Source organism: Cannabis sativa, chromosome 5, assembly GCF_029168945.1.
Source record: "Cannabis sativa cultivar Pink pepper isolate KNU-18-1 chromosome 5, ASM2916894v1, whole genome shotgun sequence".
NCBI lineage: Eukaryota > Viridiplantae > Streptophyta > Magnoliopsida > Rosales > Cannabaceae > Cannabis > Cannabis sativa.
The window spans coordinates 39,848,447-39,920,535 of record NC_083605.1 but is presented as its reverse complement, the minus strand read 5'-3'; the positions used below and the strand labels follow the sequence as shown (position 1 = coordinate 39,920,535).

The window sequence follows — 72,089 nt, the reverse complement described above, 5'->3', positions numbered from 1 at the left end:
GAGTCCTAAACGTTCATAAGACGGTACTATTGACAAGTAACAGCCTATACTCGATACACTAGTCATACTCCAGCTGCTAGTCATACTCTAGCCTGTACCGATGTGTTACAGTATCAGCCTATACTCAGTACACTGGTCATACTCCAGCTGCTAGTCATACTCTAGCCTGTACTGATGTGATACGTCAAATAGTACAGAACCACCAACCCGAGTATCAGCCTATACTCGGCACACTGGTCATACTCCAGCTGCTAGTCATACTCTAGCCTGTGCCGATGTGATACAGTCTCAGCCTATACTCGGTACACTGGTCATACTCCAGTTGCTAGTCATACTCTAGCCCGTACCGATGTGACACAGTCGGATGGTTCGAAGCCAACATACATATCTAATGTAATCTAACAAGCTTCCTACATGCACGCTAAACATGTAATATATATATATATGCATACTGTTATACTAATCTTACCTCAATTCCGAATTCAGGTGTCCCGGTCAACCTGACTGGAACGAACTACGCGGTGGTTTACAGGCTCCTAAACCATAACAATCACAACACTATAAGTGATACGCTTAATCACTTCCCGGGGACTTAAACTAGGAACTAAAAGTTTCCCTATCGATAAAAAGCATGGAAATACCCCAAATAATATAAAACGAGGAAATCTAGGGTTTTTGAAAATTGCCCAACCGGCAGACCGGTTGTCCAACCGGAATTCCGGTTCTGGAAATTTTCAAAACCCCATCCGGAATTCCGGATGCACAATCGGAATTCCGGTTCCTCGCAGACTAAAATCAAAAATTCATAACTCATTCAATTCAAACCCAATTTAACCCAAACCTTCCAGACCTGTTCTAAACATCCCATAGAACATTTCTAAAGCAACAAAACCGAGCTTCAACCACAAAAACTCATTTCACCATTGGAGGTTCAAGATTGAGTTCTAAACTCAAAACTTGACTAATCCCTCCAAACAGCAACTAAATCATGCATATCTCAACCTATTTCAACATAATAAAACTCCAGAACATACATCTAAACCGCAGCAACAATTACAGCAACAAACTTCATCATCTTTCTTTAAAAACTCTAGCTTTGAACTAAAAACTACCAACTTGAATCAAAGCAAACAACATGCATCAAACTAGCTCTAAACCACTCAAAATAACAAGATTAATCCTCTGTAAACAACAACAAAATCACAGCAGCAAGCATCACAACAAATCAACATGCAACAATCATTTTTTTAAACATTTTCAATAAATTACAAAAGGGAAAGGTATAGAAACCTTACCAACACTTGAAGAACACTTAGATTGGATGAATTTAACTAGAATCACTAAGAAGAAGCCACAAATCCTTGCTGCACAAGGAGGTCGAAAGAGAGAGAGAGAGAGAGAGAGAGAGAGAGAGAGAGAGAGAGAGAGAGAGAGAGAGAGAGAGAGAGAGAGAGAGAGAGAGAGAGAGAGAGAGAGAGAGAGAGAGAGAAAAGCAATTTTTTCTAATTTTTCTAATTTCTTCCTTTGAAACCAAATGAGGGTAAAAGCAAAATAAATCTTTTATTTCAGCCCACATAATAATCAAATAACATTCTATTCCACTTACTAAGTCCACTAAAGGACAAACTAACAATGGGGAAAAATGACCATTTTGCCCCTTCACACTAAAATAACATAAAGAGCACTAAAGGGGGTATTTTGGGAAATTCTAAATTCCCGGCCAACCCCGACATTCCCAATGTCTAAATAAACTGCCCCGCTAAACTAACATACTAATTTGTGATTCTACTGAGCCATACACCGCATTCCATGTTACTGGGCACCGAAAATGTAAAATTATGAAATTTCACTAAATGACATAAAATGCATTCAGAATTCAAATATAACAGTATAAATAATTATTTAAATAGCTATAAATAATTTTTCCATAATTAAACATGATTAACTGCTAATTTCCAAATTAAACTAAGCGGTATTTACAACTATTCCCCCTTAAAAGGATTTCGTCCCCGAAATCTAACCTGAATAACTCTGGAAATTGAGCTCTCATATCTGACTCTAGCTCCCAGATGGCTTCCTCCACCTTGCTGTTTCTCCAGAGTACTTTGACCAATGCTATGGTCTTATTCCGAAGGACTTTATCCTTTCTATCCAGGATCTACATTGGCTATTCTTCGTAAGACATATCTGGCTGCAGTTCAAGGCTCTCATAACTGAGTATATGAGAGGGGTCTGAAACGTATTTTCTCAACATAGAGACATGGAATACGTTGTGAACTGCAGATAAAGCTGGAGGCAATGCTAACCGGTATGCCACTTGACCTATCTTCTTGAGAATCTCGAAAGGTCCTGTAAATCTAGGGCATAACTTGCCTCTTTTCCCGAAACGTTTGATCCCCTTCATTGGAGACACTCGTAAAAACACATGGTCCCCTACTTGGAACTCAACATTTCTGCGTTTCGGATCTGCGTAACTTTTCTGTCTACTCTGCGAGGCAAGCATTCTAGCTTTTATTTTCTCTATTACCTCATTGGTCCGCTGCACTGACTCCGGACCTAAGTACTTCCTCTCCCCTGTCTCATCCCAGTGGATGAGAGATCTACACTTCCTATCGTATAACAGTTCATAGGGAGCCATCCCTATCGTACTCTGATAACTGTTGTTGTAAGAAAATTCTATCAACGGTAGATATTTATTCCAAGAGCCTTCGAAATCCATAACACAGGCTTGTAACATGTCCTCCAATATCTGAATTATCCTTTCGGACTGACCATCTGTCTGAGGATGGAATGTTGTACTGAATTTCAGTTTTGTACCCATTGCTCGTTGCAAACTCTGCCAAAACTTGGAGGTGAACTTCGGATCTCTATCCACCCAAATTTCTGGATCCAGGTTCATAAAACATTATGAAACATCCTTAACTATATGCTTTACTCACCAAGGGATACTGAAATCCTTACTGTCCATTAAGTACATCTGAACAAACAGAAGACATATCTCTCAAATTTTAAAATTTAGAATTGAGATAATGCAGTGTAGAATTTTCTTCAGTAAAATAACTTTCTGGTAATTTCGAATTTACAAAGTTATGTATATCTTCTCTAATGGAGCTTGAATTATTATAGATGGGTTTTTACACTCTTCTACAATAATTCCTCCACCCCCAGAGTAACCACCATCTCAAATTCTTAATGAGTTGGTGTGGATGTTAGGATTACTATAGGTCACTTTCATAAATCTTTCTTGAAGGTCCCCTAATGTTTCTCATTTGATTACATCTCAGATGGCTCCCACTCAATATCAGATTTCTGGTTAAAATAAAACTTTTAACCTTTTATTATTGTTTTGAGGGATATCTCGTTGTAACTTATTGTCTTAGTCTGAAATCGTAAGTTTCTTTAAGACTAGGTCATCAACATAGCAGTCTAGTATTTGAAGTGTAAAATACTTGCTAGAGATTAGGCAATCAAATTAAGATACCATAAAATTGTTATGAGGATTAGAAATCTTGACTCAAGTCATTCGAATAGACTATGCAAGAATTTTTCTATCTTACTCTCATAATTCTGATAAGTTATTTCTATCCATGTGAATGGTTATATTTATTTTATCAGTGGTGTTCTTAAGTTCCTATCATAAGTGTCAACCAAATGAAGATGGGTAAAGAATTTTAATATTCTCCCACTCAATTAAGGTAATGTGATACATTATCAAAGAACTTTATTGGTATCATTATTTATTACAACAGTAAATCTAAACTGGAACATATAATCAAGATCAAGGATTTATTCTGATAATAGCTAATTTATTATATTACTTCCATGTTTAAAATTATGTGTCACAAAGAGTACTGTGGAATAAAGTCCACCCCTAAGTATATAGAGATTATGATCCACCCCTAAAGGTTGTAAAGATCATGATTCTCTAAGTGTAATAGAGATTATGTGGAGTTGAATATAATCGAGAGTTCATTAGATATAAAAGATCGTTGAACTGCATATAATTCTTAACTTTTTCTCCACCCCTATCAGATCATAAGATCTTTTTATTAAACAAATTCTTAATAATTGTTGTAGAATTAACAATTATTCATAAACATAGAAATAATTTCTAGTGTTTATGTAGTAATAACTCTGTAAGGAGTTTAAATAACTATAGAATTTGTATCAATTATAAAAAAACATACACATACAAATATAATATAATAATAATTGGTAATTGATTTATAAGATAAAGTAATGAAGCTCAACTCATAGATTGCAATTTATTTGTAAAAAAAAAACTTTATTATAAATTAAAAAAAAATTGGTTGCAATATTATGAGAGCAGGGAATAAAATCCCAAACTTGAAATCCAAATTGTTTTAAAAATTAAACAATTAATTCAAAAAATAAATGAGCTTCTTCTTTATCATTGACGACCTCCATTCATAATCCAGCTTTCAGATCCCACTCACTAAGACAGCATCCGAGTTTAAGAAGCTTGAGCTATAAGAAGAAAAATAAACAAGGTTAGTAGTCCAGAATTAATAATCCAAATGGATAATAATTCACTAAAACACATCAGTTTATAAAGAAATACCTTGTTTCTTTGCGAGAAGCTTAGGACATTGGGGTTTCCAATGCCCTTTCTCATTGCAGTAGAAACATTTTCCTTTTGGTGTATCACTAGAAGCTGCAGCCTTTGTTCTTAGCTGCTTTCGCAGCTTGAGCTCGCTTCTTGGCATTTTTCCACTTCTTCTTATTATTGGATTTGGAAGTAGAAGCAACGTGTGCCTCAGGATTATTCGTCCTATTACCATTTCCAGAATTCTGAGGTTTACTCCCTCTTTTCTTGGGACCTCCTATCAAATTTTCATATGTTTGAAGGTCATTGACTAACGTATGAAAGTCTTGTTCCTTCTTGTTCATGACATAATTTGATGTATAGGGCAGAATATCTGGAGTCAGACTATTCAAGATGAGACTCACTTGAGTAGTCTTATCCATTTCAACACCATGATTCTGGGCTTCCTGGAAATAACCTACCATTTGGATAAGGTGATCACGCACGTTCTGATGGGGTTCAATCCGTGCATTGATGAATTTCTTAGTCGCGTCAAAGCGAGACTGGATAGATGCCATACCGAATAGCTCAGTTAACTGCGTCATGATTTCTGCAGCCGTGACAGCGTTTGCAAACCTTGTTTTCAAGGTGTCAACCATGCTGGAAAGCATGAAGTATCGAGCTTTGTTGTTAGCATTCTGCCAACGCTCGAACTTCTCTTTAACAGCTTTAGTTGCATTATCACCTGGCTGTTCAGGAGACGGCTCAGTCAACACAAACAGGGCAATTTCACCTATGAGAGCAATATTAATGTTCTCTCTCCATTTTGGGAAGTTAGATCCATTTAGCTTATTTTTAGTTAATAGTGACAACATGGGATTCGACATGGCAATTCAGGATACTACGAAATAATTAATAGAAATCAATTATGGTTTAACACAAAATCTTATTCAGAAATTATTAGCACATAGCAAGTAGGAATTACTAGAGAAAATACTAAAAAAATACAATCCTAAATAATTTATAAGGTTTTCAACAAACTGATATCAGTGTCCCGTTTAGGCGAGAGTCGAAGCTATCATCCATTGAATAGAGTTGTCAACTCATCTAAAATGACAAACATTCTAGCAACCTTTTATTCGATCGAAAAGAGAATCTGACATTGTCCCGTTTAGGCGAGAGTCAAGGTCATTCCTATTTCATGAGCTTCCACCATTGTTTCATACGTTTGTAAGTCTTATACAGTCGCCACCATTAGGGTGATCAATACTAATATAAAAAAGACTTACAAATATACTTATCTTTCGAGATTAAACGATGCTAACTTGCTAATGAACGTTCCTCCATTAGGGAGGATTACTCACTAAAACAATAGCTATGTAAAACCAACAATGGAGATCGAATATCTTAATAATAATAAAGCTCATTATTTAAAAAAAAAAATGTATTTTCTTCTATTATCTATTTATTTTAAATATATATTTCTTAAATTTTAAATTTAGAATAAAACTCTAAATAAAATTTAATTTAATATTTATAAAATTAAACTTAGATGGTTAAGAAAATAAAATGAATTATTTCCATCTTAGTATTAATTTTCCAATAAATATTAAGAAAATTACTTAATTTAAGTTGTATTAATTTAAATTAATTTGCAACTCAATTAAAATTTTCTATAAATATATACATTGTATTTCCAAAAATTAAAGTATAAAAATATACAATTTTCGAAATACATTAAAATAAATTAATCTTTACTAGAAAAAATACTTCAAGCAAGAATCCTATCTATCTAGATTTTCTTTAACTAATTAATTCAATTTCTAATAATAATATATTTTAGTTCCTTTAAATTAATCATTAAATGAAAAAATCATTGATTTAAGTTGATTCAAAATTAATTAAAATAATTAATTTACAACTTTAATCTATTTTTCAAGATAAATACAAAATCATCTTGCATAATCAAATGCAATTTTGAAAAATGATTAATAAAATAAATAAAATATATTTTGAAAATTATTCAAATTTAAGTTGTTATAAAATTACCCAACTTAAAATAATTTTCTATTTAATTAAATGTCATGAAAATTAAAATATTTAAGTATCATGATGAAAATCAATTTAGATATTTAATTTTCAATTTAATTAAATGTATTAAATTCAAGAAATAAATAATTAAGTATAGAGAAGACTTAATTATTAATTTCCAGTTTAATACTAGGAAAAATATCATTTACTTGAATTGTACCAAAATTAATTATTAAACAATTAATTTCACAATCAATGATATTTTCCTATTTTAAAATTAGAAACAATAATTAGTATATAAATAACTATCTAGAAAATATTTTAATTTAACTAAGTATCTTTTCAAGATTTGGTAAATATCTGATTTAAGTTGTTATAGAAAGAATCTAAAATGAGCAACTTAAAATTTACCAAATAAAATTTAATTAAATATCAAAATTAGGTGGTAACTACCTAATTTAAGGATATTCCATTTTAAGTTTAAAATCAACTTAAAAAAATATCTTTTAAGAATCTTCAATAAGTAATCCCTAGAATTCCTCAACTTAATATTAAATTGAAAAGATATTCAAATTTAAGTTAATAAGGAAAATTAGTAATAACTTATTTATAACTTAAATAGGAATATTTAATGAAATAATAAAAGTAAGTTTCAAAAAGAATCTAGTTAGTTAAAATTCTTTATTTAATTAAGTATAAGAAAAATACAAATAGTTTATCTAGAAATAATATTCATCAAACTATGTTTTTCTTAAATTAATTTCAAGGAAGAATGAAATTAATTATGTTGCTAATCAATTTTATTAGGTCAAACTAATTTAATTAACCTAGCACAGTTATCCAAATCAGGTAAATGGGCCTTCACAATTGGGATTGTTCATGTGAGGGGGGGCTGGGTTCAGTATGTTTCATTAACATCCTAATATGAATTTCTAAAACAATGAAATAAACACATAAGGGTTTAAGAAAACTTTACATTGGGTGCAGCGGAATATAATGACTCCTTCCATTCAGATCTCTAGCCCTTGATTCTTTTCTGTAGCAGAGCATTATCAAGATCTGAACCTAGATCTCTTTCTCTCCTTCTTGAGCCCAATTCTCCTTCTTATTGATTGGATTCTTCACAGTCTTACACACTATGATTTAGATACCACTTGATGTGTGTGGGCACTCGCTCTATCACTCAAGGTATGAAAATTTGAAGAAGAAAAGAGAGGGAGAAGGTGGCGGCTAGGGTATAGGAAGAAGGCTTAGAATTTTTCTGAAGGAATGAGATGCATCATCAATCTTTTTCCTAAAGCCATCACTACCTATTTATAGGTAACCACCTAGGTTTAGGTTAGATTTATTTGGCTTTAAAATAATAAAAAAAATAAATGGTAAATTGCATTAGTGTGGCCGGCCCTAGGATTGGATAATGGGCCCACTTTGCAATTTTACCATTTTATCATTTTTCCATCCCATTTTCTCAAAAACGCCAATTTTCTAATTTAATCATTTAAATCCCAATTCTAATTATTTAATAACTAAAAAATAATTATTAAATAATATTGTCATATAAAGTCTCTTAATTAATAAATAAAACCTAGAATCTCTTTTCTTCACAATTTTGCCATTACTTAGTGAAAATTCATAAACTAGACACAGTCTAATTTTAGAATTATAATTGATTATTTAAAATTAATTAACTGAGTCTTACAAGCACTATGGTCTCAACTAGTATGGGGACCATGGGCCTATATAACCGAGCTTCCAATAAGCAGATCAAGAATTTACCAAGTAAATTCACTGACTTATTAATTCCTTGTTTCATCCACGCATAAAACTTGGAATTGCACTCTCACTCATATAGAACGCTCTATATGTTCCACGATATAGATACGCTATAAATTATCCATTGTTATAATCCCAATAATCAATGATCTTCTATAGATGATCTACATTGCATAGGGACAAAATTACCGTTACACCCTTTCAATGTATTTTCTCCTTAAAACACTTGGCACCGATAAATAATATTTTAGGAAAATAATATAATCACTAAAATGAACGTTCTATCATTTATCTCTATTTAGCAAGCTCGAAGGAAATCATCGTTTTACTTCTAAATACCTATAGAAGCTATAGATTTCATATCTATGTTTAGCGTTTCCACTCAATTGCATTATCATGTTCCCAAAAAGTACGCATTACCCTGACCCAAAAGTAGGCTTAACTAACAAATCAAAGAAGATGTATAATACTCTTGAGATCGAACGTAACCATATTAGGATTAAGATCATTTGATCTAGGATCAACTAGGTGATATTGAATTGAATAGATAATACGGTAAATTTAACATATCGAATCAAAGTTCAATATCAGTCCCTTCCAATGTATACTCCATACATCCGATAATGGTAAACTTTGCCAATGCCCTGGAAATGACATAACACTTATCCAAGGTGTAAGCATACATATCGCTGACTATCATGCAAGTCTAAATCCAATGAACTGACAAATCAGGGAATGAAACTTTCGAACATATAAACATGATTATATTCCACTGTGCTGACAACACTATAATCATAAACAAATACATATGTTCTGGACTTAATAAAATTTATACATTAAATATAATCATGAAATAAATCATGTGAACTAGGCAACATAAAATGTTATTTCTAATCTTTATTAATTAGTAAATCTGATTATATTGAAATGGGTTTTATTTAGGGCACAAAACCCAACAAACTCCCACTTGCACTAATATAAAACAAAAAGTGCATTTCAAATAATCTCAACACCTTGATATACAAATCAAGTGTAGTATGTAGTGTACTCTCCGTAATAGGATCTGACAAGTTACAGCCTTTCCTCCACCATTACTTTTCCTTAATCACAAAAATTCTTGATATTGTGAAATTCCTCTCTATATGTCTACTCTCTTGGGATACTGGATTCTATACTTTTTGGCAACTACTTTTGTTTTAGTCAGGAAGTAACACTAGTAGTTAATAAATGTTGGAACAATGCCAAAAATGTATAGAACTTTCCTTAGACTGAATAAGTATCTTTCCTGCAACTTTAACATTCAGTCTCTCTCTGGTATACTTAGAGACTTCAGATAGGTTTTTACACTTCTCCAAAATCACTAGTCCACCCCCAGAGTAATCAGCATCTCATTAGCAGACTTTCTAGCACTAAGTCAAGTCTAGAAATCTGATTTGGTGTAGTCTAAGGGTATTAAATACACCATCATCGACTAACATATAGTTCCTCTTCTTGATCTTAAGATTAACTTGATTGTCTTCCAATGTTCCTTTCCTGGATTAATCTGATACCTACTCATTACTCCCACTCAACAGCCGGTGTTCGGTCTAAGGCATACTAAAGCATATCTGAGACCTCTCACTGTTGATTCAAGGAATTCTTTCATGGCTTTATCTTTTCTGGAATAGTTGAGACTTTTCCTTAGATAAATAAAATCTATGTCTAGAAGTCGAGAAGCTTCTATAGATTGCCATAAGAAAAATGCTCCAGCATCTTACTAAAGTAAGTTGCTTGCATTGGAGTAAGTAATTTACCAGGTATACCACAAGCCATAGGTTTAGATAAACTCAAACCTATAATACCAGGAACAGGAAGTTTTGTTAAGTCCATTGAATAGACTTATTAACGAAATTTCCTTTCATGTCCTTGTAATAGAAAACTTTTGGTTGTTCCATATGAATGGTTTTAACCATAGTTCTCTTGGCTTTTCTTCTTAGTTTCTTATTCTGACAATCCATTACTTGTTTAAACTCACAATGGATTTTTATCACTGGTGTCTTCCAAGTCATAACAGAGTGAGTTCCTTGAAACCCTCCCACTACGACAAAGTACCGTGAATTTTGTCTAAGAACACTAAATGGTATTGTCCTCTTCGGTTGTGTTAAAACAACAGAGGCAGTGGGATCATCTTATTTCGAATAAGATGATTAAACACTTTTGGAATCAAGAAAAAATCTCTTTTATTTGCTACTTTGTTTTCAGACTTAGTCATTTTCTTAGAAAAGTAGTATTTGTTAAACAAACACTTTCTTATCTAATGACCATGGAATGGTCCACCCCTAATCACTTAGAATAGCTAACAAACATGCAAACCTTGGTTAACAGTTCTATCTTTTCTTAAGATTTCGATTAGGTCATCCATGAATCTAGTATTGGTTTACACTAAGTGCACAACCATTCCATCATTCTGAAATTTTCATTTCACTAGGATATTTCCTTAGAAGGACTTAAGCAACGATTAGTAACTAATCATCATTATGCAAATCGAATTTCTGGGGTGGTAAGTTTGGATATAATTCAAAAAATCAACTTAATGATCTTTGAACTGTATATGTACCAAATATTTCTCCACCCCTATCAGTTCGCAGGATCTTTAACCATTTACCTTAATGGTTTTTCACCATTGCTAGAAATTCATGAAATTTATCAAACATTTCAAATTTCTTGTGCATAAGGTAAAATCTAGAGTGGTCGTCTTAAGAATATAACAAAAACTCATATCCACCCCTGAATGTACATCCATCTGCGAATGAGATGATTATACTTTCAGTGGATATAGGCAATTAACTCTTTGCAGAGAATGATCTTGTCAAAACTACTATGAACAAGATACAAATGCCATAGATTTATAAAATATGGTTGTGGTCTTTTGATGATTTAGGTTTAGTTACAATAAAGAGTTCTTAGAATAGTGCAAGTGGATCCTGGTCACAGAATACTAAACTCATATTCCATACTTTAATATAAAGTGTGAACCATTGATAGAAAATGGTTATTAAACACTTGTGAAAGTGTAGTTATATTGTATTCTGGAAATAGAAATAAAAATTTCTGTTTGGAATCTAAAATTTAAAGTCAAAAACTCAAATTTATACCGAATATACATGAGTAATTCTTCTTTCTTAGACAACCACTGCTAATCTAACTCTAAGTCTGATTTGCTAAAAGTAAGCATATATAATTAGGAGATTTTAAGATTGAGGATTTATATTATTTCGGGATAGAATGTCGGGAATATAATCATGTGCGCCATTCAATTTCTTAAGAGAAAATAGAATGACATTATATGATTTATAAACCATTCATCCAATGATATATTATTTAAGCTAATTTGAAATGAATAAGCTAAGAGGAATAAAGGATAATTTCGAATTTAAAATAAGAATCCAACGATGCTCCGATTAGCGAGAGTCAAAGTAATCTTATTTATACCATTTTCTTGTTTCATATTGTAAATACTAGTCTAAGGTGTCATCAATTGATGAACAGCTATATGTTGCATTTACAATATTTATCATTCGAGATCTAACACTATTATGTTTGTCTAATGGATGACAATCCATTAGGGATTTGTCCCATTAAAACAACAAGCCAAGTTAGACCAACAATGAAGATTCGAAATTTAAACTACATTAATAACAGAAAATAACATGGTTCAATATAAATTCACACACAATTTAGAAACTATTAAACATATAGCAAGTAGGAATGACAAGCGAAAATACTAAAACATACAATCCTAAATAATTTCCAAGGTCTTCAACAAACTGATATGAGTTTCCCGTTTAGGCGAGAGTCAAAGATACCATCCATTGAATAGAGTTGTCAGCTCATCTAAAATGATATACATTCTAGCAACCTTTTATTCGATCAAGATCAGAGTATAGCGTTGTCCCGTTTAGGCTAGAGTCAAGGAGATTCTATCTTATGAGCTTCCACCATTGTTTCATACTTTTGTAAGCCCTATTAAAGTCGCCAACATTAGTGTGATCCATACTAAAATAAACACTTACAAATAGTACTTATCTTTTGAGATTCTACGGCGTTAAATTGCTAATGAACGTTCCTCCATTAGGGAGGATTACTCCCTAAAACAATAACTATGTAGAACCAACAATGGAGATCGAATGTCCTAATGATAATAAAGCTCATTATTTAAAATGGATTTTCTTCTAATATTTATTTTAATCAATTTATTTTATATATATTTATTTAATGAAAATTTCCAATTTAGAATAAAATTCTAAATGTGAATTTTAATTTAATATTTACAAAATTATACTTAGATGGATATGAAAAATAAAATGAATTATATTCCATCTTAGTAATAATTTCTAATAAATATTTAAAAAATTATTCAATTTAAGTTGTATCAAAATTAATTTAAATTAATTTACAACTGAAATTTAATTTTCTATAAATATATATTGCATTTCGAAAAATTAAAGTATATAAGAATACAATTTTCAAAATTGCTCTTAAAATGAAATAAAAATAAATCCTCAAAAATTATTCTAATTTTATGTTGGTCCAAAATTAATTAATAAAATTAATTTTCAACAAGAAAATATAATTTTTCTATTTAATTAAATATTAAGAAAATTTCAAATATTTAAGTATCATGATGAAAATCAACTTAAATATTAATTTTCTATTTAATTAAATACACTAGAACAATACTTCAAGAAAAATAGATAATATCTTCTAGACTTTCATTGACTAATTAATTCATTTTCTAATAATATATTTTAATTAATCATTAAATGAAAAGATCATTGATTTAAGTTGGTCCAAAATTAAAATAAATAATTTTCAACTTTAATCTATTTTTCAAAAATTCAAAATTTCTGCATTTAAATAAAAAATGCAATTTTGAATTTTTATATAAAAAAAATGATTAATAAAATAAAATATATATTTTGAAAATTATTCAAATTTAAGCTGCTTGAAATTAAAATTTCCAACTTAAAATAATTTTCTATTTAATTAAATATCATGAAAATAATTATATTTAAGTATCAAGAATGAAATCAACTTAAATATTTAATTTTCAATTTAATTAAATGTATTAAATATAAGAATTAAATAATCAAGTATAAAAGAAACTTAATTATTAATTCTAATTTAATACTAGGAAAAATATTTTATAATTTAAGTTGGTCCAAAATTAATTAAAATAAATAATTAATTTACAACTTAAAATATTTTTCTCATTAAATATTAGAAAATATAACTAGTACTAAAGATTACTATCTAGAATATATATCAATTAACTAAGTGTTTTTCTAAAATTAACTTTAAAATATTAAATGAAAAATAAATTCATATATTTTAAAGCTAATTATGTTGCTAATTCAATTTTAATTAGGTTAGACTAATATAATTAACCTAATACAATTATTTAAATAAGGCAAATGGGCCTTCACAATTGGGGTAGTTCATATGAGGGAGGGTTGGATTCAGTATGTTGTACTCATTGCTATTGGCAACTCTCACACAAGGCCCAAAGGAGAGGAATTTAACCTTTAAATAAACAATTGTTATTCATTGAATAAGCCCAATTCTAATTAGGCCTGAATAAATTTACTTATGTCAAAATTTATTTTAGCAACCTAGTCCATTTACTTAGTAAAACTTAAATGGGCTTCCTATATGCATCTAAGCCCAATAGCAAACATATAGGCTCACACAGGTCAAATGATTTGGATCGGCCCTATCATGTTACTAGGTTTACACAGATGAAAGAAGTACAAAATTTACCTGTTACAAATTATGTATAGGATCTATTGACAATTGGACTATGATTAAAATCAGATCATTGGATCTGTCAACAAGTTAATCATAGCAATTTAGATCAAATAAATAATAGATTTGTTAAAAAAAAAAAATTGAATAAACAATATAAATAAACAAACAATGTCTATGTAACAGATGTGAAATAAGATATTAATATAATTAAATTATTATTTTAAACTAACCAACTAAATTTTGAAAATTTAGGGTTCTTAAAAACAACCTTAAAAATATTTAGCATTTAAAATTCAAAAATGAAAACTAATTTAAAATATCTAGGTTTATTTGAATTATTTTTATCAATTTAAATTAAATATCAAATAAGATAAATGATTTGAAAAATATCTTTAATATCATCTTCTAATCTTATAATTTAATAAAATTAAAATAATAAAATAAAACAATTTTAAAATAGATGTGGTTGCATAATTATTATTTTAAGAATAAAATAATAAATAAATAATAATTATCCTAATTATATGTCAAAATATCTTAAATTAAGCATTTGATTAAAGACTCTGAAGTTCTTTATTGTGAGTATTAAAGTCAAAATTTCATTAAAGTTTATCAATATTATTAGTTGAAAACGTTTATCTAAATCGTTAACGAGTTCAGACCATTATCAAGAGTATATTAAATTTTATATTTATTTTTTCTAAATTTTTAAAACTTTAATAAATATATAAATACTCTTATTATTTTTGTTTAAAAAAAATAGTATTATTGTTTTCTTTCATTCAAACTAGGAAACAACCCGCGCTTCGCGTGCAGTTATATTTTATTTATTGATATTTAAGATATAAAAATATATCAAATATTTTAAAAATTTAAAATTTCTGATATAATATTTTTAATAATATGAGTAATTATTTTACTAAACTTTTTATAGAAGAAAAAAAATTCAAGCATTTTTTGAATGAAAATCTTGTGACTTTGTTTTTTTTTTTTTTTTTTTTTTTTTGAAATGACATATTAAATTTATAATCGCTCTTCTTTTAAAAAAATATAATCGCACTATTTATATTTAAAATCATGTATCGAAAGTATCACGTAACTTCATTTTTTTAAGCAAAAAAAGAACTTCATTTTTTTTAAAATGAGATATATTTTAAATAAATTTATACTAATATTTTATTTATTGATAATTAAGTTATAAAATATACAAAATTTAAAATAGTTGAGGATCCAACTAGTTTTGGAATAAGGATCCAACTGGTTTTTGTTGGAAAATTTTTACCAGGATCTAGATTTACTAACAAGTATGTTTCATTAACATCCTAATATGAATTTCTAAAACAATGAAATAAACACATAAGGGTTTAAGAAAACCTTACATTGGGTGCAGCGGAATCTAATGACTCCTTCCGTTCAGATCTCTAGCCCTTGATTCCTTTTTGTAGCAGAGCATTATCAAGATCTGAACCTGGATCTCTTTCTCTCCTTCTTGAGCCCGATTCTCCTTCTTGTTGATTGGATTCTTCACAGTCTTACACACTATGATTGAGATACCACTTGATGTGTGTGGGCAGTCGCTCTATCACTCAAGGTATGAAAATTTGAAGAAGAAAAGAGAGGGAGAAGGTGGCGGCTAGGGTATAGGAAGAAGGCTTAGAATTTTTCTGAAGGAATGAGATGCACCATCAATCTTTTTCCTCAAGCCATCACTACCTATTTATAGGTAACCACCTAGGTTTAGGTTAGATTTATTTGGCTTTAAAATAATAAAAAAAAATGGTAAATTGCATTAGTGTGGCCGGCCCTAGGATTGGATAATGGGCCCACTTTGTAATTTTGCCATTTTGTCATTTTTCTATCCCATTTTCTCAAAAACGCCAATTTTCTAATTTAACCATTTGAATGCCAATTCTAATTATTTAATAAGTAAAAAATAATAATTAAATAATATTGTCATATAAAGTCTCTTAATTAATAAATAAAACCTAGAATCTCTTTTCTTCACAATTTTGCCCTTGCTTAGTGAAAATTCATAAACTAGACATAGTCTAATTTTAGAATTATAATTGATTAATTAAAATTAATTAACTGAGTCTTACAAGCAGTATGGTCTCAACTAGTATGGGGACCATGGGCCTATATAACCGAGCTTCCAATAAGCAGATCAAGAATTTACCAAGTAAATTCACTAACTTATTAATTCCTTGTTGCATCCACGCATAGAACTTGGAATTGCACTCTCAAACATATAGAACGCTCTATATGTTCCACGATATAGATACGCTATAATTTATCCATTGTTATAATCCCAATAATCAATGATCCTCTATTGATGATCTACATTGCATAGGGACAAAATTACCGTTACACCCTTTCAATGTATTTTATCCTTAAAACACTTGCCACCTATAAATGATATTTTAGTGAAATAATATAATCACTAAAATGAACGTTCTATCATTTATCTCTATTTAGCAAGCTCGAAGGAAATCATCGTTTTACTTCTAAATACCTATAGAAGCTATAGATTCCATATCTATGTTTAGCGCTCCCACTCAATTGCATTATCATGTTCCCAAAATGTACGTATTACCCTGACCCAAAAGTAGGCTTAACTAACAAATCAAAGAACATGTATAATACTCTTGAGATCGAACCTAACCATATCAGGATTAAGATCATTTGATCTAGGATCAACTAGGTGATATTGAATTGAATAGATAATACGGTAAATTTAACATATCTAATCAAAGTTCAATATCGGTCCCTTACAATGTATACTCCATACATCCGATACTGGTAAACTTTGCCAATGCCCTGGAAAGGACATAACACTTATCCAAGGTGTAAGCATACCTATCGCTGACTATCATGCAAGTCTAAATCCAATGAACTGACAAATCAGGGAATGAAACTTTCGAACATATAAACATGATTATATTCCACTGTGCTGACAACACTATAATCATAAACAAATACATATGTTCTGGACTTAATAAAATTTATACATTAAATATAATCATGAAATAAATCATGTGAACCACGCAACATAAAATGTTATTTCTAATCTTTATTAATTAGTAAATCTGATTATATTGAAATGGGTTTTATTTAGGGCACAAAACCCAACAGATTTTTCACTGTCAAAAGTTCCTATAATCACTTACAGTCGGTCAATGGTTGTTGGAACTCCTCCATGGAGGATGATGTTTGGAAGATGTTGTGGAAGATTAAAGCCCCTCCTAAGGTTTTACATTTTGCTTGGAAAGCCCTTTCAGGTTGTTCGTCTACACGTACTCTGTAACACCCTAACTAGCCTAGGCGTGTTACTTGATTTTTAAACGTACTGTGCAGCTCGTTGCTAATCAACGAGGTTTATGGAAAATCGTGATTAATTAAAAAATTTCATTTTAATTAAAACTTATATAATATATACAAAATATTCGGGATCCCGATTACAAAATACTTTACAAAAGTTTACTAATTCTTTACAAAATATTTGTCGTCCAGCGACTAATTACAAGAGTGCTGTTGTCCCGAGGATCGTACGCTCCAGGCCTAATCGCCTCAACATGTACAATCTTCATCGGCTCGTCCTCACGGTTCCTCAGCTTTGGCCTTGCCCTTACCTACACATAAACATAGCACTGTGAGTCGACAGACTTAGTAAGAAAAGCATAATTCATAAAACATACATAATGTTGGAAATTATTTTACAAGGATCTTAGATCTACTCACAAGTATGTTGATTAACACCCAAAATATGAACTTTCTAAAACAATGAAATAAACACATATAAAGTTTAAGAAACCTTACATTGGGTGCAGCGGAATTAAATGACTCCTTCCGTTCAGATATCTAGCCCTTGATTCCTTTCTGTAGCAGAGCATTATCAATATCTGAACCTGGATCTCTTTCTCTGATTCTTTAGTGCTGAAACTCCTTCTTGCTGAAAGTCTTTCTTCACGATCTTCCTCACTATGATTGAGGTATCACTTGCTGTGTGTGGGCACTCACTCATTCACTCAAGGAATTCGAAATATTGAAGAAGAAAAGAAGAGGGAAGTGGCGGCTAAAGATAGGGAGAGAGAGAGGCTCAATTTTTTCTGAATCAGAAGTGTAATTTTCCTGAAGCCTTCACTATCTATTTATAGCATTCCACTAGGGTTAGGTTTGAATTATTTGGCATTAAAATAATGAAAATATCAGTTTAAATTCCCTACAAAAGTGGCCGGCCATACAAAGTTGATTTGGGCCTCACTTTTTGCAATTTTGCAGTTTTATCTTTTCTGCATTTGATTTTCTCAAAAACGTCAATTTTCTAATTCAACCATTTAAATGCCAATTCTAACTATTTAATAACTATAAATAATATTATCATTTATCATATTTATTAATTGAACCATACAAAGTATCATAATTAACAAATATGCCCCTAAAACTCTTTCTTTACAATTTCGCCCTTACTTAGTGAAAAATTCACAAATAGACATAGTCTAATTTGAGAATTATAATTGATTAATCAAAACCAATTATATGAATCTTACAAGCAATATTATCTCAACTAGTGCGGGGACCATGGGTCTATATAACCGAGCTTCCAATAAGTAGATCAAGAATTTATTAACCTAAATTCACTGACTTATTAATTCTTCGTTGAATCCACGCATAGAACTTAGAATTGCACTCTCAGTATATAGAATGCTCTATATGTTCCACCATATAGACACATCATTAGTTATCCATTGTTATAATCCTAATTTGATCAATGATCCTCTATATGAATGATCTACAGTGTAAACGGATTAGATTACCGTTACACCCTACAATGTATTTAATCCTTAAAACACTTAACCCCGTATAAATGATATTTCAGCTTATGTGAAATGAGATCTCCGCCATTTATTTTCGTTTGGTCAAGCTCGAAGGAGATCATCCTGTACTTACTATTCGCCAGATAGAAGCTATAGATTCCATGTTTATGTTAGCGCTCCCACTCAATTGCACTACCGTGTTCCCAAAATGTACGTATCACCCTGACCTAAAAGTAGGCTTAACTAACAAATCAAAGAACACAAATAGCCTCTTGAGATTGAACCTAATCATAACAGGATTAAGATCATTTGATCTAGGATCAACTAGGCGATATTGACTTGAATAGATATTACGGTAAGTTTAATATATCTAAGTCAAAGTTCAATATCGGTCCCTTCCGATGCATACTCCATGCATCCAACCTGAGCTTTACTTTAACCAATGCTCTGGAAAGAACATAGCATTTCTCCAAATGCAAGTAAACTCTGTTGTAGATTATCATATCAGTAAAACCCTATGTCTGATAAATCTAGGAAACTTTATTCACATAGTCATGTTTACTTTCCAATGTGTTGATAAAAAGACAATAAACAGGATCAAGTATGTGAAAATGGTTTCAGATGAATTCATACATTATGTACATATAATCATGAAATAAATCATGTGAACCATGCAACATTAAATGTTATTTCTGATCTATATTAATAAGTAAATCTGATTATATTGAAATGAGTTTTATTTAGGGCATAAAACCCAACACATAAATCTCGGGTTATGATCAGACGCCCATACCCCTGACCATTCTAGCAACCTTTTATTCGATCAAAATAAGAATCCAACGTTGTCCCGGTAGGCGAGAGTCAAAGTTATTCTTATTTTATGAGCTTCCACCATTGTTTCATGTTTCATAAGTTTATCTCTAAGTAGTCACCGTAGGGGAGAGTCTAATAGAGACGAAAACTTACAAAACACTTATCAAATGAGATCTTACGGTGTTAAATGCGTTCAACGAATAACCATCCATAGGGGGACGAAGTCTAGCGTCTTGAGGTTATTTCGAAAACATTTAACTATTGTAAAACCAACAATGGAGATCGAATATCCTAATAATAATAAAGCTCATTATTTAAAGGGTGTTGTATTTTCTTTGATTCTCTTTATTTAATCTTTTATTTTAAATATATATTTATTTAATTAAAATTTTCAATTTAGAATGAAAAATTCTAAATATAAATTTTAATTTAATATTTATAAATTTTACTTAGATGGATATGAGAATAACATGAATTATTTCCATCTTAGTAATAATTTCCAATAAATATTTAGAAAAATATTCAATTTAAGTTGTTACAAAATTAATTTAAATTAATTTACAACTCAAATTTAATTTTTTATAAATATATATTGCATTTCGAAAAATTAAAGTATTTAAGGATACAATTTTTGAAAATGCATGTTAAAATAAAAAATAAATCCTGGAAAAATTATTCTAATTTAATGTTGGCCCAAAATTAATTAATAAAATTAATTTACAACAAAAAATATAATTTTCCTATTTAATTAAATATATAAGAAAAATTAAATATTTAAGTATGATGATGAAAATCAACTTAAATATTAATTTTCTATTTAATTAAATACACTAGAAAAATACTTCAAGCAAAAATATCACATATCTAGATTTTCCTTTGACTAATTAATTTAATTTCTAATAATATACTTTAATTCATTTATTTTAATTTAATAAATAAATGAAAAAATCATTGATTTAAGTTGGTCAAAAATTAAAATAAATAATTTACAACTTTAATCTATTTTTCAAATAAAATTCGAAATTCCAGCATTCAAGAAATGCGATTTCGAAATTTGATTAATAAAATAAAGAAAAAATATATTTTGAAAATTATTTAAATTTAGTTGAAAAATTAAATTTCAACTAAAAATAATTTTCTATTTAATTAAGTGTCATGAAAAAGAAATATTTAAGTATCATGATGAAAATCAACTTAGATATTTAATTTTCAAATTAATTAAATGTATTAAATTCAAGAAATAAATAATTAAGTGTAGAGAAGGCTTAATTATTAATCTCTAGTTTAATACTAGGAAAAATATACTTAAAATAAATTGTACCAAAATTAATTATTTAAATAATTAATTTCACAATGTATAATATTTTCCTATTTAATATTAGAAATAATAAGTAGTCTAGAAATAACTATCTAGAAAATATCTTATTTGACTAAGTATCTTTTCCACAAAATTTGAAAAAATATCTAATTTAGGTTGTATTAGAAAAAATCTAGAACCTAAATATTTTTCAAATTTAAATTTAATTAAATATCAAAAATTAAGTTGTAACCACTTAATTTGAAAATATTCCATTTTAAGTTAATATTCGAAAATATATTAACTTTAAAAATATCTAAAATATTCCATTTTAAGTTAATATTCGAAAAGATATTAACTTAAAAAATATCTAAAGAATCTTAATAACCAATGCCTAAAATTCCTCAACTTAATTTTGAAATTTTAAATCCAAAAGATATTCAGATTTAAGTTGGTTAGTTGTAGATAACTAAATGTCAACTTAAATAGTAATATTTAATGAAAAAATTTAAATTAAGCTTCAGAAAGAATCTAGATGGTTATAATTCTATATTTAATTAAATACAAGAAAATACATATAGTTTAGCTTAGAATAAAAAATTCTTTAAACTATAATTTTCTTAAATTAATTTCAAAATAAATGAAATTAATTATGTTGCTAATCAATTTTATTAGGTTAAACTAGTTTAATTAACCTAGTACAGTTATTCAAATCAGGCAAATGGGCCTTCACAATTGGGGTGGTTCATGTGAGGGGGTGTTGGGTTCAGTATGTCGTACCCACTACTATGGCTCCCAACTCTCACACAAGGCCCAAAAGAGAGGAATTTAACCTTACAATGAACAACTGTTATTAATTGAATAGGCCCAAAAATTAAATGGGCCTAAATAAAATCTATCAAGAAGAACTATGATATTTTATTTAGCAACAACAACCTATATGCATCTATAATGAAATTAAACACATAGGCTCACACATGCACACTTTGGATGGGTCCTATCATGTTGCTAGGTCATACACAGATGAAAGAAGATTGTAAATATACCTGTTACAAATTATTGACTTGACCAAGGCAGCCATTAGATCGTTAGATCTGGCAAAAAGTTAGCTGGATAGTTGGATGTAGGATTTATTTAATTTTAAATAAATAATTTCAAATAAAAATAATTAATTAAATAAAAAAAATTATTTTCGAAAATTTTAAAAAAAAGTTTCGAAATTTGAAAATAAATATTTAAAATTAAACCTACAATTTTGAAAAATTATGTTTCAACCAACCTAAATATCATTTCAAAATTTGCTAACTACTTTTTAAAAAATTTAATGTTATTTTATAAATAAAAAATTAAAAAATATCTTACATCTATTTAAAATTACATGATTATAGTTATCTTATTTTAAATTTAAATAAAGTCAAATTATTAAAAAAAAAAAGATTTAATTTAAAAAATTTAAAATCTGACCTTAAATTTAAAAATAAGATAAGATATAATCAAATTTAAAAATGGGATAGATAATTAAGCAAAAAGATAAATATTTACTATTTTTCAAATTCAAATTACACTAATATTATGAATTAAATTTAAAAAATATTAATTAATTTAATTATGATAATTAGAATTGAATTAGGAATAGTAAATGTATAAATACAGAACTACACAAAAAATCGGAAGTTAAATCCATGAAAAAGCATGAAAAATCGAAGAAAAACGATAAAAATGAGAGTTGTACGGACGGTATGCTGTGCATACTCGTCCGCGCGCGTGCATGAGGTGTTTGGGCGTGAAATCTTGGCGCAGGGGGAAATCGCATGATTTCCACGCGCGGAATTCGTTGCTCAATCCCGAAATTTTTCGAAAACTTCAAAAAATCATAACTAATTCAAATTAAATCGAAATTGAGTTCTGTAAAAAAGTAACTTGCTTAATTTTTTCCATACTATCCAATAAAAATAATTCCAGAAACAGATATTCAATTATTATTCACAAAAATTCACAAACATCAATCAATCATCAAATAACACTCAATACAACATGATACTATCCAAAACATCAAACAATCGTTTTAAAGTGCAAATTTCTTGCAAGCAAATCAATTACCATGGCTCTAAGGCCAGTTTTTGGAAATTATTTTACCAAGATCTTAGATCTACTCACAAGTATGTTGATTAACACCCTAAATATGAACTTTCTAAAACGATGAAATAAACACATATAAAGTTTAGGAAACCTTACATTGGGTGCAGCAAAATTAAATGACTCCTTACGTTCAGATATCTAGCCCTTGATTCCTTTCTGTAGCAGAGCATTATCAATATCTGAACCTGGATCTCTTTCTCATATTCTTTAATGCTGAAACTCCTTCTTGCTGAAAGTCTTTCTTCACGATCTTCCTCACTATGATTGAGGTATCACTTGCTATGAGTGGGCACTCACTCATTCACTCAAGGAATTCGAAATATTGAAGAAGAAAAGAAAAGGGAAGTGGCGGCTAAAGATAGGGAGAGAGAGAGGCTCAGTTTTTTCTGAATCAGAAGTGTAATTTTCCTGAAGCCTTTACTATCTATTTATAGCATTCCACTAGGGTTAGGTTTGAATTATTTGGCATTAAAATAATGAAAATATCAGTTTAAATTCCCTACAAAAGTGGCCGGCCATACAAAGTTGATTTGGGCCTCACTTTTTGCAATTTTGCAGTTTTATCTTTTCTACATCTGATTTTCTCAAAAACGCCAATTTTCTAATTCAACCATTTAAATGCCAATTCTAACTATTTAATAACTATAAATAATTATTAAATAATATTGTCATTTATCATATTTATTAATTGAACCATACAAAGTATCATAATTAACAAATATGCCCCTAAAACTCTTTCTTTACAATTTCGCCCTTACTTAGTGAAAAATTCACAAATAGACATAGTTTAATTTGAGAATTATAATTGATTAATCAAAACCAATTATATGAGTCTTACAAGCAATATTATCTCAACTAGTGCAGGGACCATGAGTCTATATAACCGAGCTTCCAATAAGTAAATCAAGAATTTATTAACCTAAATTCACTGACTTATTAATTCTTCGTTGAATCCACGCATAGAACTTAGAATTGCACTCTCAGTATATAGAATGCTCTATATGTTCCACCATATAGACACATCATTAGTTATCCATTGTTATAATCCTAATTTGATCAATGATCCTCTATATGAATGATCTACACTGTAAAGGGATTAGATTACCGTTACACCCTACAATGTATTTAATCCTTAAAACACTTAACCCCGTATAAATGATATTTCAGCTTATGTGAAATGAGATCTCCACCATTTATTTTCGTTTGGTCAAGCTCGAAGGAGATCATCCTTTACTTACTATTCGCCAGATAGAAGCTATAGATTCCATGTTTATGTTAGCGCTCCCACTCAATTGCACTACCGTGTTCCCAAATGTACGTATCACCCTGACCTAAAAGTAGGCTTAACTAACAAATCAAAGAACACGAATAGCCTCTTGAGATTGAACCTAATCATAACAGGATTAAGATCATTTGATCTAGGATCAACTAGGCGATATTGACTTGAATAGATATTACGGTAAGTTTAATATATCTAAGTCAAAGTTCAATATCGGTCCCTTCCGATGCATACTCCATGCATCCAACCTGAGCTTTACTTTAACCAATGCTCTGGAAAGAACATAGCATTTCTCCAAATGCAAGTAAACTCTGTTGTAGATTATCATATCAGTAAAACCCTATGTCTGATAAATCTAGGAAACTTTATTCACATAGTCATGTTTACTTTCCAATGTGTTGATAAAGACAATAAACAGGATCAAGTATGTGAAAAGGGTTTCAGATGAATTCATACATTATGTACATATAATCATGAAATAAATCATGTGAACCATGCAATATTAAATGTTATTTCTGATCTATATTAATAAGTAAATCTGATTATATTGAAATGAGTTTTATTTAGGGCATAAAACCCAACACATAAATCCCGGGTTATGATCAGACACCCATACCCTTGACCACAACCCTAATTCCCGTGTCCCACATGGTACTGAGTCTCGAACGTTCGTATGACGGTACTTTTGACAGAGTAACAGCCTATACTTGATACACTGGTCATCCTCCAGCTGCTAGTCATACTCTAGCTTTACCGATGTGATACAGCCAAACAGTACAGTACCATCGACTATAATATCAACCTATACTCGGTACACTGGTCATACTCCAGCTGCTAGTCATACTCTAGCCGTACCGATGTGATACTGTCGGATGGTACGAAGCCAACATACATATCTAATGTAGTCTAACAGGCTTCCTATTATGCACACTAAACATGTAAATACATATGCATACTGTTATACTAATCTTACCTCAATTCCGAATTTAGGTGTGTCGGTCAACCTGAGTGGAACAAACTGCTCGGCTATTTACAGGCTCTTAAACCATAATAATCACAACACTTGATAAGTGACACGCTAAATCACTTCCCGGGGACTTAAACTAGAAACTAAAAGTTTCCCTATCGATAAAAAGCATGGCAACACCCTAAACAACACAAAAATGGGAAGAACTAGGGTTCCCAAAATTGTCCCAACCGGTCGACCGGTTGCTAATGGCTTCCCTGAACCGGAATTCCGGTCTAGTGTAGGAATTTTCAAAAATTCATATTTCATTCAATTCAAACCCAAACTCTTTCAAACCTTCCAGACCTGTTCTAAATACCCCAAAGAACAATTCCAAAGCATTAAAATAAAGCTTCATGCACTAAAACAAAAACCACCATGTGAGCTCCAAGCTTTGAGTTCAAAACTCAAGCTTGGTTAAATCTAATAAACATGCATCACAACCTGCTCAAATCTTCTTAAATATGCATAACTAAGCTTCTGCAAACAACAGAAAACAACCACAATAAACACAACAACAAAATTCCTCCTTTTACCATAAAAACCATAGTTTTTGAGTCAAAACTCCAAACTTGAACAAAAGCAACTAATCATGCCTCAAAACCTATTCTATTTCACTCAATCAAACATGTTTAAACTTCTGAAAACAACACATAATTACAGCAGCAACAAGAACCAAAAACTAAGCATGCAAACTATCATTTTTGTCTTAAAACTCGAGAAAACATCAAGAACAAGCTACCAAAAATCTTACCAAGGATTTGAGCTTACTAAACCTTGAGAATCAGCTTGAAACACAAAGAAAAATCCTCAATTCCTTGTTGCTCAAGGAGGGCCGAAAGAGGGAGAGAAAGAGAGAGCTTTGAGTGGAAATGGGATTTTTGATTTTCTTTGATTTTTCAATATAATGAAAACTAACATATTACACCTTTATTTCAGCCAAGACAATATTACATAAATCATATAATCACCAATTAATAAGCTCACTAAAGGACAAAACATAATTGGGGAAAAATGACCATTTTGTCCCTCTACACTAAAATAGCACAAAAGGGGGTACTAAGGGTATTTTGAGAAATTCTAAATTCCCAACCAATCTCGACATTCCCAATGTCTAAATAAACTGCCCCGCTAAACTAACATACTAATTTGTGATTCTACTGAGCCATACACCGCATTCCATGTTACTGGGCACCGAAAATGTAAAATTATGAAATTTCACTAAATGACATAAAATGCATTCAGAATTCAAATATAACAACATAAATAATTATTTAAATATCTATAAATAATTTTCATAATTAAATCTTAATTAACTGCTAATTTCCAAATTAAACTAAGCGGTCTTTACAACTATTCCCTCCTTAAAAGAATTTCGTCCCCAAAATCTAACCTGAACAACTCTAGATACTGAGCTCTCATGTCTGACTCTAGCTCCCAGGTGGCTTCCTCCACCTTGCTATTTCTCCAGAGTACCTTGACCAATGTTATGGTCTTATTCCGAAGGACTTTATCCTTTTTATCCAGGATCTGCACTGGCTGTTCTTTATATGTCATGTCTGGCTGCAGCTCAAGACTCTCATAACTAAGTATATGAGTAGGATCTGAAACGTATTTTCTCAACATAGAGACATGAAATACGTTGTGAACAGCTGAAAGAGCTAGAGGCAACGCTAACCGATATGCCACTTGACCAACCTTCTTGAGAATCTCGAAAGGTCCTGTAAACCTAGGGCATAACTTGCCTCTTTTCCCGAAACGTTTGATCCCCTTCATTGAAGACACCCGTAAAAACACATGGTCCCCTACCTGGAACTCAACATCTCTGCGTTTCGGATCTGCATAACTTTTCTGTCTACTCTGAGAGGCAAGCATTCTAGCTTTAATTTTCTCAATTGCCTCATTGGTCTGCTGCACTGACTCTGGACCTAGGTATTTTCTCTCCCCTGTCTCATCCCAGTGGATGGGAGATCTACACTTTCTACCATATAACAGTTCATAGGGAGCCATCCCTATCGTACTCTGATAACTGTTGTTGTATGAAAATTCTATCAACGGTAGATATTTACTCCAAGAGCCTTCAAAGTCCATAACATAGGCTCGTAACATATCCTCCAATATCTGAATCGTCCTTTCGGACTGCCCATCTGTCTGAGGATGGAATGCTGTACTGAATTTTAGTTTTGTACCCATTGCCCGTTGCAAACTCTGCCAAAACTTGGAGGTGAACTTCGGATCTCTATCCAAAACTATAGACTTCGGTACCCCGTGAAGCCTTATTATATCTTTAACATACAATTCTGCCAATTGGTCCACTGAGTAGGTTGTTCTAACGGGCAGGAAATGAGCAGACTTCGTGAATCGATCCACCACAACCCAAATGGAGTCGAATAAACCCGTAGTTCTAGGTAATCCAACCACGAAGTCCATCGTGATATCCTCCCACTTCCATTCAGGTAGGGTTAAAGGTTGTAATAACCCTGCTGGTCTCTGATGTTCAGCCTTAATCTGCTGATAGGTTAGGCATCTCGATATGAATTCTACCAAATTCTTCTTCATACCGCTCCACCAGAAGTAGGGTTTAAGATCCTGATACATCTTGGTGGTGCCGGGATGCAAGGAATATGGGGTAGAATGAGCCTCTTCGAAGATTTCATTCCTGAGTTCCACACTATCTGGAACACAAACCCTAGCTTTATACAATAGTATCCCGTTGTCTGACATTGAAAAATCCCTGGCTTGACCAGCTGAAACCTCTTCTTTGATTTTCATTAACTCTGGATCAGTCATCTAAGCGACTTTAATTCTTTCTAACAAATCAGATTGCAGCGTCAAGTTGTGAAGCTTGCCTACCACAAACTCAATGCTAGATCTGACCATGTCCTCTGCTAACTGAGGTGAGATCTGAATCATGCTAGCTACCTGCCCGGGACCTTTCCTGCTCAAGGCATCGGCCACTACATTGGCCTTTCCGGGGTGATAAAGAATCTCACAATCGTAATCCTTCACTAACTCCAACCAACGTCTCTGTCTCATATTCAAATCTTTTTGAATAAAGAAGTATTTGAGACTTTTGTGGTCGGTATAAATTTCACACCTTTCTCCATAGAGGTAATGTCGCCAGATCTTCAACGCAAAAACTACTGCTGCCAATTCTAGGTCATGAGTCGGGTATCGCTTTTCATAATCCTTTAACTAACAGAAAGCATAAGCGATAACCCTGTCGGCTTGCATCAATACACACCCCAGACCCTATCTGGATGCATCGCAATAAACCACGAACTTTTCTTTGTCAGAAGGCAAAGCTAACACTAGAGCTGTAATCAATCTTTGTTTCAGCTCCTAAAAACTAGCTTCGCATTTATCTGACCATACAAACCGCAGATTCTTCTTCGTAAGTTCGGTTAAGGGTGTTGAGATCTTAGAAAACCCTTCCACAAACCGACGATAATAACTGGCTAAACCGAAGAAGCTTCTAATTTCTGTCACTATCTTCGGTCTTGGCCAATCCCTGACAGATTCTATTTTCCCTGGATCCACCTTGATCCCATCTTTGCTAACAATTTGCCCTAAGAAAGACACCTGAGATAGCCAAAATTTACATTTCTTGAATTTGGCGTAAAGCTTGTGTTCCCGAAGCCGTTGCACAACCATCTGAAGTTGTAACTCGTGCTCCTCTTCTGAATGAGAGTACACAAGGATGTCGTCGATAAACACAATCACACAGATATCGAGGAAATCCTTGAATACTCTATTTATCAAATCCATAAATGTTGTAGGAGCATTGTTTAGTCCCGAGGATCGTACGCTTCAAGCCTAACTGCCTTGACATGTACAATCTTCATCGGCTCGTCCTCACGGTTCCTTAGTTTTGGCCTTGCCCTTACCTACACATAAACATAGCACTGTGAGTCGACAGACTCAGTAAGAAAAGCATAATTCATAAAACATACATAAATCGCGGGTTATGATCAGACGCCCATACCCTTGACCACAACCCTAATCCCCGTGTCCCACACGGTACTGAGTCTCGAACGTTCGTACGACAGTACTTTTGACAGAGTAACAGCCTATACTCGGTACACTGGTCATGCTCCAGCTGCTAGTCATACTCTAGCCTTACCGATGTGATACAGTATCAGCCTATACTCGGTACACTGGTCATACTCCAGCTGCTAGTCATACTCCAGCTGCTAGTCATACTCTAGCCTTACCGATGTTATACAGCCAAACAGTACAGTACCATCGACCATAATATCAACCTATACTCGGTACACTGGTCATACTCCAGCTGCTAGTCATACTCTAGCCGTACCGATGTGATACTGTCGGATGGTACGAAGCCAACATACATATCTAATGTAATCTAACAGGCTTCCTAACATGCACGCTAAATATGTAAATACATATGCGTACTTTTATACTAATCTTACCTCAATTCTGAATTCAGGTGTGCCACTCAACCTGAGTGGAACGAACTGCTCGGCGATTTACAGGCTCCTAAACCATAATAATCACAACACTTGATAAGTGACACGCTAAATCACTTCCCGGGGACTTAAACTAGAAACTAAAAGTTTCCCTATCGATAAAAAGCATGGCAATACCCTAAACAACACAAAAATGGGAAGAACTAGGGTTCCCAAAATTGTCCCAACCGGTAGACTGGTTCTACAACCGGAATTCCAGTTCTGGAAAGTTCTTGGAAGCCCCATCGGTCGACCAGTTGCTAATGGCTTCCCTGAACCGGAATTCCGGTTCAGTGCAGGAATTTTCAAAAATTCATATTTCATTCAATTCAAACCCAAACTCTTTCAAACCTTCCAGACCTGTTCTAAATACCCCAAATAACAATTCCAAAGCTCAAGCTTGGTCAAATCTTATAAACATGCATCACAACCTGCTCAAATCTACTTAAATATGCATAACTAAGCTTCTGCAAACAACAGAAAACAACCACAACAAACACAGCAACAAAATTCCTCCTTTTACCATAAAAACCATAGTTTTTGAGTCAAAACTCCAAACTTGAACAAAAGAAACTAATCATGCCTCAAAACCTATTCTATTTCACTCAATCAAACATGTTTAAACTTCTGAAAACAACACATAATTACAGCAGCAACAAGAACCAAAAACTAAGCATGCAAACTATCATTTTTGTCTTAAAACTCAATGAAACATCAAGAACAAGCTACCAAAAATCTTACCAAGGATTTGAGCTTACTAAACCTTGAGAATCAGCTTGAAACACAAAGAAAAATCCCCAATTCCTTGCTGCTCAAGGAGGGCCGAAAGGGGGAGAGAGAGAGAGAGCTTTGAGAGGAAATGGGATTTTTGATTTTCTTTGATTTTTCAATATAATGAAAAATAACATATTACACCTTTATTTCAGCCAAGACAATATTACATAAATCATATAATCACCAATTAATAAGCTCACTAAAGGACAAAACATAATTGGGGAAAAATAACCATTTTGCCCCTCCACACTAAAATAGCACAAAAGGGGGTACTAATGGTATTTTGGGAAATTCTAAATTCCCGACCAATCCCGACATTCCCAATGTCTAAATAAACTGCCCCTCTAAACTAACATACTAATTTGTGATTCTACTGAGCCATACACCGCGTTCCATGTTACCGGGCACCGAAAATGTAAAATTATGAAATTTCACTAAATGACATAAAATGCATTCAGAATTCAAATATAACAACATAAATAATTATTTAAATATCTATAAACAATTTTCGTAATTAAATCTTAATTAACTACTAATTTCCAAATTAAACTAAGCGGTCTTTACATACTCAACTTCATAGTAATCATGTTCATGTGGATTTACATTGTTTGTTGTGCAACTGTGGGGAAGAGTCAATATTCCATGTTTTGGTTCAATGCTCCTTTGCTCATTCGTGTTGGCTCAGATCTGCGTTAGGTGTTGGTCATTCTGCAACAACCAATTTTTTTTGATTGGTTTATGGAAGTATTGGTTGTAGGCAATATGGGGTTGGTTGAAGAAGCTGTCATGGTTGGTTGGGCAATTTGGAAGGCTCGGAATGATATGCTTTGGAATGGTAAAAGTTGTAGTGCTGCTGAGGTTGTTTGGCTGGCTCGAACCACTCTTCGACAATGGAAGTGTGCTCAGTCTAAGCGGCTGGACTCGGTCTCCCTGGCTTCCAATCGCGCTGACACAAGAGACCACTGGTCCAAACCGGCTGCTGGACAGTTAAAAATTAATGTGGATGGGGCGGTTTTTGAAGACAAAAATGTGATTGGTACTGGATTTGTAGCACACGACTGTGATGGTCAAATAGTTGAGGCGTTTTTAACTATTTCTTCTGTCAGTTGCCGACCCGAGATTGTAAAAATTCTAAGTGTCAAAGAGGCACTTAGTTGGATAAAGAGGAATAACAAGTCAAATGTTATTTTAGAGACGGACTGCATTTTAGTTGTTCAAGCTATTCTTAGTTCGGTATCGATGTCTTCTATATTTGGTCTATTTGTTCAAGATTGTCAATCTATTTTATCTTCTTTAAGTAGTGTTTCTATTGGTCATGTTAAACGGTCTGCTAACAAAGGCGCACACTGTATGGCACTCGGTGCTTGTTATTGGTCAAGTCGTCGTTTTACTGAGAGCGATGTTCCCCTTGCTCTTCAGTCCATTGTTTTAGCGGATATTTCTGTCTAATAAAATTTATTTTCATTCAAAAAAATAAATAAATTATTTTATTATTAAAATAAAATACCAAATTATAATAAATATATCTAATTATTGGAATCGAATTTTAAGAAGAAAAAAAATCAAGTATTTTTTGAAATGAAAATCATGTAACTTTGTTTTGTTTTGTTTTTTTTTTATATTTTTTTTAAATGAGATATTAAATTTATATTATTATTAATAAATTTAGCTTTATATAAACTATATCATTTTTTGATTTTTTTTTTTTTGTGAAATTTTTTAAAAAATAGATAAATAATTTTGAGAGATTTTAAATTACCCATATCATCGTTATATATATTTGTGGAGGGATTTTTTTTGTGAAAATATTTTAAAAAAAATGAGAATATAAATAAATAAGTTTGGAGAGACTTTATTAATATCATTATAAAATAATTAGTAAGAAATTTAAAAAGTAACTAATAAAATTTAATATTTTATTAGCATTTAAAGATTATATTTTTTATTTAGAGAAGACTGAAAAATCCACAAAAATAATTAACTAACATACAAAAGTATTAAAATATTAAAATTTATTTAAATAAATATTTTAAATAAAAAGGTATAGAGTTGGTAATGATAACTAATTAAAAATAAAACCATATATACCAATTAATAATCGTTCTAAAAAGAATTAATTTTAGACTCATGTTTAACTTTTATACTCTTCATTTTTTTAATATACTATTAAAAGTCTATTTTAGTATATATAAAATGAATAAAGAATAATATAATAATTGGCCAATGATATAATTTCACAAATAAAGATAAAAAAGGATAAAAAAAAAATAGACAAATCTATAATCAAACGATATAGAGTAATAAAAGACTAAATTAAAACTAAAATAGAGATAAAAAAGATTAAAAATTTAAAAATTCTAACCGAAAATAGAGATCTCGAAACAAAAATTGACAAATTCTTTTAAAAAAACTTATCATTTAATTTGTGAAAGAGATGGAAGAGATATTGTCAAACAGTATATAATGATAAAATATTAAACCATAATAAAGATTTATGAACATAATTGATAAAGATGAATAAAACTAATCACAATTTAAATATAAACTGAAAAATAAATTAATTGATAAAAAAATTTATAAAAGACTACATATACATATAGATATTTTCTTAATTATTTTAATATAAATAAAAAACTTTTACCTTCTCATAATATAAAAAATTAGAAGAACCTTCTCTCTTCAATACATTAAAGGTGTAACAGTAATTTAGTTCCTATTCAATGTAGATCATCTATTAGAGGGTCATTGATCAAATTAGGATTATAACAATGGATAATTAATATCGTATCTATATCGTGGAACATATACAGCGTTCTATATAACTGAGAGTGCAATTCCAAGTTCTAAGTGTGGATTCAATAAGGAATTAATAAGTTAGGAAATTTACTTGGTAAATTCGGTTCGACTTATTGGAAGCTCGGTTATATAGGCCCATGGTCCCCATACTAGTTGAGACCATACTACTTGTAAGACTCAGTTAATTGATTTTGATTAATCAATTATAATTCTAAAGTTAGACTATGTCTAGTTTATGAATTTTCACTATGTTATAGCTTGATTGTGAAGAAATAGTGTTTTCGGGTTTATTTATTAATTAAGAGACTTTATGGAGTCTAATTAATAAATATTATAAATGACAATTTTATTTGATAGTTATTTTAATTATTAAATAAATAGTTTGGCATTTATAAGGTTGAATTGGAAAATATGGTATTATTGAAAAGAAGAATAAGTGGTTGAAATAAAGTGGCAAAATTGTAACTAGAGATTGGCTCACTTAAGTGTACGGCCAAGTGTGATTTATTGCCCAATATTTTATTCTTTTTTAATCCATTTAATTCAACCCTAACCCTATTGAAGAATAGTATAAAAGGAAGGTTATGGTCTCATTATCCAACTAATGCCTCCTAAGCTAAAAACCTAGATGAGACCTCTTCCTTCTTCTTTCTTCTTCAATTCGAAACACTAAGCCTTTCTTCACACTAAATAATTTTAGCCATTAGTGATAGAATGAGTGCCCACACACATCAAGTTGTATCTCAATCATAGTGTGGAAGATTGTGAAGAATCCAATCAACAAGAAGGAGAATCAGCATCAAGGAAGGAGAGAAAGAGATCCAGGTTCAGATCTTGATTATGTTCTGCTACAGAAAGGAATCAAGGGCTAGAGATCTGAATGGAAGGAGTCATTATATTTTGCTGCACCCAATGTAAGGTTTCCTAAACTTTATATGTGTTTATTTCATTGTTTTAGAATTCATATTAGGATGTTAATGAAACATACATGGTAGTAAATCTAGATCCTGGTAAAATATTTCCAACAGTATTTCCCATTGATGTAAAAGCAAATTTATTGTTGTAAGTTCGAATGTATGTTCGAAAATGTGTAGATTCTTCGCTACTGGAAGTAAACAATTCATAAAGTTCATTCGGCGCATCGTTTGTTGCGAGATAAATTTTTCCATCGGCACAACAAAAGCCTGTTGTTTCATAAATGAAACGCTTTGCTTTGCAATGTTTGCATCGAGGGACGGATGGTAGAGAAAATGCTTCAGATGGCACCTCTTTTAACAATTGACGAAATCGAGTTGAGGAATGAAGATGGAGACCTTTTTTATTGTAAAAAAATAATTAGGTATCAAATTCCAACTCACATAACATATTGATTTTAATTATAAATTGAAAGTGTCCCTTACCCCTACGAGGTCTTGTTATTCTTTTATTGTAGGTTGGTCCCTCAGCAAATTCATTTGGGTTCTGATTATATATATTAATATTAATCAAAAATAACATCCAAAATAATCATATGGAGTTTCATTGCGTGAAGGAAGTAGCAGAGTTTTGAAAAAAAAATATGGGTCAAATGCAAACCTGATTGAAATTGACATTGCCCGAAGATGATGAATTTACAAATGAATTAGTTTCACAATCGACATTGGTAGAAACATTATCTCCACAAGAAGATTCATCTTCATTTATGGTGATGTGAGTAGTATCATTTCGCTGTCTTTTTGATGATTGTTGAAGAATATCTTCTTCAACAATACTTGCATAGTCAGAAAGAAAATTTTGATGTTGTTGACTTGACGTTGCCGTATTCTCAACAATATATGTGTGAAGATCAATATGACTGGGATTACTACTTACACTAATCGGATTGATCTTCAATGCTTTTTGTTTAGCATATCTCTCTCTTTGTTTTTTACATATTTCTTTCTTTTTTTCGATTGGAAAATCTTTATATGGAATCCTCTTTGAAGGTTCTCTGTCACGATCTTGTAAAATTAAATTATGAACATTAATTTCATATGTATTAGTTTCCCTTAAACAAAACACATTTTTAAGTTTTAGGTATTTTGTGTATGACATCTTACCATGTGTCATTATGCTAATGCAGAAAATATATGTTTCAATTGTAAGAATCCAATCTACACAAGTAAAGAAAGATGGTGTAATAAAGTAATTGCAGACATTAAATTTAAATAATAATAATTCAGAAAATCCATACTTACATGAAACGGTTAGATCAAACCTATAACAAATTAGAATTCGAATATTAAAACCCTTGACCACAAATTAGAAATCCCCAAAATCTAGGGTTTGCGTTTATCAAAATCATACACGATAGATATACAAATTATAGTAATATAACAAAATATCATTATATTATATTTATCTAAATTATTTGAATTTAAATTATTTTAAAATACTATATTTTATTAAAATAAAACTCTATACGATTAAAATTTCATATTTATCTTTATTCAAAAAGAAAAAAAAATTGATAAAAAAAATATGATATTAAAGTGATATTAAAGTGATGAATATTAACATTACGTGGGAGAATAAGCAGAGAGAAAAATCTGGAGAAGAAGAGAAGTGGTGTAACTGTACGGCCAACAAAAAAAATTAGAGGGTATCTAATTCTGTTATATATATTGGGATGGAAAAAGAGAGAGAAGAGATGAGATATAAATGGGTTTTGGGTTGATGAGAGTGGAAGTCCTTCTCAGCTAGCTCTGATATAAATTAGAACAGGAATGTCCAAATTGTAATAGAAAAAGGAATACATTACAACAGCAAAAACCCAATCGTATTGATATAGTAATTGTTCAATAGCAAAAACCCAATCTTATTTTTTGGATTTAATGGGATTCAAAAACCCAATCGTATTGATATAATAAATCCACCTTCAAGCCCCAACTACTCTCCTCTCATGTTTGGCTCCACAGAAAATCCACCGAGATAATGTGAGAAACTCTCTCTAACAGACCAATCAAACCTACTCTTCTGCTCCATATCTTAGATTGGAAAAAAAAAACAAAATACATCATCAATTTCGCCAATTCACCATGGTTGGGGCTATAAAGGCAGCCATTGGATACGCTGTCCTAACCTTTACGTGGATCTTCTGTGCTTCCACTTTGGGTGCTGTAACTGCTGTTCTTTCCACCACTTTTGGTGTTAATGGCATTGTTTGGCCCTCTTTCTTCATCACTACCGCTCTCGTTTTCATTTTCGTTATCGTTTTTACCTTCGTCGGTGACCTCCTTGGCGGAGCTAGCTTCAATCCTACCGGAACCGCCGCTTTTTACGCTGTTGGTGTTGGTTCTGATAATATTAGTTAGAAGTTAGTTGGTACATAAGAATAACCTTCATTTTGGATATATACTCATCCAAGTCTAGCATCTATTATTTCAATCCAAACAATGTAGACATGAGCAAATTTGAGCTCAAATACATAATTCAAACTATTAAATCCAAAAACTAAAGAAAAATATTTGAATTACTTCAACTTCCATTAATAATTCACACTTAGTCAAGAAAAAAGAAAAAAAAACAAAACTTACCTTTATATAATCAAATATCAGTTCGAATCTATCGCAGTTATTGCTCTTATCTGCACGTTTGTGTTTCGTAATCAAAGAAGATAGGGCATCCATGGCTTCTCGGTATGCAGTTGCTTTAGGATCTTCATCTCATGTCTGCCAAACCAATTTATAGCCATCTGATGTTGGAGATCCAAACCATTTTCGAGTAACCAATTTCAACCTCTCATCCTTAACCTCACAAAACTTTTGGTCCCAAGCTTTTGGCTCCACGGCCTCGAACCCTAACCCAGGTGTCCGATCATTGGAGGCTAGATTAGCCTTCTCCTTCCAATCAACAACGTATGTCGAAACCCTTCTCCTAAACTTGTTCTGAAACTCACTCCAAGCTTGGTAATTGAAGTGGTTCACCACAGCTCTGTTCAGGCTCATTGTCACAGTCTTGTACCGATCCTTCATTTTAAAATGGTGAATTGCATTGAGTAGGGAGGCATTCACTGCATCCAGTAGCACAATAGACTTGTGTCTCTGCTCCACAAATCTTCGACACATGTACCCTTGAGTCACACCCTCTGGTGGGTGGGACCGTTGGCTAGATGGACCGAATTCGTTACATCTAATAGAGATTTGACCAATATAATTAGGTTTAGCAGATGGTGAGAATGTTGGGAGTAGAAATTGTAACATTGATTTAGATGGTTTTGAGAAATTGAACCATGATGGTGAGTAAATGAATTCATCCACATCAACGAACATCATCCAATTGCACAAATCCTTACTCTGGATTGCGTTGTGGGAGAACCCTGCCATGGCGATTGGGGTATGAGTAGAGTAGAGGCAAGAGAGAGAAGTGAAAAGGAGTGAGATTGGGTTTGAAAGGTGGAGAAGTATGAAGATAAATAAATAGGTAAGCGGCGGTTCCGGTAGCTAATTCGTGAAAAGCGACGGTTATTCATGTGGCTGGTACAAAGGGAAAGGTTATTCATAGCTAATATTTTTGTGATATTAATGGGATTTGTTTTATTTTTATTTTATTATATATAAATAAAAAGTCACCCATGAATTTCTCATAAATCAAGAATTCAGTTATATAGACACACTTTATATAGAACTAGATGAAAGCTACGTACAAGGTATGTATAATTTGTTTTATTTTAGTTATTATGTAATTTAATTTTGAATAATATAACACATAATGAATTTTTAAATATAAAGTAATTAATCAAGAAAGATTATTAATAATTATTATCTGGTTATTTTTATTTAAATACACATAAAAGATTATAATGAATTATGAAAATAAAGACTAAATGCAATATGCTAGTGATGTTGTTTTGAAAAATAACTTGTAGAATTGATGATTATTTAATTACAAATTGTTTGTTAGATCATAAAGTAAAGAAATTTTTACACCAAAAATCTGATTTGCACAATTTATTACAAATTTACCCCTACACGCCTACATCATCATTTTTACCTATCCTCTTTCTTTTATTACAATTATACCACTTACACATCATTTCCATGCACAGACACGTGTGCCATCCCCATCATCCATCAATCAACTTCCAATCTCTTCCCTCTCTTTTTTCCTTTTCTTTTCATTTGATTTTTGATTTTCTTTCAGTTTTTTTTTTTTGTTTGGAAGATCAATAACCTCCATTGTTGAAGCATAACTACCCACTATTCATCACGGTTTTTCCCCTCTCATTTTTTGTTCTTTTAAAAAATTTCAACTCCCACTAAACCCATGATTCCTCACGTTTTTTTCCCTCTCAGTTTATTTTTGTTTCCAATTTTTTTTTAAAATGGCTATCACCCGTTCATCCTCATCTTATCCCCCAGTTCAGAAAAAAAATTCGAAAATGGGCTTGAAATCTCTAGCTAACAAAGCAAAGGGTAAACGACCAGTTGTTAAAGAGGAGGATTATGATTTTGCTCCTCCTTTAACCAAGCGTGGGAGGCCACATGCTAAGAAAAAATCGAAGCTCAGTGTGGAAGAGCAAATGGTTGAAGAAATTTCTAGTAAAAAAGCTAGTGTTGCTGCCGAAGTTCGAACAGAGGTTGGTTTTCAGTTTCATTTTCGTTTCCCATTTTTTTGAACATTTTAGTGTATTTCCAGATTTTGTGTTTTTTGTTCATTCTACTTTGTGAAATTTTAGGGTTTCCTTTTTAAAATTTCGTTTGATGTTGTTTAATTTTTTAGGTCTTTAATTTTGTTTTGAGTAGGTTTTTCCGGTTCCTGCTCTTGCAGCTGTTTCAGCTGATGCCATGGCTAAAACAAGATCCAAGAATCTTGGAAAACCTAAATCTGCAACGAAACTCTCAAAGAAAGCTGGAAGGAAGGAGGTAACTGAGGCGGTACAGGTTGGCTTGATGGAAAGAATTGCTGAAATTGAAGCCCTGGAGCTTTCGGATGAGGATGCGAGAGACGATGATTCTGCTCCAATCGATGTATTCCAACCACTTTCACCAAAATCGTCTCTGGACGCGATTAAGAGGCAGGAAGATGTTCGTAGTGACTTTGCACACTTCATTCAGGCAAACAACCAATGCAACAGTGATATTGCAGCTGGTAAGAAATCGATCCCTCCTATTCTGAGGTCTAATACTGTAGTTCGAAATCTTGAGAATTCTTTTAAGCATGTTAATCAGAATGTGAACAAAGTTAGGATTACAATGGATGACATTGAAGATGAAATTCATTTTTGGAAATCATCCATAGTGTGCTATGTGTTAGGAGTGAATCCCCCACTCCATGTTTTGGATGGATTTGTGCACAGGATCTGGCAGGGGAAAGTCGACAGAGTGAAAATGCTGTCGTATGGCATTTTTATTATTCGATTTCACTCTCTTGAGGACAGGGATTAGGTATTAAATGGTGGATACATCTTTTTTAATAGAAGGCCGGTGGTGATGAAACCTTGGGACCCAAATGAAAACTATAAGAAAGAAGATGTGCAAAAGGTACCAGTTTGGGTGCAACTAGAGGGACTAGAATTGAAGTATTGGGGTCAGAAATCACTCTTCAAGATTGTAGCTCAAGTTGGAAACCCGACTATGGTGGATAGTGTAACTAGAGACAGAGAGAGATTGAGCTACCCTAGAATTTTAGTTGAGGTTCAAATGGATCAAAAACTGTCAGATTTGCTGGAGTTTGAGAATGAGTTTGGTATGAACACTTCGGTGGGGATTAAATATGAATGAAAGCCTATCTCTTGCACACATTGTTCAGGGGTTGGGCATGCTGCGGCAGAGTGTAAAAAGAACATCAATGGGAAGCAGAAGTGGATTGTTAAGAGTGACAAAAGACAACAACCTCAGGTAGATGAGGAAGGTTTTACTGAAGTGCAAACTAAGAAGAACAGTGGTAATCGAGATAATACAGGGAATAAAGTTGCTGGTGCTGGTTTGACTATTAATACTGAAGTGGAAAACATGTTCTAGGTGCTTGAGGAAGAGGAATTGATTGCTGGTGCTAATGATTTTGAACAGGCTGATACTTTGTACAAGTCAGGAGGGGGGGAGAGCCCTCTCTGTCTAATGGATAAATTATTAGCCTGGAATGTTCGGGGAGCCAACAGTCAACATAAGCAACAAATGATAAAGCAATTTATCAATTCTCAGAAAGTTGAGTTTGTTGGTCTCCTTGAAACAAGAGTTAAGGCTTCGAAGCTTGGAGCCTTATACTTGAATGTGTTTGTAAATTGGTGTTTTTCATCCAATATAGCTTGGCATGCAGGTGGTAAGATTGTTATCGCTTGGAATCCTAATAGATAAACTGTTGACATCCTTAAATGCACTAGTCAACTAAGGCATTTAAGGTTGACAACAACTAAAAGATTTAATAGTCTTTTGACTGTGGTTTATGCATCAAACAATAGATATGAAAGAAGAGACCTATGGAAGGATTTATGTGAGCTGAAAAGAAATGAGCATTGGTTGTTAATGGGGGATTTTAATGATATTCTTGCTAAAGAGGAGAGAATAGGGCATCGGGTTAAAGCTCATCCGGACACAGAGTTCTTGCAATGTGTCAATACTTATACTTGTCAAATGGAAGATGTCAAAGCATGTGGGAATTTCTTTACTTGGTCAAACAAGCAACATGGGGATGATAGAATCTTTTCAAAGATAGATCGAATTATGGCCAACGAGATATCCCCAGAAACAATAGTAAAAGGTTAAAAGTTTCTAACCAGATATCTGCTATTGAGTGGGAGCCATCTGAGAAGTAATCAAATGGGGAACATTAGGGGACAATCAAGAAAGATTTATGTAAGCGACCTATATGTTAGATATTAAGGAACTATGCATTAGTGATCCCAATATCCACACCGACTCATAAAGAATTTTGAGATGGTGGTTACTCTGGGGGTGGAGGAATCATTGTAGAAGATTGTAAAAACCCATGTATAATAATTCAAGCTTCATCAGAGAAGATATAACTTTGTAAATTCAAAATTACCAGAAAGTTATTTTACTGAAAAAAATTCTACACTGCATTATCTCAATTCCAAATTTTAAAAATTTGAGAGATATGTCTTTTGTTTGTTCAGATGTACTTAATGGGCAGTAAGGATTTCAGTATCCCTTGATGAGTAAAGCATATAGTTAAGAAGGTTTCATAAGTTTTATGAACCTGGTTCCAGATATATGGGTGGATTCAAATATACTACACTTGATCAGAGGATCGAGACAAAAGATTGATTGTAATGCACAACTTGTTTTATGTTAGTGCAAGTGGGAGTTTGTTGGGTTTTGTGCCCTAAATAAAACCCATTACAATCTGATTAGTTATCAATTTAGAATTTTGAAGTGATTTATGATTACATGTATGTTACATGTTTATGGTTTAATATATATACTTGATATATGCACAAAATCAGTTAAATCCAGAACATAGAGTTATTCACAATTACAGTATTGTCAATACAGTGGAATGTGATTGTGATTATATGATTCAAAAGATTTGGTCCCTGTTCATCAGTGTTTTGGATTTACACTGATGTGACAATCAGCGATGAAGTATACTTACACTTGGAGTAAGTGTTATGTTCTTTCCAGAACATTGGCAAAGTATACTAGTTTCGAATGTATGGAGTATACATTGGACTGGACCGATATTGAACTTGGTCAAAGATATTGTAAACTTACCGTTGTATCTTTCCAAGTCAATATCAGAAGTTGATATTAGATTAAGAGAATCTAAATCCTGATATGCTTAGGCTCAATCTCAGGAGTGATGTTCATGTTCTTTGATTTATTAGTTAAGCCTACTTTTGGGTCAGGGTGATACGTATATTTTGGGAACATGATAGCATAACTGTGTGGGAGTGCTGAACATAAATATGGAAATCTATATCTTCTACTGGTGTATAGAAGTAAAGTGATGATTCCCTTCGAGCTTAGTTAAATAGAAGTAAATTGATGAGCTCTTGTTTCAGTGACTATATATTAGATCACTAAAACATCATTTACAGGTAACTAAGTGTTCAAAGGGGCAAAATACATTGAGGGGTGTAAACGGTAAATTGGTCCCATCTCGATGTAAATCATCTATGTAGATGATCTCTAAATCACATTAAGATTATAACAATGGTTAAATGAGATAGCATATTGATATCGTGAAACATATAATATGCTCTATATAAGTCTGAGAGTGCAATTCCAAGTTCTAAGAGTGGATTCAACAAGGAATTAATAAGTTAGGGATTTACTTGGTAAATCGGTTCAACTTATTGGAAGCTCAGCATATAGAGCCATGGTCCCCATTCTAGTTGAGACTATACTGTTTGTAAGACTCTATAATTGATTTATGATTAATCAATTATAATTCTAAAAGTTAGACTATGTCTAATTTGTGAATTCTCACAGTTTAAGGATGAAATTGTAAATAAAAGGGTTTCTAGGTTTAATTATTAATTAAGAGACTTTGCATGTCTAATTAATAATTATTTTAAATGGCAATATTATTTAATAATCTATTTTAGTTATTAAATAATTAATTTTGGCATTTAAATGATTAGAATTGGAAAAATGACATTTTTTGGAGAAATAGAAATAAAATTGAGAAAACTGCAAAATCCATGTGAGGCCCATACACACCATGGCCGGCCACCCTTTGCATGTTTCCCAATTATTATTTTCAATTTAAATTGTCATGTAATTGCTAATCAAAGCCTAGCAAAATAGGAAAGTGGTGGATCACACTAAATAAGACAGTTAATCAATTACACAGTAAAAGAGGAAACTGCTTATTAGGAAAGTTGTGCTCTTCCCTTCTCCTATTTATAGCCGCCCCTCTCTTCTCTTGATGCATGTCTTTGTGTGCAATCACTATACACAAAATCAAGAGAGAAAACAAGAGAGAATTTCGAAAATCCTAGTGAGAGAGAAGTGCCCACACACATCATTCAGTATCTCAATCATAGTTTGGAAGACTGAAGGATCACATCCAACTGAAGAAGTTTCGGGCTCAGATCTTGATTATACTCTGCTATAAACAGGAATCAAGGGTTAGAGATCTGAGTGGAAGGAGACACTTAATTCCGCTGCCATCACTATAAGTTATTCTTAACTTTTATGTGTTTAGTTCATCGTTTTAGAAGTTCGATTTTAGGTTGTTAAATCAACATACTTGTGAGTAGATCTAAGTTCTTGGTAAAATATAATTCCAACAAATGCAACTGTATATGACGTATATTCATTGTTGAAATTTTTTTCATATCATACTTTTTTTTGGATTCGAGGGGGAGCTCCAGATTTATTTAATTCAGATTAACATTGCTTCAATCTGGATTTTCGAGGCTCGATTGAGTGATTTTGAACGATAAAACCCGAAATCAAATGTTTAATTTCAGTTTCTTCACGATTTTTCTGGTTTATTTTTGTAATTTTCTATTTAGATCCTTGGAGTTCTTCTTTTCTAATCAAATTTTGCCGGAATTTATGGTTGTTCTACGCTCGATCTGGTTTCATTCTGGTTGCGTAGCAGACTGGATCGATGGAGGTTTCTTCATTGTCTCCGTTCGTGACGTGCGGCTGAAGGTATAGGCCAGGTGGTATTTTTGTAATATTTTTAATGTGGGCTGTATAAATGTTGATTGGGCCGACCCATAGTAATATTGTAATATTTTACCCTTTTTAGAATTTTTTTGTTTTTTTCCCTAAAGTAAACAAGGGTAAAGTTGTGAAAATTTGGAAAAGAAAAATAGTAAACAAAAAAACAATACATAAAGATACCAAATCATATTATAGTCTCATTAACACAATTCTAAATAAAACAAATTTGAGACTTCAATGCCATTTTTAACAGCTTCTTTAGTCTACCTCAATCACCATTAGTTAACATGCTTAGCCCTCAACTTGAAAGGGCAAGTATTTATCAAAGTACAAATACACAATAAAGAAATAGTACACGTAAATAGAAAATTTTGGGACTACTAAGTCATTGCGTGCATCCTCATAAAAATTATTTTCTTTTCCAACTCTATCTCTCTTTTGGCTATAAAGGAAAACCACAAGCATCCCCAGTTATCGGCATCTCGTGCCTGTGAGGACACTCAACACCCCTAGTGCATTCACCACGAATGTAGAAACTGCAGACATGGGCTCAATTCCTCTTGTAATAAGGTGATGTTCTTTGAAGCTTCAAAATGGTGTCATTTGCTTGCACCTTCCCATAAGAATATTCATAATCTAAACTAGCTCTAGCCTGCATTTAAGAACCAAACAACAGTTAAAGAAAAAAGGTACATAAGTGGTTGCATCCTCATGCTTAGCGATTCCAACAAAGATACCACAAACAATAAAACAGACTAAATAGTACACATATAGTTTGTTTCTCTCTTCAAGCTACAATTATCAAAGATATTGCATTAATCAGCTTAATCCTCTTATCAAAACATAAATAAATAGGAACAATCCATATGATCTCCTCAGGAGTCAAATCTTCTGGAATAATATAGTGCTTAGGAAAACCATGATTAAAAAGTAAAAAGAAGAAAAAAGAAAATGGATATCATAAGTGTGCAAATTACTACATATTTCTTTCTTAGTTTCAACATTGTTGTTTACTGCAATCAAATAAAGAGATTGCATTAATCAGCTTAATCCTCTCATCAAAACATAAATAAATAGGAACAATCCAGATGATCTCCTCAGGAGTCAAATCTTCTAGAATAATATAGTGCTTAGTAAAACCATTATTAAAAAGTAAAACGAAGAAAAAAGAAAATAGATATCAAGTGTGCAAATTACTACATATTTCTTTCTTAGTTTCAATATTGTTGTTTACTGCAATCAAATAAAAGTAAATTTAAACAAACCTTGCGATCGTGCTCTTAAGCAAAAAACTCTCTATTTACATCACTCTTGGGTAGGGCCTCATTAGAATTAATAGAAACTGCAGTATCTCAAACTTGAACTAGTAAACCATACTCCAAATCCAAAAGGCAAACTTGACAAACATTTTTCACTTTACTGCAAGTTTGGCAAATCTCCGATTTCTTACATCTTCCATCCCGACCCGGTCTCTATCTAAAAACTGTGAATGGTCATGTACAAATCTTGCACTCCTTGTCATAATTTGCTTTTGTCTGCATTTCAAGAATTATGTAACCAACAACATTAGTAAAAATTACATAACTATATAAAAGATAAAACATTTCAAGAATTATGTAACCAACAACATTAGTAAAAATTACATAACTATATAAAAGATAAAACAGATATTGGCATAAATCTAAATCATCTTAAAGAAATCTATTCTGCTCCAGCAAGGACAATCACGAAACTCGCAGATTATGGGGAAATCGGATCGTTCCCAAGCATCGGCCTCAACATCTCGAAGGAACCTGTGAGCCATTACTTCATAACGAAAGTTCAACTCTTTCAACAACAAATTCCCTTTCCACGCCTTGAGAAAAACCTAAGCAGAGCACAAGCCAAAACGACAAACGGAATGAATCAGCTTAAACAAAATTTCCTTAAATTTCTTTTGGGTTTGAATTGAATATCCAAGTTTAGATAACACTAATTTCCCTAAATTTTACTTAGATTGAGTCCCACCTTATTAAGGGCGCTGAAGCTGGGCAAGGGAGTCGGAGATGGCGAGGTGCGAGAAGAGAAGTGGAGAGACGACAGGGACAGCCGATGCGGGTGGCCGGCGATCTACAAAGTGAGATGAAAAAGAAGACAAGTGCAGACACCAAGTGAAGGTAATATTAGGGCAAACATAAGTCCGGTCCCACAGTGACGGCGATCGTTCCATCTAAATCGTCTAAAACTTATAAATCATTCCTCCATCGTAAATTTGGGTTCCATTCTCAATCGTATTTTTGGGATTTATTTTATTTTTATTTTATTATATATAAATAAAAATTCACCAAATTTCTCATAAACTAAGAATTCTGTTATATAAACTTATAAATCCTTCCTCCATCGTAAATTTGAGTTCCATTCTCAATCGTATTTTTGGGATTTATTTTATTATATATAAATAAAAATTCACCCAATAATTTCTAATAAACTAAGAATTATGTTATATATCCGCATTTTATATAAAATAAAATAGATAAAGATATTATATAGATTATTTTATTTTGAAGCTTCTCTATTGATCCCATTATAAGAGTGACACCTGTCTAATAAGGTAACCCGCAGGTAATCCAATGGCAAAAGTTTGAGTATAATAGGCACTGGCATTTCGAAGCCGAGTCTCACTCTCCCGATTCTCACCTCGTCGAGTCTCCAAAATCTCTGAATCTAAGTACCCCCTCTCTTCCTCTTCACCGATCTTTCCCCCAAATTCACCATTGTTGTCTAATCTCGCCATCCGCAGAATCTCACACCCTCTCGCTTTTGCAGTCTTTTTTTTTTCCCCTCTCCTGTTTGAAAACCCTAGACTATAGCTTTGTCGTTGCAATGCTGAAATTCTCGTCAACTACTGCCAATCAGATTCGGTTTGTCCTGCAAAGCCTCACCGAAGCAAATGCAGACTCTGTTATTCAGGACCTCTCTCAGGTACCACTAATCTCACTTCCACTTTCTCTATATTTAAATATATATATATTATCCATTGTTGTGTTCGCTGCGAATTTATCATTTCTAAATGTCATTTTCTTGGGGTATTTCTCTTTTAATTAATTTATTTTACGCTCCTCTTGTTAATGACGAATAAGATTCATTCTACCAGGCATTGGCATCTTATGGTCTAATTTTATTTCATATTTGTGGTTCTTTAAATAAGGGCAGTCTTATAAATTTGAGTAAAAGATTTATTATGTCGACATGAATTAATGTATGGTTATCTGCAGTTCGTTGAATATGAAACCGAGGGAAGGATTTTGCTGCTCCAAACGTGCCTGGATCATCTGAACAGATACAGGACAGACGCGAAGAATGCGACCTTGGAAATAGTTGTGGCTGCAATTTTCAAATGTCTTCTGGATAGACCTAATTTTAGTACGGTGTTTTGTGAGTCACTAAGAAATTCAGAGATCAGTGAAGCAATACTTGAGAATTTCTCAAATGCATTGCACCTATCCGCGTCAGAAAAGATTTGCATTGGTCTTGCTTTGTCTGATTCTGAAAACTCTGACACCAGGATATGTGGTGAGTTTCAGTTATTAAGCCCATTTGTTTGTTTGAATCATTTGTTAAGTATTTAACTATATTTTCGTTTTATAGGCAAGAACTTTTGTATGGCTCAGATTGAAGAGTTATGTGCAAATCCTGTCGCACTTAATTCTTCTGAGCAAATTTTGAATATCATTATGTTCCTCCAGCAGTCTGAGGGTCTCTCCAAGCATGTAGATTCGTTTATACAGATGTTATCTTTGGTGCAGCCGAAAGACGTCTCACAATTTGTTCTGACTCCTTCTGTTTCAGATGAACAGCGAGAGGCCAATTTCTTGAAGTACTGTTAATACTTTGTTTGTCTAAGTACTTGAGTTTTTTTTTTTTGGGTTATAAGACTACTTTTATGATTTCTATTTCTTCCTTTTGTCACTTAAATATAAGTAATATCATGTCCTTAGTAGCTCTTGCTTTTTTTAAACAGGAATATGGATTTGTTGCACGAGGGTGAAGATAATGATTTTGATGTGATTTTGGCTGAAATGGAGAAGGAAATGAGTTTGGGAGATATTATGAAGGAGCTAGGTTATGGATGCACAGTTGATGCTTCCCAGTGCAAGGAGATTTTATCCCTTTTCTTACCGCTCAATGAAATCACTATTTCTAAGATACTTGGAACTATAACCTGCTCCCATGCTGGTCTTGAGGACAGCCAGAACTCATTTTCAACATTTGGCATGGCTCTTGGTTGCAACACGTTGTCTGAAATGCCTTCATTGAATAGTTGGAATATCGATGTCCTTATTGATACTATTAAGCAACTCGTAAGTTTTACATGTTTTCTTGTGCTGATTATATTTCTTAAACCTTGGGGCAGTGGTGAGAAGACATACACATGTCTTACGTTTGCATGCTGAACACAGGCACCTAGTACCAACTGGATACATGTTATTGAAAATTTGGATCATGAGGGATTCTATATTCATAATCAGGAGGCGTTATCCTTCTTTATGTCTGTATATAAGCGCGTGTCCCAGGTATGTGATTAAAGTTGCATGTCATGCGGATCTTTAGTACAAAAAAGTGAGAAATATATACTGGTTCTAAATTTATGAATTGAGATGTGCAGGAGCCTTTCCCACTCCATGCGATTTGCGGGTGTGTTTGGAAGAATACTGAGGGTCAGTTATCGTTTCTTAAATATGCTGTATCAGCACCACCCGAAGTTTTTAGCTTTTCCCATTCTCAGAGACAGCTGGTAAGATCCTATATATAGCATACTTCCCTTGTATAATCTCCGTTTGACAATTGTAAGGAACTACTGCTATCATTTCAGGAGAATTTTGGGCCTAATATTCAAGTTGGACATGCAAATCATGCATGGTTGTGCCTTGACCTTTTGGACGTATTGTGTCAATTATCCGAGAGGGGTCATGCTTCTACTGCTCGATCAATGCTTGATTATCCTCTTCAACACTGTCCTGAAGTCTTGCTTCTTGGGATTGCACAAATAAACGTACTGGCACCTTCATATATGCCTTTGCTCTCAACAGTTAATTTTACAATATTACATTAATTTGATATTATCAATTGCTTTATAAGTTCCAATTAATTGCAGACTGCATATAATCTGCTGCAACATGAAGTGTCTGCGATTGTATTTCCTACCATAGTGAAGAACTCCATGGCTAGTAGCATAATTCTTCATCTTTGGCATGTAAATTCCAAATTGGTGTTGCGGGGATTTGCAGATGCTCACAAATGTGATTTAGACATTATTACAAAAATACTGGACCTTTGCCAAGAGCTGAAGGTAAGTTTACAGTAAACTACCTCTTGATGTCCACCCCTTTCCCCCAAAAATGAATAAAAATATTGTTATTGTATGGTTAGGAGGATCCTAGTTAATTTTTTTTTTTTTAAATGTTGTTTCGTCAGTATGCTGATTTTTATGGTTTTTCTCCTTCATATATGTTGGTGCATATATTTTGGCTTGCAGATATTGTCACCTGTGCTAGATATGACTCCTTCTTCATTTAGTATCAAGTTGGCTGCCCTTGCTTCTAAAAAGGAGCTTGTAGACCTTGAAAATTGGCTGAGTGGTAATTTGAATACGTATAAAGATATTTTCTTTGAGGTAAGATTTGATTGGCTGTTATCTGGGTTACTCTTTGCGCACTAAATGAGGAAATAATGATTTGGTTTTGTTCTTTTATATGTATAAAAAAGTATTGTGTATCATGAGCTAATTGTACTTAAACTTTGTAGGAGTGCCTCAAGTTCTTAAAGGAGATCCAATTTGGTGGATCACATGATTTTTCCACCCGACCTTTCCAACATTCTGGTGCCATCTCCAATCTTTATGCGGATGCTACTAGTACCTTTTTGAAGGTACTGCAATTGGGATACAACTTTTTTGTACTACTTTATTCTTCACTGTAATTATGTAATTTCTTTGTTTTTGATTTTTGACAATAGGCCCTTAAATCTCATACTGGATTGATTACTTCTAGCCAACTTTCTGAGGAATTGGAAAGGTTGGATGTATCAATTGTTGACTCTAATCCAAGACTTCAAAATGGTGGAACTGCTGATTCATCAACTGATGGATATGCAGATGACATTGAAGCTGAAGCCAACTCTTACTTCCATCAGATGTTTTCTGGTAATTTGACCATTGCTGAAATGGTGCAGATGTTGGCCCGCTTCAAAGAATCATCTGTAAATAGGTACAGTTTTTGAACCGATTGAATTAATTCCATACTAGTTAAAACTTTTGATATTATCAAAAATTGACTTTTGTTGTTTATAAGCTTTTGAAATCATAACATTATGATTATTTTATTTCATCTTTGATGTTAAAGTATTGTGACCATGTGATGGGTGTTTTATTGTGCCTTGGGCAGACATATAAATAATTATGTTGTTTGCGTTCTTCATATTGCAAACCTTTTAATTATGAATGTTTTTGCTTGTTCTTGAGGAGGAATCATCACTTATCTTTCAATTTTACATTGATTCCAAGTTGTGCGGCATTGATGTAAACAACAAAAACTTCAAGAAAATATGATGCCAGATATTTTTCCTGTTTGGCACATGTTTTATGTTTTGATTGTGACCATTTGTTAGAGAATCTTTTTGTTTATAGATGTCCTGATATGTTGATATCACTTACTAATGTTCATGTATATATCTTGAGAAGTAATAGATGACATTGTTGCACGAACTTACAGGAAGAACTTAATTTTTGAGTGCATGATTGCAAATCTGTTTGAGGAGTACATGTTCTTTCCAAAGTATCCCGAAAAGCAATTGAAGATTGCAGCCATTCTTTTTGGTGAGTTTGTAGCATTTTTATGGATTTCATATAATTTTCCTGGTGTTTATGGTAAATGACTTTCTTGTCATTCATTTTGATTTTAAAGTATAAGGTTGATGCTTATAGATAGTAATTTCTTCCTGTGCTGATAGATAGCATTGTTTTTTAGTGGCTGAAATAGCAATAATGGATCAGTTTGGCATTTTACTTACTTTATCTTTACATTTGATCTCTAGAGCATGATCTTATTTAGTTAGTTATTCAAATGCTTTTGTAATGATGCATTGCATTCAATCATCAATTTTCTTTGAAGAAAAGATGTAGCATTAATACTTCCTAAATAATTGACTGTTAGATTAACATATCTGAATTACTCTTATCTTTACATTTGATCTCTAGAGCATGATCTTATAAAGTCAATTAAATTAACGTATCTGAATTATGCACTCAAGCTGATTGCATTTCGTTTTCATTGGTTCTTTGTCTTTCATATCGATATACATTATGTGCATACCCTTATTGTGGTTTACTCCGATGAAGCCAATCATATTTTAATTTCATTGATTTATGCCAACGATGTCTTTGAATTGATTTAAATTTTGTATACTCTGGTGTTGGTGTATATCCTAGGTTCTGTTATCAAGCATCAACTTGTAACTCATCTTCCACTTGGGATTGCTCTACGCGGTGTTCTGGATGCATTGCGCAAACCTGCTGATTCAAAAGTTTGTATCTATTATTGAATTTCTTTCATTCACTTGGTATTTTATTTTTGCTTATGCTCTTTTCCCTCTCTTGACATGCAGATGTTTGTGTTTGGTACCAAGGCTTTGGAGCAGTTTGTGGATCGCCTTATAGAGTGGCCGCAATACTGCAACCATATATTACAAATTTCCCATCTACGTAGTACTCATTTAGAGCTAGTTACTTTCATTGAACAAGCTCTAGCTAGGATTTCATCAGGTCATTCAGACTCTGAAGGGGGCAACCAGGCTTCTTCTGCTCATCACCATGGCCCATATCAAGTGGCATCAGGACATATGGATGTAAGTCGTGATTCCTATTTCTTGTCTTGTGTGATGCAATATAATTTGGCTAAATGGGTAGAGAGAGGACGAAAGCCATGGTTGCCATCTTTTTTTTTTCTCTTCCATTAGATACTATGCTTTTCTTCTCAAGTGTGCATTACTTCATTGTAGCATAATGACTTTCTGTTTACTGACATGGTTTGAACGTGAGAAAATATGCTTCATGCACTAATTTTTTTAGGTTTCCATCACCAAGCTCATGCTACTAGCTGTTTGTGCTCCACATATTTCACTATCACTATTACTTTAGTATTAATTATTATAAGGCGTGTCTAGTCAATATTGGTATGAATATATAATCATAATATAGATAACACTCTTGTGGCATTATAGACAGATTCCTTTTGACGCATCTTATTTTAAGCTAGCATGCCAGTCAATGCATCATTTTTTTAATTTATGTTTTGCAGTACAACCACACTTCAGTTCTATTGCTACTGTTTGTTGAAATGGAAATTTAAAAACACATTTTAGAAAACATTAGATGGAATGATTGCCTAACACAATTTTGGTTAGTTACAGTTGAATGTCCCTGGTACCATGCACTCTGGGCAGCAACTCTCTTCTTCTCTGCAGCTTCAACAGAGACATGATAGCTCTTTTGATGAGCGTCATAAGATCCCTGTGGCTTCATCCAATGACAAACCACCTTTATCTTCTGTCGTGCAAACACCAGGTGCTCCTATTGGTGAAGCTAGTAGTGCTCAGAAAGTAAGCTTTGATTATTCAAAAATATTTAGTACATGCTCTTGTCTTCATGTAGTAATCTAATGTCCAACCTAAGTGTTATGTTACTGAAAAACTGCAGTTACATAGTGCAACTAGTTCTCCGGCAATGCTTTCTTCTACCCAAGGATTTGTTCGTTCTACAAGAGGAGTTCCTTCCACAAGTAATTTCCCCTCTTTTTTGTCATTTCTTGTATTCCTTCTTTGAGTGTGGGTGCCTTTTTAAACATCGTATCATACAGGGTTTGGGTCAGCTCTGAACATTGAAACATTAGTTGCTGCTGCAGAGAAAAGGGATACTCCTATAGAGGTATTTAATTTTATTACAGTTTATTATAATAGTAGGGTCATATTCTGTTGCACAGATATTCTTTTTGAACTTACCTAATATAGCTTTTCAGCATCCATTTCCTTAAAATTATATTGAAACTTCTATCATTGAATGCATTTTAGCTTCAATATATAATTTGTTAAAAATATACATGTTCCAATAAATTTTGGCTCTTTGAAGAAATTGAAATTTCAATGTTAGAAATGTATTGCATACCTTTGTATGGCAGATGTGCAGACCCATCAACTGCCTTGGGAGAAAGGAAAATATGAGTCTATTTTGTTTTGTTACTTTATGTTTTCTTGATCTGAAATAAACTCCCATGTTCTGTTAACAGGCTCCAGCATCAGAGGTTCAGGACAAGATCTCGTTTATAATTAATAATATTTCTTCTGCTAATCTTGAAGCTAAATCAAAGGAATTCATTGACATATTGAAAGAGCAGCACTATCCATGGTTTGCACAATACATGGTTATGAAAAGGTTAGACTTTTTGAAATGCCATGCATTGTAAAAAAATTATGTTATTTAGACATGGTATATGTATACATGTGCTCTGTTAAATATATTTAGGTATCACTTAGCACAAAGTAATTAATTTTTGGAGTTTTTCGAACATACCAGTTAGTCAAAAAACTAGTTAGGGTCTTCAATTTGTGAGCTGATTACACATTTAAAACAATAGAAGAAGAATCTTTCTTTTCCAAGAGTCTTATTATTGTTTTAGTATAAAACATATTATGATATGTGAAATAAAGCCCTGGTACTTTTGTGATCAGTTGATTCTAGCAGTTGAACTTCAATTATATTATGTTCAAAAGTTCATTAAATCTCCTGAAACTATTTTTACAGGGCAAGTATTGAGCCAAATTTTCATGATTTGTACCTGAAATTCCTGGACAAAGTAAATGCAAAGGCCTTGAATAAAGAGATTATTCAGGCCACTTATGAGAACTGCAAGGTTATGTCTGACAAGTTTAATATTGAGCATTTTGTGTTTTAATATTTGATTTGATGCGTTGGACTTTAACATTTTTGCGCAATTTAGGTTCTTTTGGGGTCAGAGCTAATAAAATCAAGTTCAGAAGAGCGTTCATTATTAAAAAATTTAGGAAGCTGGCTTGGAAAGTTGACAATTGGAAGAAACCAAGTTTTACGGGCTCGGGAAATAGATCCCAAATCCTTGATTATAGAGGTACTAATTTTGTCAGCTATTTTCCTTTCTGTGTGCCCTCATTACTCTCCTCCTGTTTTGTTTTATTCTTTTTGGTTATTTTGCTCATGTTCATTGTCTCCACAGGCATATGAGAAGGGCTTGATGATTGCTGTAATACCATTCACATCAAAGGTATATAACTATAAATATATACTTTATACTAATCATGCCTGCCGTTCTGAGTTAGGTGATGTAGGGCTAATGTTCCGCCACTTGCAGGTCCTGGAACCATGCAATGTCAGTCTAGCATATCAACCTCCCAATCCCTGGACTATGGGAATTCTTGGATTACTTGCTGAAATTTATTCGATGCCAAACTTGAAAATGAATCTGAAATTCGACATTGAGGTACTAGTTATGCTGTAGTTTCTCTGACCAATGGTTGATCCTATGTATATGTGTGTGTGTGTGTGTGTTTTAATCAAACTTTGCTAATTTTTTGTCTCAGGTTCTATTCAAAAACCTAAATGTGGATTTGAAGGAGATAACACCAACTGCCCTTCTGAAGGATCGCAAGAGAGAAGTTGAAGGAAATCCTGATTTTTCTAATAAAGATGTGGGAGCATCGCAACCTCAAATGGTTGCTGAAGTTAAATCAACCCTAATGTCTCCACTAAATCAAGTTGAGCTACCACTTGAGGTTGCTCCTTCATCTAATTCTGCAGGACATCCTCATTTATTATCTCAGGTTGGTTTTGCCAGCAATAACTTTTTCTGGGTTCTCTTTGGTTTGATATTCTAATGTTTTATTATTTGATTTTTGGCCTAGTATGCTGCTCCTCTACATCTTTCGTCTGGTACATTAATGGAGGATGATAAGTTGGCAGCTTTAGGATTGTCTGATCAGCTTCCATCTGCACAAGGACTGCTACAAGCTACTCCTCAGTCACCATTCTCTGTTAGTCAGGTATCCTTCTTTCCTCTCTTTTACTTTCCTTTATTATGTGAAGAGCAATTAGATTGAATCATTGATGAGAACTTTCACGTCTCTTTTTCTTCTGTTTGTAGCTTCCCACACCAGTACCTAACATTGGTACTCATGTCATCATCAACCAGAAGCTTAGTGCGTTGGGCTTGCACATGCATTTTCAGAGGTGCTACGAATACCACCCCCCCCCCCTCTTTCTTTTGGGTGTAAAACTGCTTGGGTGTTGTTAACACTAATCTCTCTTGTATTTTGTAGAGTTGTTCCGATTGCAATGGATAGAGCTATTAAAGAGATAGTGCCTAGTATTGTTCAACGTAGTGTTTCTATAGCTACCCAGACAACTAAGGAACTTGTTTTAAAGGTTGGTTCATTCTTCTTTATATGATGACATACATGATTAATTAAGAAATGGGTACAGCCCAGACTTGTTCTGTAGTTTGGTACCTTCAATGTTGAATGGTTTCATCTTTGTTTACTGGCTTATTCTATGTTTTTTTTGGTTTGTGGCAAGTTCTTTTGCTATAATTTAACATTGTTCAAATGAGTTTTCTCTCACGTCTGACGGTTCTAGAGATGCTTAGCCTAATGCCATCTTCTGTATAATAATGGAGCTACATCATCTTAGATATGTTTCTCAGTTAGGTAGCCTTCTGATTTCCACGTTTTATATTTCACTATAATTAATTGATTGCATTTGTAGGATTATGCCATGGAATCGGATGAAACACGTATATTCAATGCAGCACACTTGATGGTTGCAAGTCTGGCAGGAAGTCTAGCGCATGTGACGTGCAAGGTTTTTTTTAATCTTATTGTGCATTTTGGAAAATACTTGTTTCTTTTTAGATATTTGGTTTTTTTTTACCCCAATTCAATGTTTATTGTTTCTAGGTGGGGGACATACTTGTTTCTTTTTGTATATTTTTTTAACCAAGAAGTTCTTTCTTTGTTTGTTCTTCTCAACTTCTTCCTTAATCGTGTGTTTAGTAATATGTTTGTTGTTTGATGGGCAGGAACCCTTGCGAACTTCTATACTGAGTCAACTGAGGAATTCACTTCAGGGTTTGAATCTTGCTAGTGAACTTCTGGAACAAGCAGTTCAAATTGTTACCAATGACAATTTGGATCTTGGCTGTGCAGTCATTGAGCAGGCTGCAACCGATAAGGTTTGTTTTGCTAAACAAATATATTAATTTGTTTGCATGAGTTTAGAGTTTAGAGCCGAGTATCAAATTGTTTACTTTTGATGAAGATTCATGTGCCATTTGGACATTTAGGTGGCGTTTGGTTGGAAGGAATGAAAACATAGGAATAGGAGTGGGAATAGGAATAGGAATAGGAGTGGGAATAGGAATTGAAGGGAATCATATTTAAATCGCATAAAAAATTCATAAAAAAATTATTAAATTTTTTCTCATCTTGCATTAGAATGGTCTTTCCTTCCACTTCGAAATGGAATAGTTATTCCACCAAAATGATGGGAAAGTCATTCCATTGAAATGATATTCCAATACTTTAAAATGCAACTAAACAAAGGAATGGAATAAAAATTGTTTCGTTTTCCATTCTAATCCAATTCATTACCTCCAACTAAACACAAGCTTAGGGAACTATTATTGCTATTACATTGGAAATAAAATAAATTTAGGTAATATCATATAAGATATCTAAAGACAATTTTCTGTTCCAATATGTGATACTATAGGACGATTTGCCTTTGGGAACATTTTGCTCAGCTCTTGCTTAAAGAAAAATGATTTGACAAAAAAAGAAAAAAAAACTCAACAGAGGATTTATTTTAATAAGTTGAAGAGAATGTGAGGACAGTTTAGCTCCTTACGTTTGTGTACAAATGATGCTGATAGATGCTGGTGATCATTATTTTCTGGACATTAGAGATTCACTTGTGAAGCTGGTGATCATAGATGCGCATCTTTATCATTCAACTATAAAATCCATCCCAAATCTTGTCATTGTCATTTCTCATGTATAGGTGCCTGCTGCTCTACATTGAAACCAACTTATTACCATTGCACTGAGTTGAAGCAGTATCTGAACTTCACTTTAAATTAAAAGCCTATGCTTTTTTGTGTTTTTTTTTGATATTGGGGGAGGGGATCCGAACTCAGGACCTAAAGAGGAGGTGATAGCATCAAGCTATGCCTATGACCAAAAACATCCATTTGTGTCTCTCTATTATATATATATATATATTTTGGCTGAGTAATTGGTGATTTATGAAGAAGCATATAACTCTTTATTTATAACTTGAATGTCACCCACTGGTGGCTTTGTAGTCTTTATGCTGATTGTGCCTGCATGTGTAGGCCATACAAAGCATTGATGGAGAAATAAATCAACAACTTTCATTGAGGAGGAACCATAGAGACGGTGTTGGCGCCAACTTTTTTGATGCTAACGTGTACACTCAAGGATCAATGGGTGTTGTGCCAGAGTCTCTTCGTCCTAAACCTGGTCATTTGTCGCTTTCTCAACAGAGAGTATATGAGGTTAGCACTTGTCGATTGGTGTACTTAGTGCATTCCTTTTAATAGGAAATTGTTTTTAATGTACTCAGATCTTGTATTCTGTTATTGTTTTTAGGACTTTGTCCGGCTTCCTTTGCAAAATCAATCTAGTCAGAGTTCGCATGCTGTGCCTGCTGGTGCCTCTGCTTCAACTGCAAATGCTGGTCTAGCTGGTGCTTATGGTACAGCTTCAACACAACTTAGTCCAGCATATTCTTCTGCATCTGGAAGCTTGGGTTTTGACTCTGTCTCCCGTCCAGTGGACGAGGCTATTGATTCTACTAATTCAGCTCTGCATCTTAGGTTTGTAATATTCACCATCTTCAATTTTTTTTTTGAACAAACTAGACTTTGTGCGCGAAACAAGATCAGGAGGCTGTACTGAGGATTGACTCTGTTCTTATTTCAGCAGAATTTGTTTCTTTTTCAACTTATTAATTGCTTACCTTTTTGGGATTTTCAGTGCTTCCTCATTGCATGTTGGTGTGGCTGAAGCTGTTACCCAACATAGTTCTGAAAGTGATCCTGTCGTTGGTTCATTTGCTACTGTTTCTTCTCTGCCTGAGTTACATTCAGTGGAGTACACTGATGCTGCTAAGGTTGGATGCTCACATATTGATGTTGAAAATGAGCTTGTTTATGGTTCTGAAAATTAAACTTCAAGCTTTAAATTTATTACCAGGAATCTGGAACTTCTTCGCAGCCATTGCCTTCACCTGCTGCTGGTGAGCGTCTTGGAAGTAGCTTATCAGACCCTTCACTTAGTACAAGGGACGCGTTGGATAAGTACCAGATTGTTTCACAAAAGGTTCTGCATGCTTTTTTGTCCCCATCTATTTTTTATTTTATGGTCCCATTACTTATCTAAGGTTGTTTAGTTTGCTTCACATTCAAGCCAATGTTTATGTTGGTCTTTGGACATAAGAATTTTTTTTTTCTTGTTTTTCTTCTGAAATGTGGGATTGTGTTCTCAAATTTGCCACAACTTTCAATTTTTATTTTCGTTTCTGTGAGAAAGGTTATGATCTTTTGTAACATTCTGGCCTTACCCATTGCATTTCAATATTCTTGGGTCCTGGTGCAAAAATGAACCTGTTTTTCTTGCAAATGGATTCTATTCTGCCACGGAGGATTTTATATAACATAGTAGCTGACTTCCTTTTTGATTGTTTCAGCTTGAATCTTTGATAACTAATGAAGCTAGAGAAGCAGAAATTCAGGTATTTAATTTTTTTAATCAGATATGGTAAAGAATGTTAATTTGAAGGTTCCATTCAATGTGTTATGATCTTTCGATATCATGTTTTGATTCTGTGATGGCATCCTTTTTATCATTAATTTTTTATATTATTATTTTATGTGTAATTATGCTTTTTGTTTGACTTTGTACATTTATCAACTTTGCATTAGGGTGTTATTTAAATCCTTTTTTTTGGGGGACATGTTTACAGGGAATTGTTACTGAAGTTCCAGAGATCATACTTAGATGTGTAAGCCGTGATGAAGCTGCCTTAGCTGTTGCTCAAAAGGTTCGTAGTACTTATTGCAATTTTTTTTCTTTCTTTCTACTTTAAAAACTATACAAGTGATTAACGAAATTAGCTAACTCATTCCCAAGTGATGATGATATGTCATTTGTTTGGCCCCAACATGTCAATATCTTGAGATTGTTTCAAATTTTGGTACAGGTTTTCAAGGGTTTATATGAAAATGCATCAAACCATGTTCATGTTGGTTCTCTTCTCACGATCCTTACTGCTATTCGGGATGTGTGCAAGCTAGTTGTCAAGGAGCTCACTAGCTGGGTATGCTCATTCAACATTGAATCATGTTTTATATTGTGGGTTTACCACGTAGACTCTCTCAGAAGATATTATGTTGGCAAGAAGTTTTATGGATCTATTTCATTTTAATCATTTTTGCGAAGTCTTCAGCTTTCTGGGCTGGTGAAAGGACTGGAGTTTGCCTAGTTCTTTAGTTTAATGAGCTGGTATCCATTTCTGTTGTTATAAAGTGTGACATTCTGGTTGTATTGATCAAATACTTTTCAACTTTGCGCAGGTGATTTATTCAGACGAGGAGCGAAAGTTTAACAAAGATATTACTGTTGGCCTTATCCGTAGTGAATTGTTAAACCTTGCAGAGTATAATGTGCATATGGCAAAACTTATTGATGGAGGAAGGAATAGTATGTAGAAGATTTTGTTTTGATTTCCTTTTATTTCTTGCATTTAAAAATATTACTAAGTGCATTAAACATGCAGAGGCTGCAACGGAGTTTGCTATTTCACTTCTTCAAATATTGGCAGTAGAAGAATCTACAGTAATTTCGGAACTTCATAATCTTGTAGATGCATTAGCAAAGGTTTGTACTTGTTTAGTCTTGCATGAGTGAATGTCCTTGCATATTGATGTATAAACTCATTTACTTATCATTCTGAAACACAGCTTGCTTCAAAGCCTGGGTCTCCCGAGTCATTGCAACAGTTGGTTGAGATGGTCAAGAATCCTTCAGCAAATGTGGCTGTTTCTTCTGGTGTTAATGTTGGGAAGGATGACAAGGCTCGACAATCTAGAGACAAGAAAGTCAGTAAAGACATCTTGGTCAAATATTTTCTTTTGTGTGTAACCTATTTCAACAATTCTTTTATTTAACTTTGTATTTTGTTAACAGGCTCCTGGTCTCTCTATGGTTAAGGAAGACTTGAGTAGTGTAGAGTCTGTTGAACCAGATCCTGCTGGTTTCCGTGAGCAGGTATCATGACATTTAGTTTCCAAGTATATTCCTTATAATTTTATGTTATTGATTAAGTAACATTCACCTTTGATGATAACTAGATTTTTTATTTTCTTAGATGGATAATAGCACTAGAATGAGGATAAAATATTCTTCTATGTACTTTTACACTCGGAATGGTGGTTGAAGTTGATAGTGTTGTATGGGAATATGCAATATGCAAACCATAGAGAAATTCTACTTAGCTGACTCCCTTTTCTCTCTTTTATGGGAAGATGATTTTTTAATTGTTTTTTCTTTTTATTATTATTGTTATAAATATATTAGATATATACTTCTGATGTTATCATTATCTCTTTCTGGTAGTGTTAGGGGGTGGGGAGGGAGCTATTTAGGATTTGTTTTTCTGACTTGGTAGAGCAGAGTAACTCGATACCCATGGAAATTAATATGAGAAGAGTTGTACGGCATTTATGCTCACGAAACTCATCTCTAATGCTTTTCTTTTTGTTAGGTTTCGAGGCTGTTTGCAGAGTGGTACAGGATTTGTGAACTTCCTGGTGCTAATGATGCAGCGTGTGCACATTACATTTTACAGCTGCATCAAAATGGACTGCTGAAAGGGGATGACGTGACAGAGAGATTTTTCCGCCTCCTCACAGTGAGATCTCTTTCTTTGGAAAGGCTAGTTATGATTTGACAAGAGCCATGGCCTCATCTTTTTTCTGTTTTAGGAACTTTCTGTTGCGCATTGCCTATCTTCTGAGGTGATTAATTCAGGCACATTGCAAGCACCTCTTCAAGGGCAGAGTTTGTCATTTCTTGCAATTGATATTTATGCAAAAATCGTCTTTTCAATTCTCAAGGTTAGTAGGCATCCCACTCAGCAAGCACATTTCCAGTGTTTTTTCAATTCTTTTGCAATAAGATCTGAATTCTAAATAAATAATTTTCTCTTGCAGCAGGGAACCAATAAACCATTTCTCTTGTCTAAGGTGAGAAAAATTGATTATTAAGTTCAGAGTATTGACTAATTTATTATGTTTTGGTTGTTTGACATGTATAATGCTTGGCAGATTCTAGCAGTTACTGTCAGATTCATTCAAAAAGATGCTGAAGAGAAGAAATCATCTTTTAATCCAAGACCATATTTTAGATTGTTTATCAATTGGCTTCAGGATCTTGGCTCCATAGACCCCCTTGTAGATGGCGCAAACTTTCAGGTCTATATGGTTCTCTTATCAGATATCACTTGCACTACAAATGATTACATTTTGTTTTTTATATTTTAACCTTCTTTTTTCTGCTGCAGATTTTGACAGCATTTGCAAATGCATTTCATGCTTTGCAGCCTCTCAAAGTTCCTGCATTCAGGTTATTTCATGATTCTTGTTTAAATGTTGTTGGGTAATATAGATTAATAAATCTAGAATGTAGCATGATCATCAAATTTTGGTATTTAGGAGGACTTGGTCGCATTTTATTTCAGTATTCTTTGTAAGTTTAATCTGTGAATGAGTCCTGCTCTCCAATTTAGTCCGGGGCTGGGAATCTGGGATAGTATGTTTTTATGTATAAAACCTGTTCTTGAAGGTCCCTATTTTGTTTTCATATTGTGGTCTTTCGTACTACATTAAAAGGGGAAAAAAGAAAGAAAGAAGTATTCTCTGGTCTAATTGAAATGCTTTATCAGCTTTGCATGGCTCGAGTTGGTGAGCCACAGGAGTTTCATGCCAAAAATGCTGACGGGGAATGGTCAGAAGGGTTGGCCCTATATTCAACGATTGCTGGTAGACTTGTTCCAATTTATGGAACCATTCTTGAGAAATGCTGAGCTTGGAGTTCCGGTCTGTCTTAATATACCATTTTAATTATGCTTTGTCATATGGCTACCTTTGTTAATATAATTTAAATTTAATCTGTTGTACAGGTTCATTTTCTGTATAAAGGCACACTTAGGGTGTTGTTAGTGCTGCTTCATGATTTCCCCGAGTTTTTGTGTGATTATCATTTTACCTTCTGTGATGTTATTCCTCCAAGCTGCATTCAAATGAGAAATATTATTCTAAGTGCATTTCCCCGCAATATGAGGCTGCCAGATCCATCTACTCCTAACTTGAAGGTGGTGGTAGTAGTGGTGGTTTTATGTACTTTTACAATTTTCTTTTATCTACTGATGCAGATTCTTAAGAAGAGTATTTCTTTTCTATTATGTCTGCAGATTGATTTGCTTGCAGAAATCAGCCAATCTCCTCGCATTCTTTCGGAGGTTGATGCAGCTCTAAAGGCAAAACAAATGAAGAATGATGTGGATGAGTATCTCAAGGTATTTTGTTTTGCATTCTATTTTTTACATTATTCTGGTGAGAGAAATTATTCCTACCGTAGTTTATGCCATGGGTACCTCTCTTTATTGCAATTTTTTCCTCCATTTTTCATTTTTGTTATTTGTTTATTTAATTTGAGTTAAAAAAGATGGTACCCTCCATGTGTCTCTCCTTTTATGTCTTATCTGCCATTTGCCTGAACTTTTACCCAATGTAATGCCTATTTAATTTTTCTCAACAGACAAGGCAAGGCTCCTCATTTTTGACTGATCTGAAACAGAAGCTGCTTCTTCCACCCAGTGAAGTTGCTGCGGCTGGCACCAATTATAATGTACCCTTGATAAACTCCCTTGTGCTTTATGTTGGCATGCAGGTACTTGTTTCTATGCCAATTTCTCCCTTATTGTCACATCAGAATGCATCACGGGAATAAATTTCACACATTTTCAGTTGCCTTGTAAAATTGAAAATATGCTCATTTCATTGTGCGTGGTTTCTAGTTCAATATGTAAATAAGATACTGTTCAGTTGCCAAAAACAAGAGATTACAAAGATCTATTTAATTTGTCTTCTGCTTATTAAACAATGAATGTTCACCATACCTGCTTTTTGGGTTCCTGTCAGGCCATCCAGCAGCTTCAGGCTAGAACTTCTCATTCCCAAAGTAGCCAAAATGTTCCACTTGCTGTATTCTTGGTGGGTGCTGCCTTAGATATATTCCAGGCTCTAATAGTGGACCTAGATACTGAGGGACGCTATCTATTCCTTAATGCGGTGGCTAACCAACTCCGCTATCCAAACACTCATACACATTACTTTTCTTTTATCCTTCTTTACTTGTTTGCCGAATCCAATCAGGTGTGAACATTTTAATGTCATTATTGCTCATTTAATTTTGCAGCTAACTTATTAGTAGTATTCGATTGCTTATCAAAGTGTGCTATTTACAGGAAATTATCCAGGAGCAAATTACAAGAGTCTTGTTGGAACGTTTGATTGTTAACAGGCCTCATCCATGGGGTCTTCTTATTACATTTATTGAGCTTATTAAGGTGAGTCTCTTCTTCCATGGTTGCAGAATTTTGTTTTGTGCAAGTCCTTGCGTTGATTGTGTTTTTTTTTCCCTCCTTTCTCCTTCCAGAATCCAAGGTACAACTTTTGGAACCGAGGTTTCATTAGGTGCGCACCAGAAATTGAAAAGCTTTTTGAATCAGTGTCAAGATCTTGTGGGGGCCCGAAACCTGTGGATGAGAGTATGGTGTCCAATTGGGTATCTGAGAACGCACACTAACTTGTAACTTTTCCATGTGGATATTTACGGCGCACGGCATGCGTTTTTATTTGCTAGTATTCACTGCTTTAGTTGCAGAGTAGCTCAAAACTGCTAATGGCATGTAAATATTCTTTCTGTTTTGTAGTGCGGTCATTAATCATTGCATTTGAATTATATCATTTAGACAGTTAAATATCCCTGCACAGTTGTATATCATTCTTCAAGTTCAATGTAATTTTTACTTCTAAAACAAACTTGAGAAAGAGCCATGTTTCTTTAATTGTTTCTTCGGCTTGGTTGTTTTTTCCTTTTTTATTTTTCAGGGAAATATGAAAAATATTAATCGGTCAAAATTAAGTGAACCCACCGATACATGTCTGAAATGTCTAAAAAAATATATGACCAACATGACCACTAACTCTCTTACAAGGACTAGCATAACGTCAAAAAGCTTGGAGATACTACGGATTCTTATGATTAATAATTGCTGAATAGAATCGTTGATGCACATTGGAATTTAATGCCAAAAATCTCATTTATCTAATTACTAAAAGTTATAATTGTTTTTTTTTTGGACTAAGAGAACCGTAGCCTGACACATTTTAAATTCTTCGTGGCTAATGCTGTGTCAGAGATCTTTGAAATGTCTGATATTTTCTCAATGGTTTCTTTCCTTGCCTTTGTTGTCATTTTATTTGCCTCAGCCTTTGCTATGTTCATTTTCTTTTGGAATTTCTGTAATGCTTTAGCACGCTTCTTCTCCAGCTTGCTCTGCGAAATAAGAAGACAATGAAGATGAGCAAAAAGTATAGTTACATAAGCTTAGACTCTTTTGTATCTTTTATATAAAATAAGCGAATACCTTTAGCAGTAAAGGTTGAAAAAAGTGGGTAATTACTGATACAATATAAGATATTCACGCTCTTCTTCTTTTACTTTTTTTTTTATTTTTTTTGAAATGGGTTCTATGAAGGCTTGTGTAGAGTGTTTTATATCTTTATTCCCAACATGTCTTTAATCTTTCCGATTACTGATAAGCTAACCCATTTTTTTCCCTTCTTTATTTCCTATAATGATCTCATGAGCAATACTTTTACATGAAAGAAAAATGTACATCATTAACTCAGAACCTTCACAACAGCTTCATACCTCAAATTTCTTCATTTCTTCCACAATCTTGCTAGTCTTCTTGTGTTCCCATTCGTTTATAGCAGCTTCTTTTCTGGCCAACCTGCCAGGCATTGCTAGATAAGAAAGTTGAATCCCCTTTTTATAATAGAGGAGGATAAACCCCTTTTTATACATGAATGAAACACAATGTGTTCTCAGTTCTCACTTGTCAATAAGCTCGGTTTCTTTAGTTTTTTTCCATGCTTCTACCTCAGCCTCAAGCTCCTGCTTCTTGACTTCATCTAAGAACGTACTGTAAGGCTTCGGCCGAGTCATCAAGTTATGCTGTAAATAATCCGGGCTTTCACCATTGGACACTCCGAAGTTCCCTAAACTGCAAGCTTGACTACTAATCTCCTCAGCTACTGAATTCTCTTCAATTGCTGAAACAAATGTGTTGGATTGTCAAGGAATTAGACTCGGATACTATTTCAATTATGTTAATATTAATTTATACTCTTTTTTTGGGATGATTTAAAAGTGGAAAAGGGAAAGAGACCTAGTGGATACTTGTCTTGAGGATTTGGGTCGTTGAAACGGCCATTCTTCCCACTATCCGAATCAACGTAATAGCTCTGAGGGTTGTCAAATTTACAGCATTTTCGATTACCATATGCATAAAAATAAAACGAAAACAATACAAGGCCCTTCACAAAAAGAATAGTTGGATATACTCCAATCGTGGTAACAAATGTTTTTTTTTTTCATATTTTAAAAAAGAAAGAAAACAGTGTCCAAGCGAAAAAGGTTGGGCAATCTTGAAAGATCTTGACCAAGTAACCAGAGAAAGTATTATTAGGTGTTGAATTGTCTATGACGAGTAATAACAAAGCTTATCCAGTAACACAAATTCAAACTCTGAGATCATAGGAGATTCTTGAAAAAGAACCTGGTTTCTTGGAGTTGCTGACTCAGTGGAGAGTCGAGAGAAGAATGTATTGAGCTTAGAAGAAGATGTTTTAGAGCTTAGTGGACTAGTGCAACTGCTGCAAATGGGTGATGGAGATTCTGGTTGATCTTCCTTGGGAGAATTCAACGACCAATCTGAGCTTTTACCTATGGTCCGCCTGGAATTTGTGAATTTTCTTGGCAAGGAAGGAGTGCCATTGTCACATAAGTTGGAAGTAAGGGGTGCATCAATGTGGGGTTCGGTCCTTTGGGTTGGTTGGATGCTCGTTCGAGTGCTTAGTCTTCTGTTTATCATTTTTCTTGGTGTTGTGGAATGTGTTTGTTTAACTAACTCTTCACGTCAAATCTTTCTTGGCTGATATATGACTGAGAGAAACTATCGAGTAATTCTTTCGATTGTTGGACACTCACGGTATACTCAATGGTTTTTGGTTATGTTCTATTACGCTCAAAGTTGCAACCGTTGCCCATCATAAACAGCGTACGCGGGATTGTGGGAAGGAGCTGGGAGGTTTATATAAAAACTGTATTCTTTCCACACACGTCAATCTCACTCTCATGTTTTTTTAGCATTGAGAATTTCTTTCCAATTGTTAATTATTATCCCAAATTTAATATGCAAACTAAAAGGTTCGGATCTTGGGGAAGAAAAGTCAACCAAAAAAATAAACTCCAGCAATAATTGAATTGATCATAATACTATTGTTCCAAACATTATCAACTTTTTCATTTTTGAAAAGTCCAATGGCTACATAAGGCATCATGGAAGCAAATAAAGTTGGTTCATCTATTCCTACAATTGGCAATGCATGTATGCCGTAAACTACAATGAAATCATTAAATTGACACATGCTCTATTGTGCTTCATCAAATGTTTTTCAACCTTAATTTCCATAACAATTCAAGTATTCAACCAACTTTTGTATGTGAGCGGCCAAATTCTACGTTTGACAAACTAAATTTGCATACGAATTAAGCCATACTAAGATCAAAATCTATCTTTCATTTGAAAACAAAATGCCACTACTGTTCCAACCTTTCATATTCTAAATGAACAAATTAACAAAAAGGAAAAAGTAATCGCAATGTAATGAGTAACTGGTCTATTTTTTTTTTTTTAACTCAAATGAAATCCAGAACATGAACCCTTAGATCTCTGTTGTTACATTCTTCTTCTAGGTTTCTCTGCGAACAAAGTAGAGCTTGCCCATAACATGAAGAATTGCAACAAAGGCTATGAAACCAATGCTCATAATGAGAACGACATTGGGTGAGATCTTAAGTCCAGGAGCATCATCTGTGTAAAACTGGAGCATGGTCCCAGCAGCACCGCCAGAAGCCCCACTGCTTGTCGTCCTCCTTCGGCGCATGCTTGCAGTGGCTGCAGCACTTCCTCTTTGAGGGGCTCCTCCTCCACCCAAAACCATTCTGCTTTTTTCTGAAACAATCAAACAAACAGTTATAACTTCCAATGGTCACACCATTTAGCAAACTCTTAACAAATTGTTATCCCCCCATGAAGAACGGAAACCTGAAACCCCATGAGACCTAACCATGGACACTCATTGTTGAGATGATCACTTTCAATAATAAAGTGCAACATGACTATATTAAATGCATATTAAGGCGATTGCAAGCGCCACTTCTCCAGCAAATAATCGGAATAATCCCAATTATTCCTTTCAATGCCATTTAAAGGATACAAATAGCATAACCAGCTGAGAAAATCTTTGGTGACAAACATTTAGATCTTAGTATAGGTTCAACAATGATTCTAATACAAATCCCATTACTAGTTTCTCAGCTACACGTGAAATTAATAGACAAATATCGAAGAATTCGCCTTCATTTTAAATAAACAAATAAATTAAAAAAAAAATTAAGGGCAAAACTAAAAACAATCAACTGTAGATAATGATGAATACAGAGGTATATAGATCTAGCATATGCAAAGAGTAAATTGTATCAATCATCAACACTTAGATCCTTGAGAGGACGTAAAGTTTTCAATTTAATGCCATCATTTTCCAAAAGAACAGATAAACTCATGAAAATCAGGAATTTTATACAGCAGCAGGAAAAAACCTATAAAATGGCCTCAAACAAAATTCCCCAAATCCATCCAATAAACTAGGTAAAACTCCATACTAGCCCCTTCAAAAATTAAATGGTTAACACAGAGAATTAATATTGACATAATTTAGAGAGCCAAAAAATATGACAATATTGCACAGGGGGAAAGCAGATCCGATAGTCAGATCCAAAATTATTATTAAACGAAATCCCCATATTCAAGATTGCATGGCCTAGATCTACAAGATTAAGGAAGCAGAAAGAGAAAATCAAAACTGAGAAAGATAAAAAAGTGCGTAAGGAACTCGCCTGAGTCGACTCGGTGTTAAGAAGAAAGATGTGGAAGATCGGAATGTGAAAGCGTGAATTATAAGAATGAATTTGCTCCGACTTGGTATTCTTATACACAGATGGGAGTTCATTTTTCTTTCTTATTCCCGTGTGGCCTCCCTCCCAACAATTCCACGCCTTTTCTACCAATAATATCATGCCACGTCAGAAACTCTGCTTGGTCATCAAAGGCACTTGTTTATACCATTTTGCAATTAGAGCAAAAATATAAAAATATGTAAAAATATTATATTTTATTTTTAATTTCATCCACATCTTTCAACTTTAATTGTGGTAGTCAAATTTCACTTTTATGGCACGTTTACTATACACTAATCATAATCGGAATAAATTAATGGAGAAATGTAACGGGATAAATAAAAAATAATCGGAATCAATATTTGTAATATGTTGTTTACTAAATTTTTTTAAAAATAGAATAGTTGTGATTTATCTTGTTTACTTTATCAGGAAACGTAATCGAAATGCTTAAATTGACTAAATTGCCCTTTTGAGTTAAACTATATTATATGGTAGTTATTTTGTAAGACATATTTTAAAGGACAAATTTGTCATTATATATTTAATATTAAAAAATAAAATAAAAATATTAAAAATCCATTACCCTTAATGACATTCCTTACAAAATTGGTGGGGGAAGTTCTGTTGGGTTTTATGCCCTAAATATAACTCATTTCAATATAATCAGATTTACTTATTAATAAAGATTAGAAATAACATTTAATGTTGCAATGTTCACATGATATATTTCATGATTATATATACATAATGTATGAATTCTATTTAAGTTCAGAACATATGAATTTGTTAATGATTATAGTGTTGTCAGCACAGTGGAATATAATCTTGATTATATGTTCGAAAGTTTATTTCTTGATTTGTCAGAACACTGGATTTAGACTGACATGGTATAATCAGCGATAGGTATTCTTACACCTTGGATAAGTGTTATGTCCTTTCTAGGGCATTGGCAAAGTTTACCAGTATCGGATGTATGGAGTATACATCGGAAGGGACCGATATTGAACTTTGATTAGATATATTAAAATTTACCGTAATATTTATTCAATTCAATATCACCCGTTGATCCTAGATCAAATGATCTTAATCCTGATATGTTTAGGTTCGATCTCAAGAGTATTATGCATATTCTTTAATTTGTTAGTTAAGCCTACTTTTGGGTCAGGGTGATACGTACATTTTGGGAACATGATAATATAATTGAGTGGGAGCGCTAACATAAATATGGAGTCTATAACTTCTATAGGAATTTAGAAGTGAAACGATGATATCCTTCGAGCTTGGCTAAACAGAGATAAATGGTGGAGATCTCATTTCACTTCCCTGAAATATCATTTATACGGAGCTAAGTGTTTTAAGGATAAAATACATTGAAGGTGTAACAGTAATTTAGTTCCTATTCAATGTAGATCATCTATTAGAGGGTCATTGATCAAATTAGGATTATAACAATGGATAACTAATAGCGTATCTATATCGTGAAACATATAGAGCGTTCTATATAACTGAGAGTGCAATTCCAAGTTCTAAGTGTGGATTCAATAAGGAATTAATAAGTTAGGGAATTTACTTGGTAAATTCGGTTTGACTTATTGGAAGCTCGGTTTATATAGGCCTATGGTCCCCATACTAGTTGAGACCATACTGCTTGTAAGACTCAGTTAATTGATTTTAATTAATCAATTATGATTCTAAAATTAGACTATGTCTAGTTTATGAATTTTCACTATGTTATTATGGCTTGATTGTGAAGAAATAGTGTTTTGGGATTTATTTGTTAATTAAGAGACTTTATGGAGTCTAATTAATAAATATTATAAATGACAATTTTATTTGATAGTTATTTAAATTATTAAATAAATAGTTTGGCATTTATAAGGTTGAATTGAAAAATATGGTATTATTGAAAAGAAGAATAAGTGGTTAAAATAAAGTGGCAAAATTGTAACTAGAGATTGGTCCACTTATTGTATACGACCAAGAGGTATTTTGCCCAATATTTTATTCTTTTTTAATCAATTTAATTCAACCCTAACCCTATTGAAGAATAGTATAAAAGGAAGGTTATGGTCTCATTATCCAACTAATGCCCCCAAAGCTAAAAACCTAGATGAGACCTCTTCCTTCTTCTTTCTTCTTCGATTCGAAACACTAAGCCTATCTTCACACTTAATAATTTCAGCCATTAGTGAATGAGTGAGTGCCCACACACATCAAGTGGTATCTCAATCATAGTGTGTAAGACTGTAGGAGATTCCAAACAACAAGAAGGAGAATCAGCATCAAAGGAAGGAGAGAAAGAGATCCAGGTTCAGATCTTGATTATGTTCTTCTATAGAAAGGAATCAAGGGCTAGAGATCTGAACGGAAGGAGTCATTATATTCCGCTGCACCCAATGTAAGGTTTACTAAACTTTATATGTGTTTATGTCATTGTTTTAGAATTCATATTAGGATGTTAATGAAACATACTTGGTAGTAAATCTAGATCCTGGTAAAATATTTCCAACAAGTTCTCCCTTTCTTTTCTCCCTTCTTTAATCAACTTCTGCCTTTCCTAATTTTAATAATGCAAGTAAACAAATGTGAGGGAATGATTACCTTACTATTGATTCCCATTACTTATTAGTAAACATGCCATTAATATATAATTTTACATTAAAATGAAAAAAAATACTTAAACCTTTTTGTGCCATCTTAAATATACATATTTTTGTGTAAACTCAAAATACCCTCTCTTACCCAATTATTTTTTTTTATCTTCTCTTTTTTCTTTCTCTCTTCACTCCAAACATTTTCTCTCTTCTCTACACCCAAAAAATTTTAGCCATGACACTAATTTTTAAAGCTATTATCTATAAAAGATAAACATATTTCTATCAAGAAAAAGCCTTATCACAAGATAGGAGGAGAATGTCAAAGTTTTTAAGATTTTAGATTGTTTTTTTGATGGAAAAGAAATGAATATGTGATTTTATGTTAAATTTATTATTAATATTAAATTTTTTATTATTATTTTGTAGCTTAAATATACATTTAATTGTGTATTTTGTCAATTTGTTGGTTAGAGATCTATATTTTTTGGGATTTTCTCATTTTTTGCATAAATTTCAACGTATTTGACGCTTACTCAATGCTTACTCAATGATTATCATTTTTAGAGGTTAGGGATGATATTTCGATTAGTGTTCAATTTCTCCTCGATATATATTAGTTATAGTACTTATTTGATTGTTACACGCTGCATGTTCAATACATAAGAAGTTATGTAATTTGTTCAATTGCTTCGTGATACTTGTTCGATGGTACTCGATATATCTTTGATGATGTGTATTTGATTTATATAATTTGTAGATATTTTTTTTGTGGTATTTATTTTATTTTGTTAAAATTGATAAGGTCAACATTGTTTAGCTATTTGATGTACAATGATGTTTGGAAGCACGTGGGAAGA

The 72,089-nt window shown here is 33.0% G+C and overlaps 4 protein-coding genes across 5 annotated transcripts; 1 reads left to right on the top strand and 3 right to left on the bottom strand.

Moving 5' to 3' along the window:
- Nucleotides 1-36,500: 36,500 nt before the first annotated feature.
- Nucleotides 36,501-37,968, bottom strand: LOC133037906 (glycosyltransferase family 92 protein At1g27200-like). Its single transcript, XM_061115666.1, has one exon. The coding sequence runs from the start codon at nt 37,865-37,867 to the stop codon at nt 37,208-37,210; it is 660 nt and encodes a 219-aa protein (XP_060971649.1). The 5' UTR covers nt 37,868-37,968; the 3' UTR covers nt 36,501-37,207.
- An 8,773-nt stretch (nt 37,969-46,741) lies between these two features.
- On the top strand, nt 46,742-64,391 carry LOC115716043 (uncharacterized). 2 transcript variants are annotated; one of them, XM_061115667.1, is made up of 51 exons: nt 46,742-47,083; nt 47,377-47,674; nt 47,750-47,978; nt 48,123-48,462; nt 48,562-48,675; nt 48,768-48,896; nt 48,975-49,154; nt 49,257-49,451; nt 49,638-49,775; nt 49,907-50,029; nt 50,117-50,367; nt 50,872-50,975; nt 51,588-51,682; nt 51,764-52,003; nt 52,562-52,756; nt 52,854-52,935; nt 53,014-53,081; nt 53,440-53,585; nt 53,955-54,063; nt 54,151-54,297; nt 54,403-54,450; nt 54,538-54,666; nt 54,767-55,006; nt 55,088-55,225; nt 55,327-55,412; nt 55,502-55,607; nt 55,947-56,042; nt 56,260-56,412; nt 57,574-57,756; nt 57,851-58,077; nt 58,238-58,373; nt 58,457-58,582; nt 58,950-58,994; nt 59,226-59,303; nt 59,463-59,579; nt 59,836-59,962; nt 60,039-60,139; nt 60,223-60,360; nt 60,449-60,529; nt 61,026-61,172; nt 61,246-61,377; nt 61,474-61,506; nt 61,588-61,734; nt 61,824-61,885; nt 62,205-62,358; nt 62,442-62,636; nt 62,733-62,837; nt 63,080-63,211; nt 63,463-63,696; nt 63,789-63,890; nt 63,980-64,391. In XM_061115667.1, exons 1-51 carry the CDS (start codon nt 46,985-46,987, stop codon nt 64,127-64,129), a joined length of 7,230 nt encoding a protein of 2,409 aa, XP_060971650.1. In that variant the 5' UTR covers nt 46,742-46,984; the 3' UTR covers nt 64,130-64,391. The 2 variants fall into 2 exon arrangements, with proteins under 2 accessions (XP_060971650.1, XP_060971651.1); XM_061115668.1 differs by having other exon boundaries at nt 46,743-47,083; nt 52,568-52,756; nt 62,442-62,633.
- LOC115716044 (uncharacterized) lies at nt 64,150-67,171 on the bottom strand. Its single transcript, XM_030644740.2, has 5 exons — nt 66,171-67,171; nt 65,781-65,856; nt 65,448-65,664; nt 65,261-65,342; nt 64,150-64,882 (listed from the first exon to the last, which is right to left on the bottom strand). Exons 1-5 carry the CDS (start codon nt 66,483-66,485, stop codon nt 64,688-64,690), a joined length of 885 nt encoding a protein of 294 aa, XP_030500600.1. The 5' UTR covers nt 66,486-67,171; the 3' UTR covers nt 64,150-64,687.
- Nucleotides 67,172-67,173: 2 nt separating this feature from the next.
- On the bottom strand, nt 67,174-68,731 carry LOC115716045 (protein transport protein Sec61 subunit beta). Its single transcript, XM_030644741.2, has 2 exons — nt 68,573-68,731; nt 67,174-67,628 (listed from the first exon to the last, which is right to left on the bottom strand). The coding sequence occupies exon 2, from the start codon at nt 67,615-67,617 to the stop codon at nt 67,366-67,368; it is 252 nt and encodes an 83-aa protein (XP_030500601.1). The 5' UTR covers nt 67,618-67,628; nt 68,573-68,731; the 3' UTR covers nt 67,174-67,365.
- Nucleotides 68,732-72,089: the final 3,358 nt, after the last annotated feature.

Coding starts and splice junctions, on each gene's coding strand:
- LOC133037906 (XM_061115666.1), bottom strand. CDS start 37,867: ATGGCAGGGTTCTCCCACAACGCAATCCAGAGTAAGGATTTGTGCAAT.
- LOC115716043 (XM_061115667.1), top strand. CDS start 46,985: ATGCTGAAATTCTCGTCAACTACTGCCAATCAGATTCGGTTTGTCCTG. Junction 49,155..49,256: donor TTGGGATTGCACAAATAAAC/GTACTGGCACCT, acceptor AATTAATTGCAG/ACTGCATATAATCTGCTGCA. Junction 62,838..63,079: donor ATGTGGATGAGTATCTCAAG/GTATTTTGTTTT, acceptor TTTTCTCAACAG/ACAAGGCAAGGCTCCTCATT.
- LOC115716044 (XM_030644740.2), bottom strand. CDS start 66,485: ATGATAAACAGAAGACTAAGCACTCGAACGAGCATCCAACCAACCCAA. Junction 65,665..65,780: donor TCAAGACAAGTATCCACTAG/GTCTCTTTCCCT, acceptor CATTTGTTTCAG/CAATTGAAGAGAATTCAGTA. Junction 64,883..65,260: donor AAGAAATGAAGAAATTTGAG/GTATGAAGCTGT, acceptor CTTATTTCGCAG/AGCAAGCTGGAGAAGAAGCG.
- LOC115716045 (XM_030644741.2), bottom strand. CDS start 67,617: ATGGTTTTGGGTGGAGGAGGAGCCCCTCAAAGAGGAAGTGCTGCAGCC.